We start from the raw sequence: 71,469 nt of genomic DNA on the forward strand, positions 1-71,469 counted from the left end.
GCAGAACAAAAAAAATGTTCCAGATGATACAAAAATAATTACATGAATTGATTTCTAGTGGAGAAACATTGATTTGTTAATTTTGTAAACCAAAGAAATTAAATCTAAGCAATAAAAAATGCATCAGTAATCTCAAGTGAAATTGAAGCCCAGTCATCAGCCAATCCATGCAATCTACTCATCATCAAATTGGTAATAATTGTATCTTTTTCACATACATAATTATAAAGGAATCCATAGATATAGTGCTAGTAGATATCTAGATCCACAATTTTTTGATACATTATTATAAAGAAACATGTACAAGGATGCGACGACGTTTGTCCGGACATGTGACGGCAACACCACTGACTTTCCTATTAACATAGGCCTACACCAGGGGTCAACATTGAGCCCTTATTTATTTGCTTTAGTGATGGATGAGGTCACAAGGGATATACAAGGTGAGATCCCTTGGTGTGTACTCTTTGCTGATGATGTGGTGCTAGTTGACGAGAGTAGGGCAGTGGTTAATAGGAAGTTGAGCTGCGGAAACGCATGTTAGAGTCGAAAGGGTTCAGACTTAGTAGGACCAAGACCGAGTACATGATGTGCGATTTCAACGCGACTAGGGATGAGGGGGGAGACGTTAGTCTAGATGGGCAAGTGGTGGTCCAGAAGGATACTTTTCGATATTTAGGATCGCTGCTACAAAAGGATAGCGACATTGATGAAGATGTTAGGCATAGAATTTCAGCTGGCTGGTTGAAATGGCGGCAAGCTTCTGGCATCCTTTGTGATAAGAGGGTGTCACAAAAGTTAAAAGGCAAATTCTATAGGACAACAATTCGTCCAGCGATGTTATACGGTGCTGAATGTTAGCCTAAAAAAAGGCGACATGTCCAACAACCGAGTGTAACAGAGATGCAGATGTCGCACTAGTTTTGCGGGCACACAAGGAGGGATAGTGTCCGGAACCAAGTTATTCGGGATAGGGTCGGGGTGGTACCAATTGAGGAGAAACTTACCCAGCATCGGGGGGTGCATGTGTCGTGGTGTGTAGGAAATTCACTCTGAAAAACAAATTGACGAGTAGATCATATCGATGGTGCGTGTGTTCTGTAACTGATCCCAGAAGCTAGCTGTTTCGCGGACTTCTGTATCCTATCCCTATTCTACCAGATGTACCAGATGTTCTCTTTTGTTCAACACATATTGTAAAGATGGCATGAGAGGGACTACAGATAAGCAGCCCCATTCAAATAAAAGTCATCAGAACTTAATATGGTGAACAGACAAATGTACTCCACACTAATTGTTCTGACAGAAAGAGACTTCATGTATGCACATCGTACCTTGACTGCCTATTCATATTTGTGCTTGTTGCAGCCCATCAAAGTTAACAGCTGGTAATTTAGTATAATAACAATTAAGAATCACACTGATATTCAGAAGTCAGCATGTCCCAAGTACCAAGTTCAGCTAGGCGCTAGGCGGAATCTAGGCGCCGATCCATTGCCTAGCGCCTAGTCGGGAGTACTCGGTCCTAGGCGCTTCTAGGCGTTTTGGCAATATAGCCATAAATTATATATATATTATGTATATAACTATATATACGTATATAACTACTATATATGAGTCACAGTAAGTATAAAAAGAGGGCCAGTAGACATATCTGATTCCTAGCTGAGCTTACTCTTGCATGTTCCTAGCTCCTACAAGGCTGCAACACATTTTGACAGCTAGTAGTTAGTAAATTAGTCAATAGACAGCTAGCTGTTCATCAAAAAAAATAGAAAACACTAAATTGTGACTTATCTGGATGATTTCAGCAGCCTCCCATTCATGAGCAGTTGAGCACACCATATCAGCAGCTGGTAATTACAAGTTTACAACAAGTGGATAGGACAGTAATACAAGTACAGAACACAATTTATAAATAAAGGACAGCACAAGCACATAGTTCTTAGTTCAGGTCTCACTAATCACAAAAGAAGACACACAGACACAAAGTGACACAGCTGCAGTTCATAAGACCAGGGCATCACAAAAGGCTTCACTACTAGATGGAGATGGTCCAGATCATATTTCATCTTCACTGTAGCACAGATCTTCATCTTCATACTCTTCTTCTTCAGACTCAAACTCTTCTTCATAGAGCTCTCTCACTCTTGCACTTCTACAAGGCTCAAGCTGTTCTTCTGCTCCCACTGCCTCTCCAATAACAGACCAAGGTATCCCTGTACCTTCCATCTCATCTTCCTCCCCATCTCTAAAGACAACTTGTGCACAATCATCTCCACCCTCTTGGAGAAAACCTTGAGCTTCAGTTGTATCACTAGACAAGAGAACATTAGTGATTTTCTTTGACTTAATCTTTTCTCTCTTATTCATCAGCCTGTTATTGAACTGAATATAGACCAACTTGTTGAGGCGGGTTGTAGTCAGCCTATTTCTCTTCTTAGTGTGTATCTATAAATTAAAAACAAAAATATTTTCAGTTCTGAAATTTAATCATAGTACTGCTGAAATGATTAATAGACAGGTACTAACCCCTTCAAACCCACTCCAATTTCTTTCACAACTAGAAGAGCTTGATGTCAAAGATAATATCCTTGTAGCCATCTTCTGTAAAGCTGGTGTTTCAGTTCCATATAACCGCCACCATGATGCTGAAATAAATTAGAAACACCTCTATTAGTTTAAAAAACAGCAAACAGCCATGTTAGAAAACAGCAAACAACCATATAATAAGTACCTCTACCTGAATTGTAATCATAGTTTTGAAAAGTTCTTGCAAGCTTCTTGCTAAATGGTCATTCTCTATTCTGAATTTTTTTCAATTCAAAGTTGGCAGCCTGTTCTTGTTGGTCCTCATCATGATAATAAAATTGCTCAACACAAGATATAAAGGCTTCATTCATTTTGGGCTCATCAAAGATTGATGGGTTAGCATAGCTATAGTGTGGATTCAGCAAAAAAGCTGTCAAATGTAATGGAGAATCAAGTCTTCCATTCATCTTCTTCTCAATTACAGCCATAACATCTTTGAATCGAGACTCAACATTGCCAAAGGCCTCTTTGACCTCTCTCTTTGCCTTTAGTAGCTCTCCATAAAGGAAACCCATGGATGGCTTCACATCCCCATCAACCAAACGGAGGACTTTGACCAATGGCTCAAAAACAGCCAACATTAGCTTCACATCCTTCCAAAAGGCTGGACTCAATATAGTAGCTGTGGCCTCTTTTCCTTTCTTTGATTTCACATCCTTTAATGAGTCCCACCTGCTATGAACCACCATCTTCCTTAACTGGTCATTCTCTTGCATACTGTTCAAAGTGAGAAAGTATGAAGCAAACCTAGTCACTCCTGGCCTCACTAGCTCTTTCCCCTCTGTGAGGTATCTCAAGCACTCCAATGTTCTTGTGTGGCCATACACAAATATGGTAAATGATTTTGCTTGGTCAATCACTTTCTTGAACCGAGGCAAGTTGCCAATTCCTTGGAGCATCAAGTTGATTGTGTGAGCTGCACAAGAGGTCCAAAATATTTGTGGTCTCTTCACAAGCAATAGCTTCTTTGCTCCCATGTTGTTAGAGGCATTGTCAGTGACTACTTGCACCACATTTTCTTCACCAATGTCTTCAATTGCTTTGTCCACTAATTCAAAAATGACTTCACTTGTGTGTGACACATCTGACACCTCTTTTGAGCTGATGAAGGAGGTTCCATCAGCACAATTAGTGCATATATTCATTATGCTTCTCCTCTTCCTATCTGACCAAGCATCGGTCATAATAGAGCACCCATTTTTCATCTTCTCGGCTTCACGTTCCTGCAGCAAACACTTGGTTCTTGCATATTCTTCTTCCAGCAAACTACCTCGAAAGGCATCTTGAGTTGGAGGTGTAAGTCCTGGTCCAAATTGTCCAATTGCTTCACACATTTGCTTGAACTCATCATTGTCACATGCATTGAAAGGTATTCCTGCCAATGATTAAAAAATGAAGTCTAATTAGTGTTCAGTTCATGAATAACAGCAAATAATGAATTTTAAAATGTGAAAACAGCATAGCATACTAGCAATTTACCACGATTATAGGCCCATCTTGCAATAAACTTGTGCACCTCATGCTCTCTTTCTTTCCACAGTTCCTTGTTCAGCTGCTGTTGTTTGAAAGAATCAGCCTTGGTAGGATCAATAGCACGTGTCCATTTGTCAATTGGCCCTAATTTGTGAGGCTGTGAGCTTCCAACACAAGTGACTTCTTCTGACTCCTCTCCAACCCTAGATACATTCACTTCCTCTCTAAGTTCTAGCTCACGAACAGTCTTGTCGTGGTGCTGCAAACCACGGCCGGGTGGCGGAAGGCACCCGCCCTAGCCCAGAGGGTGTGTACTCAGGGGGTAGCTAGTCTTAGATCGATCTCCCTTCAGAACACAAGAAACACAGCAGGATTTAGAGTGGTTCGGGCCGCCGGAGCGTAATACCCTACATCCACTGTGTGTTGTATTGCCTTCCCACAAGCGTGAGGAGGTGCGAGAGCTTGAGTCTGTATCGATCTTCCTGTGCACAGCGAGCGCCTCCCTTTTATATCTCAAGGGGGCGCGTACACAGTCGTTGGATCCCCGACAGGTGGGTCCAACGATGTAGTATAACCTAACGCACTGTTCATGCATTATGGCGTCGCAGGCAAAGGAGATCTTTCTCTTGGATTCCCTCGCCTGCTCCCGGAGCCCTTCGTCCATCATGTCCTAGCGTCGTCTTGTCAGGTCAGGCCCGTCGCAGCTAGTGACACCGCCCGTCACATTGCTTAAGCGGGCGGTGTAGCTTGCGGCGTAGGCGGCATGATGGAAAAGTGCCGTGCTGTCGTATCCGTTTAATGCTACAGGCGGGCTCTGCGCGGGCGCGGCTCAGGCGGCTGCACTGTGCTCCTTGGTAATACGCGGCGCGCAGCGGGGCCTGACAAAAGGCTGTCTTGTGTACCACGGCGGCAGAGCACGCCTTGTCTATCGCATTAAATGCGGTAGGTGGGCGAGTCTTCCTCCGGAAGGCTCGCGCACGATCCCACGCCTCCGGGACACGTGGCGGCTTCGGACCCCTACACGGTGAGGGGAGTCCGGACGGGCGTAGGAGGTCCCGGACCCCTCTGGGGGTCCGAGGCTTCGGCGGTCAGCTTGGAGCTTCCCTTCCATGGAGACACGTGGCGCCACCGGACCCATCCTCAGGCGGGGAACGGTCCGGGGCCGTTGGCCTGGTGAGGGAAAAGCCTGGCCTGTGGGGCCTGGCTACTCCGTCTCTCCCGCGCAGCTACGGATAACTACGCGGGTCCTGCTTTGCTGCAGTAAGAGTGGGTATCCCTGTTGCAGGGTACCGACAGTGGCCCCCGGGCCCACCTTGGGGGAGGTACGAGCCCACAGGTGGGGCCACTTCTGCGATTTGGTACTATATAGCTTGAAGCTCCTTTCTGCAGGTCTTGACCGGCTTTGACTACCCATTGGGTTGGTTGCTGCCTCATCACGTCGCAACGGATTACTGACTAAGGGCCCCACGATAAGCGGTTCACTTAGTCACACGCGCGACGTTTGGCATTGTTGCGGCCGGAGTAAACGGATCATTTACCACCGGCGCAGCTCCCGAAAAGCTCGGCCACGCCTATGATTAATGCGCGCACGTCAGCTCGGCTTCCGCCTTGCTTCACGCGCGCGGGCGACGGTTCGGATCCCGCCTTTTCGCACCCCCGTTGATTACCCACCCTCCCTGACAGGTGGGCCTGGGCCCCTCACGTCATGGACTGGGCGGCTAACTCCTGGTGCGAGCGTCGCTTGAGTTCCGGCGACGGTTCCGGGGCGCGCTGGTTGAGACAGGCTTTATAACGGGGCATACCGTATCCTATGGTTGCTTTCCCGCATTCGTCTTCTTCCTCCAGCCTTTGCGCCCCTTTGCCTCCGAGCCTTCCTTGACCTTCTCTCCCCCCCTACACAGGCTCCTTCCTCGCCCGTCAGGAGATGGCATCCCTTGTTCATCCCCGTCGCTTCCAGACCGAGGGAGAGCTGAACACAGTGCGCCGCCTGCTCGGGTGGAGCGCTCAGGAGACCGGCTGGGGGGTGCGAGCAGGCTCGGTTCCCCTTGGCAACCTCCGCGCCGGGGAGTTCGTGCTATTTACCTCGCACGTCTCCGCCGGCGTGGGGCTGCCGATTTCTTCATTCTTGCTGCTGCTGCTGGAAGACTTCGGCCTCCAGCTTCAGCATCTGACGCCCCACTCCCTCCTCCTGGCGTCCATCTTTGTGCATTTATGCGAGATGTTCGTAGGAGTGCGTCCCTGCGTCATCCTCTTCCGCTACTTCTTCATCCTGGTGAAGTCCGGAAGGAGCAAGGACGAAGTGGGAGGGTACTACTTCCAGATAAGGAGCGACCTGCCGACTCCTTACATTCCGGGCCTTGCTGGCGGAAGGTGGGAGGAGTGGCGCAGGGATTGGGTGGTTGCCACCACCGAAGCCAACGAGCGCCTTGTCCTGCCGACCGCGGGGCCCGCCTCCGACAAAGCGTCCTGGAGGGCCAAGCCATCGCTGCAGCCGGAGTTCGACTCCGTGCTGGATAAGATCAGGTCACTGGCAGGGAGCGGCCTCACCTCGTGGCACGTGCTCGGCGACTTCGTGAAGCGCCGGATCGCCCCCCTGAAGCAGCGGCCGCGACCGGCGTGGAGCTTCACCGGCCTCAACGATTGCAGCAGGACCCACCGCGGGGAGGGAAGCGACCTGACCCAGGAGGCCTTGGAGGTCCTGGTGCGGAACGTGACGGGAGACACCTTCATCGCAGATAATCTGATCCTCCCGCAGAGCATAGTCCCCCTCTGCGAGGACCCAGCGAGGGTGGCGGTGCTGGCCACCCTGCCAACCCTGGACGACGGGGGACTGGCCCCGCGGCAGACCGGGGGTGACCCGAACCGTGGGCTCCGGATCCCTGGCTCGTCCGGGGATCAGGCTACGCTAAGCGCTGCGGGGTCCGGTGCCACTACGAAGGGGAAACAGGCCGCGGCTGCGGCCGGCTCCAGCCGGGCCCAGAGCAGCTCCGGTGCGTCGTCAAGGGACGTAGGCCGGCGGAGGCTACTCCGGGGCGACGGGACCCTGGTGTCGGAGCCCGCCGCGAAGCGCCAGAGGTCTTCCGAGGGCGCAGGCCAGGGTAGCTCCCGGGCTGCTGGCCCCCACGGGTCCTCTGGCGTAACTGGACCACCACCATCGCCGCCGAAGAATTCATCGCGCCGGCAGCAAGAGCGGCCGCAGCAGGAGCAGCCGCAGGAGCAGCGGCAGCAGGCACGCGGACGGCAGCAGCAGCAACAGGAGCGACCCCGGGTTGCACCCATGCCGCAGCCGCAGGTACAGCAGCAACGGGCGCAGGCCCGGGTTACGCCTGTATCGCAGCTGCAGGGGCAACAACAGCAACAGCAACAGCAGCAGCTGCAAGAGAAGAGGCCCGGGCTCCGGGGACGCTGGGTCCCCGGTTCTGCTGGGTTAGTGTCATCTTGCTCTCCTCCCTTGCGCCGGTGTTCTGTTTTTTTTTTGTGTTGACGGCTTTTCTGCTTTGCTACCAGGGCTTCCCGCCCCAGCGGTTCTTCTACCACCGTTGGCACATCAGCAGGTGGCCCGGGCGGCAGCGACCTCGGCATCGACAGCGACGGTGGCAGTAGGTGCGGGACCCTCAGGTACGGCGTCCTGTTGCTAACTCCGTGACACATGATGCGATGCTGACTGTCATGCCATTTCCAGACTCTGCAGGGCTCAGTGCAGCAGCGGCAGCGGCGGTGGCGCTGGTGCTGGGTGCAGCCGCTCCTGACGTATTGGTGGCGGGGGCACTCGGTGCGGCCGTGTCTGCCACAGCGGCAGCGGGAGCACCGAAGTTAGGTTCGGCCGCGCCCGACTTGTCGGCAGCGGGGGCACCAGAGCTGGGTCCGGCCGCGCCCGACTCGGCGGCAGCGGGGGCGCCGGAGCTGGGCCCGGCCGTGCCCGACTCGGCGGCAGCGGGGGCACCAGAGCTGGGCCCGGCCGCGCCCGACTCGGCGGCAGCGGGGACGCCAGAGCTGGGTCCGGCGGCGCCCGACTCGGCGGCAGCGGGGGCGCCGGAGCTGGGCCCGGCCGCGCCCGACTCGGCGGCAGTGGAAGCGCCGGAGACAAGTGCCGCAGCGGAAGCCCCTACCTCCAGCTCCGGTCCTGTTGCGGAGGAAGAGTTGGAGGTGGTGTTTGGCAGGCGGCTCCTGCAGCTCCAATCCCCGGAGGAGGATACGACTCCGCTTCCTCAGGTGCTGTTGCGAGTTCGGCGTTCGATTGAGGAGGCAACCTCCTCCGCCGAGGTGGCCTTCCGGCGGGAGTGGTCTGCGCTGGAGAGCGAGCGTCAGCGCCTCTCCAACTGGCACACCCGCCTGGAGGCGCACACGAAGGCTGAAGCCTCCCACGCCGCGGAAACTCGGTCAAAGCTCAAGGCGGACCAAGCGGCCTACCGAGTCAACCTTAAGAAGGTGTTTGACCGAGAGCTTGCAGTGTCAAGCCGAGAGAAATCCTTGGCGCAGCGGGAGCAGGACTTCACCCTGGAGGTTGTTGGGTTCGCTGCTCAGCGGTCCGACCTCGAGGCTCACCTCGCAGCCCAGCAATCAGAGCTGGAGACTCGCAGCGAGGACCTCGAGGTCCGGAGGCAGGAGCTCGACGTCTTCTCTGCGACTCTGCAGGGATGGCGTGAACAACTGCAGGAGAGAGCCCGCCAGCTGACTGCCGACGAGGCGGACTTGGAGGAGGACCGGAAGTCTCTTGCCAAGCGGGAAGCTCACGCCACCGCCATAGAGAAGGAGCTTGAGCGCCAGCGAGAGTCGCTCAAGAAGCGGAAGGTATACGCGGAGCAGAAGGAGACCAAGCTGGAGGAGCGGTCCCGCGGACTCGAGGAGAGGTCCCGCGAGCTCGAGGAGAGGTCCCGCGAGGTGGAGGTGGCCAAGGCGGCCTTGGACACCCGGGTGCAGGAGGCTGTCCGGGAGGCGGTCCAGAAGCACCAGGAAGACCAGCGCGCTGGAGCCCAGCGGATCGCTGACTGGGCGGCCGAAGCGAGCCTCGCACTGGTGCCATTTGGAATGAGCCCGATCCAGGTGGCGGAGCCGCCAGCTTCGATAGCTGACGCCCTCCCAGTGTTGAGCTCCGCTTCGGATAGGCTCCAGCGCCTGGGGCCAGTCCTTACTGGACAGCTTGAAACCGAGGGCCGCGAGCTGATCCGGATGGTGGCGGAGCACATCCTGACCTGCCTCCGGAGCCACGACCCGGCCATCTCGCTGGCGCCCGTGGTCGATGGCCCTGTAGCAGAGACGGAGGCCGCCGCTCGGGACAGCGTGCGGGAGGTCGTTGACTTCGTCGCCGCCTACTTCAAGCGAGAGCCTGCGGACCCTTAGGCTGGGGATTGTATCTTTTTTCTTTTGCATTATGTAACAAACATTGTATTAGTCGAAAGTTTTTGAAATAGAAGAAACTTCAACTTAGCTGTTTGCCGGTTGTTGATTTGCGGTATGCGGCACCCCGGCGTCCTGGCCCCCTGGCGGATAGGTTCGGTTGTTTGGACCTGTCTGCCACGCGAGCCGTAGAAGATACTCCGGACCTCCTTGGGCATAGGTGTCATATAGCCTGCAAGGCGAGCAAGCGCCTTGTTCCCTGCGTAGTATACAGGAGTACAGAGAGAAGAATCAAATTTGCTTATACGGTAACAATGATACTGCAACTTAGCTATTTGACGCATGCAGGATTCATCCATGATGTCTGGGACAAAGCGGATGCCTGGGCCCCCTGGGAGAGAGGCTCAGCTGCTGTGAGTCTGTCTACCACCGAGATTGGCTCTTATCCTGCATGGAAGCTTTGAAGCAGATACTCGGACCCCCTGGTAGGTAGGCTCAATGGTTTGAGACTGTCTACCACTGGCCAGGTTTGAACCTGTGTACCACTTCAAAGTTATAGCTTAGAGCAGACCCGCGGGGCTCATTCCTGACCAATCCCAGGCCTGGTACCAGGTCCAGGACTCTAGATGCGCAGGCCCAGGTAGCTCTGTGCTTGTTACAGAGTGGGGGAGTGCGTAGGCTTAGGGTCGGAACCAGGCTAAGGCGCTACGCAGGGCTCCGGACCACTCCAGGAAACAGCACGATCTTTCCGGACCTGGCTTCATCGTCCTAGACCCTTCGCAGCAGTGGGTGAGGTCACTTTGCTGTGCTCGATCCTTTGAGATATGGTGCTGGACACGCCGTGTTGGACTTAGGAAGCCAGCTCTTGATCTGGGACGAGGTCCGGGCCCCCAATTACCCGGCTCCAGGTACTAGAGTACTCGTTACAGGGTGGTGGAGAGTGCAGGCTTTTGGGTACGGAACCAGCTAAGCGGCTACACTGGGCTCCGAACCACCCCAGGAAACAAGTACCCGCTCCCCAGAGTAGGTCCTTAGGGGTCCGGACCCCTCTCCTGCAGCAAGAGGGTCCGGACCTGTACGGTAGTCCAGCAGCTCAATGCAGATCTTAGTTGCAGCAACAAGAGTAGAGGTCCCGCGGGGGTTAGAAAAAAGCGAAAATTCCGAGAATCGAAATGCGTAATTTAACTTTGACGCAAAGACAGAACTAGGAGAAAATCCTTCCTTTGCAATCTCGATGTACATGGCTGGCGCGATGGATGCCAGAGGCCGGGTTTATGAGGTCGGACCTCTACCGCTCTGAGCCGCGCGTTAGCCGCTAGTGCGATGGATGCCAGAGGTCGGGTTTACGAGGGTGGCCCTCAACCGCTCCGGGCCGCACGCTAACTCTATCTTATTACAAAGGAAAGGTTATTTCCCTGCTCTGCCTAGGTGTAAAACTTACGCAGATGCTCTATGTTCCACGGGTTGGGCAGCGGCACTCCGTCTTCTGTGGCAAGGCGAACGCATCCGGGCCGGCATACCTCTGTAACCTTGAAAGGCCCCTCCCAGCTGGGGGAGAGTTTGTGGAGCCCCGCTCGGTTCAGGATCCGTCTGAGGACGAGGTCGCCAGCCCGGAGCTCCCTACTGTGCACGAACCGTTGACGGTAGCGCCGGAGCGCCTGGTTGTAGCGTGCATTTCGGATCGCTGCTCGCCACCTTCGCTCGTCAACGAAGTCCACGTCGTCGCACCGCAGCTGCTCCTGCATGGATTCGTCAAAGGCCTGGACCCGTGGTGAGCCCAGGTGAATTTCTGGGGGAAGGCATGCTTCAGCCCCGTAGACCAGGAAGAACGGAGTCTCCCCGGTGGCTCGGCTGGGTGTGGTCCGGTTGCCCCATAGTACACATGGAAGCTCGTCAACCCATTTGGCACCATGCTTTTTCAAGCAGTTGTAGGTGCGGGTCTTGAGTCCCCTGAGGATCTCTGCATTCGCTCTCTCAACCTGTCCATTGCTGCGGGGATGTGCCACGGACGCAAAGCATAGCTGGATGCCAATGTCCTCACAGTACTCTTGGAAAAGTCTGCTTTTGAATTGGGTCCCGTTGTCCGCGATGATGCGGTTTGGGACGCCAAATCTGCACACAATGGACCTGAGGAATGCGACTGCTGATTTCTTAGTAATATTCACCACAGGAGTAACCTCCGGCCACTTAGTGAACTTGTCGATGGCAACATAGAGGAACCGGTACCCGCCGACAGCCCGGGGGAAAGGCCCCAGGATATCCACACCCCACACAGCAAATGGCCATGAGGGCGGAATCATCTGTAGAGCTTGAGCTGGGGTGTGTATTTGCTTTGCATGGAACTGGCATGCTTTGCAGGACCTTACCAGCTCAGCCGCATCCTGGAGTGCTGTTGGCCAGTAGAAGCCGTGCCGAAAGGCCTTGCCAACAAGCGTGCGAGAGGAGGAATGACTTCCGCACTCGCCTCCATGGATCTCCGCAAGCAGTTCGCGGCCCTCTCCCTGGGAAATGCATCGCATGAGGACTCCGTTGGCGCCACGGCGGTAGAGATCCCCTTCTACCACCGCGTAGCGTTTAGCCAATCGGACTATGCGCTCAGCGGACACATCGTCATCAGGGAGGATGTCATCTTTCAGGTAGTCCCGGATCTCGGAGATCCATGCATCGGGAGCTCCCAAAGCAGATAGGGGTGGTTCTGTGAGGTCAACAGGCTCCTCAACAGAACACACAGCCCTAGTTGGGCACCATAGGTGGAATACTGCCGGGACCGCTAGCTTCGAGGTGCCAGCTTGATCCCCGTCACCCGGCTCGGCAGGCTGGGCGGTAGGTTTCAGCAGCCGTCTTTCAAAGACACCCTCAGGCACAGAAGCCCAGGTAGATGCTCTCGCAGAGAGATCATCTGCTGCTGAGTTGTGCTCGCGGGGAACGTGTTGTAGTTCCAAGGCGTCGAAATCCTTCTCGAGCTTCCTCACGTGTATGAGGTATGCCGCGAGCTGGGGATTATTGCAGTTGCAATCCCCTCGGACCTGCTTAATGATTAGCTGGGAGTCCCCCTTCACCAGAAGCTGCCGGACCCCCAATGAGAGGGCTTGGGTCAGGCCGAAGATCAGAGCCTCGTATTCCGCCATGTTGTTGGTGGCCTTGAACTCAAGGTGCACCATGTACTTCAGCTGATCTTCGTTTGGGTCGATGAGGACCACACCAGCTCCGGCCCACTTCTCGCGGGCGGACCCATCAAAGAAGAGTGTCCAGTGAGGCTCGGTGAAGACTGGTGTCCTGATTTCCGGCTCCGGGGGTCCAACATTTATGGCCGGACCTCCAGGGTTGCTTGGGGAAGGAGTCCACTCCGCTATGAAATCAGCCAGGATCTGGCTTTTGACCGCATGGCGTGGCTGGAATTCCAGTTGGAACTCCGCCAGCTCTGCTGCCCACTTGGCGATATTGCCTGTGGCGTTGGAATTGTGTAGAATCGCTCTTAATGGGTAAGAGGTCACTACAACAACTCGGTGTGCTTGAAAGTAGTGGCGCAGTTTCCTGGACGCAATAAGTATTGCATAGATAAGCTTATGCGTCTCAAGATACCTGGCCTTTGCCTCGTGGAGGACTTCACTGACGTAGTAGACTGGCTTTTGGACGGTCCGGACCCTAGTTCCTGGGTCCAGTTCGTCCTTGTCCACCGCATCTGTCCCTTGGGCCCCCAGTGGTTCTGGGCTCCCAATGGGATGAGGCTCCTCCGGACCTGCCTGTGCGGGGCCCGGACCTTCAAGCTGGGGTGAGGCTGACGGGCCCCCGTGTCCGGGGTCCGGCTCACCATCCTCGGCCAAGAGGACCTTGGTGCTCCCCTGGCGGGTTTGCTCCATCCTTTCGGCGACCAGCACCATGCTGACCGCCTCCGCAGATGCAGCAAGATACAGAAACAACGGCTCACCGGGTTCTGGTGCCACCAATACTGGCAGCGAGGTGAGGTGCTGCTTCAGCTCCTGGAAGGCCTGTTCAGCCTCTTCGGTCCATGAAAATGGACCGGACCTCCTCAACAGCTTGAAGAAGGGAAGGGCCCTCTCAGCCAGCCTCGATATGAAGCGGCTAAGAGCAGCGAGAGACCCAGTAAGCTTCTGGACGTCCTTGATGCGGCCAGGAGGCCTCATTGCTTCGATCGCCTTGATCTTGGCTGGGTTTGCCTCGATGCCTCGATGCGAGACCAGGAAACCCAGCAGCTTCCCTGCTGAGACGCCGAAGATGCACTTCTCTGGGTTCAGCTTCGTGCGGGTGGCGCGAAGACGGTCGAAGACGAGGGACAGGTCCTCCACTAGTGTTGATCCTACCTTAGTCTTGACCACAACGTCATCGACATAAACCTCAACAATATCTCTAATTAGATTACAGAAGGTTTTGTTCATAGCTCGCACAAACGTGGGTAAGGCATTCCTTAGACCATACGGCATGACAATGTAGCAATAAAGCCCATCTACTGTTACAAAGGCAGTATGCTTCCTATCCTCTCTAGACATCTGAATCTGGTGGAAACCAGAGTATGCATCTAGGAAAGACAAAAGATCACACCCGGAGGTGGAGTCCACGATCTGATCGATACGCGGAAGAGGGTAGGGGTCTCTTGGACATGCCTTGTTGAGGCTGGTGTAGTCGATGCACATCCGGAGCTTCCCGTTGGCTTTTGGGACGACGACCGGATTGGCCAACCACTCGGGATGGTGGACCTCCTCGATGAAGCCAGCGTGTAGGAGCTTGTGGACTTCTTCGCGGATGAAGTTCTGCCGCTCCACAGACTGCTTCCGAGGTTTTTGGCGCACCGGCGTGGCGTCGGGGTAGATCCTCAGATTGTGCTCGATCACTTCCCTGGGGATCCCGGGCATCTGCGACGGTTCCCAGGCGAACACGTCGACATTTGCCCGGAGGAAAGCGATGAGCGCGTCTTCCTATTTCTCCTCCAGGTTCCCCGCGATGCGGGTGGTCCTGGTGGTGTCTGCCCCAATCTGTACCGACTTCACGGGAACTTGGTCCGGATCAGATGGTTGGACCTTGGGAGCCTTTGCAGGCGCCCTGGGTTGCGAGGTGGACGGATCCTCCTCGGAGCGTGCAGCCTCTGCCGCCAGAGTGTGCAGTCTCTCAACTGCAGCAACGGCAGCGGTGCGGTCGCCCTGCACGGTGAGGACTCCGGCAGGGGAAGGCATCTTCAAGACCAAATACCCATAGTGGGCAATGGCCATGAAGCGGTAGAGTGCCGGTCGGCCAATGATAGCGTTGAACGGGAGGTTCACCTCCGCAACATCGAACATGACGCTTTCTGTGCGGAAGTTCTCCTCGGTCCCGAACGTGACCGGCAATGTGATGCTCCCCAGGGGGAACACCGGATGTGGGCCCACCCCGGAGAATGGGCGAGAGGGAGTCAGCTTGGACTCTGGGATCTGCAGCTGCTTAAATGCTGCATAACTGATGACGTTGAGGCCAGCCCCACCGTCAATCAGCACGTGGTAGAGCCTCACGTTGGATATGACAGGAGCCGTGACTAAAGGTAGCACACCAGCTCCAGCCATATTCTCCGGGCAGTCGGATGGCCCGAAAGAGATGGTGGTGTTCATCCACCTCTGGTGCGGCGCCGCCCTCGGGACCCCCGGCTTCGCCGAAAGGACCTCCCGGCGAAGGGTCTTCACGTCCCGCCGGGAGACAAGCTCCCAGCTCCCGCCATACATCACGTACAGCTTCTTGCGGCGGTCGCCGTTGTCGGAATCGGAGTCGTCGTTGTGATAGACGCCCTTCAGCTCTCGAGCGGGGGATTGGTACCCCAGCTCCTTCTCCCCGGCTGCGGCCCTGCTGTCAGAGGCCTTCTCCTTGCCGGCCCGCTGGCGAGGAGGGGGTGAGTCATCCTTAGAGGACTGCTCCCGCCGCCCACTGACCCGTTTCGCGAGCTTTTGGATCTCGCGGCAGTCAGCAGCGCTGTGGCGAGCGGTGGGATGCACTGGGCATGAACCTCCGCTCCCACCTTGCGGGCGAGGGCGTTTGCCGTGTGTATTCTGGCCCCCAGCCGCTGCCGCCGCAGCCGGCGCCGCTGGTGGCGCTGCTGCTGCAACGACTGGTCCGCCAGAATGCGGCTCCCCACGACCCCGGTTCTTCTTCTTCTTCTTGCCACCGCCCTGAGCGGTAGCGCTGGAGCCACCAGCCTTGGTGTCTCCGTCTTGGGGGGCTGAGTGCCATGCACGGCCCTCGGCGGCCCTGGCACACTTGTCTGCCAGGGAGAAAAGCGTAGTGACGCTTTCCACCTCGTGCGTCGCCAGCTTCTCGAGCATCTTCTCATCACGCACCCCCTGACGGAAAGCAGTAATAATAGATGCATCTGAGATACGAGGAATGGTACCCCGTACCTTAGTGAAGCGCGAGATGAAAGCCCGAAGCGTTTCCCCGGGTTTTTGCCTCACGGCGTGAAGGTGTGCCTCCACACCATGCTGCTGGTAGGCGCTGGCGAAGTTCGCTGTGAACCTTGCACAGAGCTCTTCCCAGGACTGGATCGTCCCAGGTGTGAGGTTCATGAGCCAGGTCCGGGCTGGCCCGGACAAGGCTACATGAAAGTAGCTTGCCATGACGGCGCCGTTGCCACCAGCTGCTGTGATGGCAGTAACGTACACCTGCAGGAATTCCGACGGGTTAGTAGTACCGTCGTACTTTTCCGGCAAGTGGGGGCGGAACTTGGGTGGCCACGCCACGGCGCGGAGGTGCTCCGCAAGCGCAGCACAGCCCACCCCGGCCACCGGTGCCCCTGGCTGAATCCGGGCGTTCACCGGAGGCCTGGGTGCCGCCGCGTCCAGATCGACATTGAGGTTGCGTCCCTCAATGTTGAGACGGCGCTCTCGCGCCCTCTCGACAGCGATGCGGGCATCCTCCCCCGCGCGCCGGCGGTTGAGCTCCGCCCGCAAGTCTTCTGTTCGTGCACCCCTCACGGTGGGGGAGCGCACAGATGCCGACGCACCGCCCTGACGCTGGTGGTAAGGTACCACCGCGTTGCCAGGCGGAGGTCGTTGCCCAGTCTTTGCAGAACTGGGGGAGGCCTGAGCCAGGTGGAGGAGACGGTCGACGTCGTCTCGCCACTGCCTCAGGGCGTCTGGCGAGGCTGCCTCAGCCGGAGGGTTGCGAAGCAACTCCCTAGCCGCGGCTAGAGCTCCGCCGCTCGCAGTCTGTGAGGGGGCCCTTGATGGGCGCCCTGACTCTTGCCGGCGGGCGGCTCGCGCCGCCGTCAACGGTGGCTGCTCCACAGGCACGGTTGCCCCTGGAGCAGTAACGCGAGGGGCGTGTGGCGTGGAGGACGCCACCCCCTCCGTCATCTCCACGTCGTCCACACGAACCATGGGGACAAAGCGGATGATGAAAATGCGACGAGCTAGCTCCCCTACCTGGCGCGCCAAATGTCGTGGTGCTGCAAACCACGGCCGGGTGGCGGAAGGCACCCGCCCTAGCCCAGAGGGTGTGTACTCAGGGGGTAGCTAGTCTTAGATCGATCTCCCTTCAGAACACAAGAAACACAGCAGGATTTAGAGTGGTTCGGGCCGCCGGAGCGTAATACCCTACATCCACTGTGTGTTGTATTGCCTTCCCACAAGCGTGAGGAGGTGCGAGAGCTTGAGTCTGTATGGATCTTCCTGTGCACAGCGAGCGCCTCCCTTTTATATCTCAAGGGGGCGCGTACACAGTCGTTGGATCCCCGACAGGTGGGTCCAACGATGTAGTATAACCTAACGCACTGTTCATGCATTATGGCGTCGCAGGCAAAGGAGATCTTTCTCTTGGATTCCCTCGCCTGCTCCCGGAGCCCTTCGTCCATCATGTCCTAGCGTCGTCTTGTCAGGTCAGGCCCGTCGCAGCTAGTGACACCGCCCGTCACATTGCTTAAGCGGGCGGTGTAGCTTGCGGCGTAGGCGGCATGATGGAAAAGTGCCGTGCTGTCGTATCCGTTTAATGCTACAGGCGGGCTCTGCGCGGGCGCGGCTCAGGCGGCTGCACTGTGCTCCTTGGTAATACGCGGCGCGCAGCGGGGCCTGACAAAAGGCTGTCTTGTGTACCACGGCGGCAGAGCACGCCTTGTCTATCGCATTAAATGCGGTAGGTGGGCGAGTCTTCCTCCGGAAGGCTCGCGCACGATCCCACGCCTCCGGGACACGTGGCGGCTTCGGACCCCTACACGGTGAGGGGAGTCCGGACGGGCGTAGGAGGTCCCGGACCCCTCTGGGGGTCCGAGGCTTCGGCGGTCAGCTTGGAGCTTCCCTTCCATGGAGACACGTGGCGCCACCGGACCCATCCTCAGGCGGGGAACGGTCCGGGGCCGTTGGCCTGGTGAGGGAAAAGCCTGGCCTGTGGGGCCTGGCTACTCCGTCTCTCCCGCGCAGCTACGGATAACTACGCGGGTCCTGCTTTGCTGCAGTAAGAGTGGGTATCCCTGTTGCAGGGTACCGACAAGTCTTCTCCTCCATCTTCCTTTTTGCAGCCTCTATTGCTTTCTTGCACTTCTCTTTAGCCTCTAGAGCCTGCGGTGTTGCAGACGTGCATTTCTTCACATTCTTTCCAACATGGGCAAGATGCTCCTTCAACCTATAAATCCCTCCCCTCATCTCCTTGTCACAGAACTTACACTTCACCTTGTCTTTGTTGTTAGCATCAACAAGAACACCATATTCCCATCCAACATCATCTGAATTTCTTTTTAGGAGATTCGCTCTAGCTGCTTCAGTTTCAGAAGGTGCAGCTGCAGTTTCTGATGACATCCTTTCTCTTGTATCCAAGTCTACAAATATGAAAGCAAGCAGGGTCGAACTAACTTTAGAAATAGCCTTAAATCAACTATCTGGTGCAAGTAAAGTGATAAAAAAGATGACATTACATCCTACAGATTTAAAAAGGTGATACACAGATGGGCAGATTTTAGCATATATTCATGAATCTTAATAGCATATGGAATAATGAATGTGGTTTTGATTTTTGAATATGCAGGGAGCACAAGCAAGCTAATGCAGGACCTGATGAATGTAAAACTGCTTTGTCAAAAGCATACAGCAAGCCAGCATCACATGGGCTATTGACTACCTCCATTAACGCCAAAGGTGACAGAAATGCTAAATCAGGGTAAGAAATTATCATCCTTCATCTTGCACATTATGAATGTGCCATATCTATAATTGGTTCTGCAGGCATTTTTTTTGGGCATGCACAACACTTCTCATATTCTTTGACATTCTGATATAAATTCCATTATTTTCGGTATTGGCTACTACTATGAGCCACCTGACACCCACCCCCAATACTCATGGATATTAATTGCATCAGAAAGCAGATGCCTCTTGCTTCTTCGTACTACCCATAGCATGCATTAACTTGTGAAGTACTACAGAAGTTGCATTGAAAGAACATACCTCTGTGATTTCTGAAAAAAATCCAATAACATCAGCAACACGCAGTGCTCTTCCTTTGCTGTGGATTCTTAGTTTCTCCACATCGGTAACAAAAGCTCTTCCAATAACAAAGGAAAGAAACAAATGGCCAATATTCAGTTTTTTACATAGACAGTAGATACGAACTCACCAAAATAAGTGCAATGTAACAGCATAAATTATTGAAGTGGCGTGTGCAATTGTAAAGAGTCATACTTTGCAACTAATTGCGCTACACTAGAATGCTGCTTGACTAGCCTACAGAAGACATCTACAGCCAAATTTAAGGCCCTTTCTTTCTCCTGCAGCGGAAAAAACAGAACACAATGTCAAGGCACGAACCAGCTCACAAGGGGTGCCTACTAGCGTGCTGCCGCTGGGCGGTGCTGTGCGCCGTGCGCGGGCGCGGGCGCTAGGCGGCGGGGAGCGAGCTGCTCGCGCGTGCGCAGACGGCGGGCCTGGCCTCTGCTTGCCGCCACGCTCGCAGGCATAGCACCCGCCCTGCTGATCTCCACAGGGCAGAGAGGGAGAGCAGGGAGGGGAGAGCAGGGGAGGGCACCCAAGAGCAGGTCCCCCTCGTGCGCCATGGGGGGAGGAGCCCCTGTGCGCCCCTGGCCGCTGGCCCGTGTGCGCCTACTAGGGGAGGAAAGCAGGGGAGGCCGCGCCCGCAGGGGAGCTGCTGGCGGAGGGGGATGAGCAGGGGGGAGCAGCCGGCGGTGGAGGAGAACTCACCTTGGGGAGTGGGGTGGCCGGCGGGAAGGGGTGCGCCGTCGACAGCAGGCCCGGCACTGGCAGGAAGCAGGCCCGGCAGGGAGGAGGGAGGCCGGCGGCTGAACTTCCTCCGGCGCGCGTCGCAGGTGGAGCCGCGGAGGAGGACGAGCGGGAGCGCGAGCGGGATTAGCGCGAGCGGGAGCAGGATGGCCCGACGCGAAGGTATTCTTCCCGCGCGGCGTGTGGATTTTCCCGCGCCCGACGCGGGTGTAGCGCGCGCTTCCGCTGGCAGCCGAAAAAATCGGCAGCGCAGCCGGGCCGCCCGCCTACGCGGCCGCCTTCGGCGCTTGCACGCCGCAAAATCGCCGCGGAGGCGCGGCTGAGCGCCGCCTAGGCGATGCGCCCGCCTAGACACCGCGCAACGCCCTAGGCTACGCGGCAGCCCAGCGATTAGCGATTAGGCGCGCCTAGTCGCCGCCTAGCCGCCGCCTAGCCGAACTTGGCCCAAGTAAGCTCAATATACGTACCACAATAGGCTTTCAAAAAAGATCATGGTTCACCCAAAAATGATACTATGGTTCACCCAAACAAATTCACATAGCTTGATTGAAGACATGATTTCTGCAAAGAGCTGTTAGCCTGTTACCGCATGCAACAACCTTCAAGTATGCCCTCTTATTTCCAATGCAAACACAGTTACTCACTCTCGTAACTCCAAAAGCATAGCCTGCAAACCATAGAGGAAAAAAAGGATCAAATCACATGTTCCTACAGATCACAAACTAAAGAACATTTAGGTCTATCTGAACTACGATGCAAAACTCTAAGAACAGTACTGAAGATCCAATTCAATGTTCATATTTGGATAATTTTTTCCACACAAAATTTAACTACCTGCACTGGTAAATGGTGAAGAAATTCTCGGAGTAGGATTCAACAATAAGATCAGCGCATACAGTCACAATGAAAGTGTTACATCTACTGCAAACATGTCAATGCTTATAAGAGATGCCAAGTGATAGTCTTATTTCTTTTATTGAGGAAGCAGCAAACTGAAGAGTGACGAACCCAATGGAATCAAAATATTCACCACTATACAAACTATATGATTGAAAAGAATCGGCAATGACAAAAATTGTAAAACAATCACCGTTGCTAGTCAGGCGCTCGCAGGTCTCTCATCGTTGCCGCCAATGCACGCTCCGCAGCACCAATGCACGCCCATCAACTTCGAATCCTTCTGATCCAGCACCAGCGTCATCTCCCTGGCTCAGGACTCCCCCCAAATCACTCTCCGACTCCGCCTCATCCGGTGCCAATGCAGAGTAATCCTCCCTAGTCAGCAACACATTGTGAAGCATTGCGCATGTCCCAATGCACGCCACTGCTGCAGGAGGGCTCTCCTCATCGTGGAGCCGAGCAATGGCTCCCCACCCCATTAAGCTCCGGACAGCACGCCTCACCAGACGGCACATTGCCCTGTGCGCAGCGTTGAACGCCGCTTCTGGGGATCCAGGCACCACCGGCCCCCGGAACAGCACCATGAGCCAGGGCAGCAGCGGGTACCCGCCCCCATCTCCAACCACATACTGCGCGGGCTCGAGCACCCTCCCTTGCTCGACCTCCTGGTACAAGGATTAGAGCCTGAGCACCTCGAGGTCCGCTGCCGCCGCCAGCATCGATCGCCAGCTTGAAGTTCATGTCGTTCTTGGTCCACCAAGAACGGAGGGACACCCAAAGGGGTCGTGCCACCGGAGGCTGCGCTTCCGGCGCCCGGCCAGGAGTGCCTCGCCATCGCCGTTTGGGCCAGCCAGGAGAAGGGGAGGGGAGGCGGCGTCTGAGAGCGCGTCCGGCCCGCGCCTCCTCGCGTGTGAGCGCCGATAAAGGAGGCCGCGCCAGCGCCGCCGGAAACGGGAGGGCGGCTCCATGTCGCCCAGACGGAGGAACGTTGTGTCGAGGCGGATCCGGCCAAGGGAGGCGTAGATCCGGCAAGGGAGAGCACGGATCCGGAACACGGCAGCCTCCGGCGACCCAAAAACGGAGGTGGAGAAGGCGACCTAGGTTTCGGGGCGGAGGGAGCGCGCGGTGGCCGGCGGCGCTGGTGAGGGCGAACACGGCCGCCGGCTCGAGCGAGCGGCGCTGGTCGGAGTGTGCGGCGGCGGGCGGCGCGGGCGCGCCGCGCTGCACGGGCGAGCGAGGGCCTGGTGGCAGCCGGCACGGGTTAGCGTCAGCGGCATGCGCGGGCGAGCATCGGCGGTGGCTAGGGCGTGTTGCGGGGCTGCGAGCGGGGAGAAAAAAGAGTGGGGCGGTGGCGAGGGCGCGCGGGATCTCAGGCGGCGCTTGGACCTAGCGCCGTGCCCGATGGGGGCGAGGGCAGCCGCAGCGGCCGGCGCGGGTGAGCGGCAGCGGGGAGAAAAAGTCAGGAAAAAAAAAGAGAAAACAGAGGAGGATGGCAGCCGGGCGCTCGGCGCGACGTCGCGTTTTAGGCCGGATCGACGATGGCGTTGGCCCTGCGGCGCGGCGAAGCGGAACGCCGGGCACGCCGCGCGCCGGGCTCGCCCGACGCCCACGCCGGGAGCGGGCGCGCCGCACAGCCCCGGCCGGAGGGCACGCGGTCCGGCGGGCGCGCACGCCCTGCGGTGAAGGGCGTGCGGCACGCCGGCCGCCCAGTCCTGCGCGGAGGGCGCACGGCAAGCCGGCCGCCCTGCAGGGCCGCACGCGGCCCGCCCTGGAGCGCTGGACGGCGGACGCGCCCTTCCCCCACGGCGCGCGGCCCTAAGGTCCGCCGCCCCTGAGGGAAGCGAACGGAGGCAGGGCCGCACGCCGGGCGCGGACGCCGGATCAGCTGGCCGCAACGCACGGCCGCCGGACCGCGCGGCAGGCGCGGAGGCCGGTGGCCCGGCCCTGAGGGCAGCTGCGCGCAGCGCACGCCGGCCGGGCAACACCGCGTCGATGCAGATCCGGCAAGGGGGGCGAGTTGGGGCAGAGGTAGGGGTGGTAATGGACCATATGGCCTCTTCATATTCCAATAAAATTTTTAAATTATTTAGTTTAAAATTATATAACATTAGAGCCCGATTTTTTTAGAGTCCGGTCTTAGATTTTCTAGTTCAAAATGTTGGGCCTTTTACCACCCCTAGGCGGAGGGCGTCGGGGGGAGGCGGTGTTGCGAGGGAGGAGGGGGCGTCGATGGGAGGCGGCGTCATCGCCTCGTCGAGGAGGCCCGTCGCGATGGGGCTGCGGCGTGATAGACGGGCGGGGTTGGGTGGGTACGCATGGGCGGGTAGAATTCCCCATGGTGAAAAGAAATCACGCAAAGGGGAGCGCGGTCTTCTAATTGAACGGGCGGTAGACTCGTTTTCGGCCTGCCAGCCTCCTATCAAACATTTGGTGGTTACATGAGTAGGAGTTTGTGAGATGCTCATGTCATTAATTTGGTGATGTCTTTCAGCAAGAGATTTTCTTGAACAGGTTGATGGATAGGCTGTTAGGAGGTGCTGAGCGTGGCGAAGTCGATTTAGTGATGACTCCGAATCTCCGATGCTGTGATTTCGAACTTTTATTTGAGTCCAGTGGTGTATGCTAATGCTACTCGGTCTAGTCCAAGTTGGGCATTCATCCAACCATATCTTCAATTATGCGGTAAACAAATCTGTCTGATTTCTAGTTTTTACTGTCCATAGCAGCGCACTGGTATTCCGTACTGTATAAATTAAAGGCCAATTGTGGCATGAACTTACAAGTTTACAACTACAAATGCATACGGTTGGCGCCAGAAAACAACAAATTAAACGAGCATTATTCTCAACGTACTGCACCGGACTCGTCTGTCTGACATGCGGGCCCAGTGTGAGCGGGCCCACACGTCAGTGAGAGTGAGTCGCTCTGCAGTTTCGGAAACAACACGAGGAATCTTTATGCTGCCTTGAGCAAGTCGAGTGGGCGCAGCAACACACTTATTTACACGCGCGCAACACTATCACCTCGGCAGTGAACCCCGGCCCGAGCCCCACCAGCAGCCCCCACTCGCACCCCTCGCCTTCACCCTCGCCGTCCAGCCGGCGGCGGCGCACCACCTCCTCGAGGACGAAGATCACCGTTGGGCCGATCATGTTCCCGTACTCGGTGAGCACGCGGTGGCTGACCGCCAGCTTCCCGGGCTCCAGCCGGAGCACCTTCTCGTAGCTGTTCATGATCAGGTGGCTCCCAGGGTGCACCACCCAGAAGAGGCTGTTCCACCCGCTGCTCGCGAGGCCGAGCGGCGCCACGGCGGCGGCCAGGACCGGCTCGATGTTCTCGGCGACCAGCACCGGCACCTCGGGCGTCGCGAGGCTGTACCCGAGGCCGGCCGCGCCGAGGTCGACGGTGACGAGGCGCTCGGTGCCCGGGATCGTGGCCTGCGAGGCGGACACCATCTGGAACTCGGGGCGCTCTCCGGGCGCCCGCGGGTCGGCGCCCACGACGACGGCGCCGGCGCCGTCGGCGAAGATGGCGTGCGCAGCGGGGCCCTCGGGGCGCGCCTCGTCGGGGCCGTGGAAGGCCATGGCGCTGAGCACGTCGGCGCAGACGGCGAGGACGCGCGCGCCGCGGTTGTTCTCGGCGGCGTCCTTGGCGACGCGGAGCGCGCCGGCGCCGCCCGTGCAGCCCTGGAAGTAGATCATGGTGCGCCGCACGGTGGGGCGAAGGCCGAGGAGGGAGGCCACGCGGACGTCGATGCCCGGCATCTGCGCGCCGGAGCTGGTGCTGACAACGAGGTGGGTGATGTCGCCGGCCGGGCGGCCCCAGTCGGCGATGGCCTTCGCCGCGGCAGCCGCGGCGAGCTCGGGCAGGGCGGCCGCGACGGCTTGGAGCCTGGCGTCGATGGATGGGAGTGCGGGGTCCAGGATCTCCGGGTGGGCACGGAGGAGATCCTCGGTGATTTGGAAGTAGCGCTTCTTGACACCCACCGCCTCACCTGCGAACATTGAAGTTAGCATCCTAATTGTTAGAGTGAGCCATGGGGGATTGGGGGTGTCCATAAGGTAAAAGTGTGCTGCATACAAATAAAATAATTTCCTCTTATTTGAAACACTGTTTTCATATTTTAACAGAAATATCCATTCTAGATTATAGACTATATATACTTTTAGTTACTACAATGGGAAAAACCGGCATTTCAGGCTACACTATACAACGATCAAGATTAATTTCCTCCATCAAAGAATCATGAGTTTATTATTCGCATACTTTATTACTTGTTTCTTTTAAGAATGAGTGCTCGTAATGTTCTGGCAAAAATACTTTTTCCCTATAAAATGATTTTCAGTGTAGTAATAAACTTTGTTTTTATTTTTGCAAAAGACGAGTGCGTACAATTAAACATTTACTGCAGGTAGGTTATAATGTTCAGATCCAACCGAAATATATAACTTCATATAAAGTAGTAACTAACATCAGGGAAAATTTTCTCGGTGGTACAAAAAAAAGAGAAAACTGATAAACGTATTTCTGGGTTGGGTCCTTTTTTTAATTGACTGGTAAACATTTCGGCCCTTTTGAAATTCCATCTCCGAAAAAGCCCGGTAGAGGTGGGCTGGGGTAAAAGGCCTAGGACGTCCAGTCGTGGGCCCGTTGTGTGGCAGCTAGCAAATAACCCAGCTGCCAATCCAATCCCGGGGAGAATGGAGTGTAGGGAGAAGAAAGGGATATGTCATCTTCTCTATGCACACTACGGAAACCGGTAATTCGCCGTGTGCCTAAGAGTTTGCCGTGCGCAAATCATCGGGCACACGGCGAAGAGAGCCTTTGTCGTGGGCCAAATACAGAACACACGGCCAAAATAAAACACACGGCGAAAGGAGGCTTCGCCGTGTGCCCTAACCTTAGCACACGGCCAACCGATTTATTTGCCGTGTGCCACAGACCGGCACACGGCAAAGATAGCGCCACGTGGCCCGACGTTCACGGCCGGTCAACGCTGTCATATTTTGCCGTGTACCTCCGTTAGGCACACGGCGAATCGACCTCTTTGCCGTGTGCCACATGGAGGCACACGGCAAATATAGCGCCATGTGGCCCGACGATCACGGCCGGTCGACACTATCATATTTTGCCGTATGCCCCCGTTAGGCACACGGCGAATCGACCTCTTTGCCGTGTGCCACATGGAGGCACACGACAAACATAGCGCAATGTGGCCCGACGATCACGGCCGGTCGATGCTGTCATATTTTGCCGTGTGCCCCCGTTAGGCACACGGCGAATCGACCTCTTTGCCGTGTGCCACATGGAGGCACACGGCAAACATTAAAGTTTGCCGTGTGCCACTACCTTGGCACACGGCAAAATAAACAAAATGCTACGAACTTACTGACAATCGAACTTGTGGCTTAGAGTTTTATAAATTCCATAAAATCGAAACGTAGTATGAAAATTATGAAATTTGTCAAGCGGTCATAATATCATGCAAGGAGGCTAAGGTAAAATTTTGATTGCATTTCTAATTTTTTTTACAAACGCTGCTTAACAAACTTGAGTTTCTCCGAAAAAGATCTATATAGTTTCTAAGATTGCAGTTACGTCTGTACGCGAAATGATGTTCAAATTATAATTTGTGTTCCAAATTTTTTCTATAGACAATAAACCACATGAAGTAGTTCATGTTCAATTATGGAAATTTTTTGGACTTGTTTGCCATTTTTTGAATTTTTTAGTAATATTAGAATTTAGGTGAAAATAATGAAATTGAGCTATATATGCATAAAATAATGAAAATTTTTCAAAGAAGCATTTCATATGCAATGTTTAGAGAGTTTGGTAATATTTTTCAATATACATTTCATTAAATTTAGTGAAACATGTTTTAAAAACAAATTAGTTGACTACATGAAATAACAGAAATTCATTTTCCAGTATTTGCCGTGTGTTTAGGTTTAGGCACATGGCGAAGTTTATATGTTTGCCATGTACTAAAATCTGTGGCACACGACAAAGATGAATTTGAAAACAAAAAAAAGAAAAAAAATTGTCGTGTGTCCCAGATCGGACACACGGCGAACTCCCGCGCACTTATTAGCTCTCTGGCTCACTCTCGCTCTCTCTCAGCTCTCTCTCACTCTCTCGCTCACTTGCTCCCCACCGCCGCGCCGGACGCCCCGCCCCGCCGCCGCGCCTGCGCGCCGGCCCGGCCCGGCCCCGCCGTCGCTGCGTGGCGCGCAGCGCCGTCCTGCAGCCGCCCCGCCCCTCTGCCCCGGCGCCGCGCCGCCACCGTGGCCCTGCCCCGGCCCAGCCTCGCCGCCGCCCCTGCGCACCAGCCCGGCCCCGCCCCACCGCCGCTGCGTGGCGCGCAGCGCCGTCCCGCAGCCGCCCCGCCCCTCCGCCCCGGCGCCACGACGCCACCGCGGCCCTGCCCCGTCCCCGTCCCGCCGCGCCGCGCCCGCCGTCGCTGCTGGAGCCCGCGCGAGGTCTCGCGTCGCCCGCCGTCCCTGCTGGAGAGCCGCCCGCCGCCGTCTCCTGTGCCTGACCTCCGGCGCCATCCCCAGCTCCTCCTGCCACGCCATCCCGCGAGGAGGTCCAGCGCCGCCAGGCCCAGGCTCTCGTACTGCCGCGCCACCGTCCGCGAGGAGGTACGCATCAATCTCTCTCCCTATTGTTTTCTGAACTAAATTTGTTTTATGAATTCAATTACTGAACAATTGAACCTGGATATTCTAATTTCCATTGATTAATCTAAATGAAATTCACTACTACAAAACAGGCCTTTGTTCCTGGCCATTTGTCCCGGCAGCCTTTGGGCCCGGGACAATAGGTGGCTTTTGTCCCGGGTCCAACGGCTAGCCGGGCCAGCGGGGGGGGACGGGGGCCTTTTGTCCCGGTTGGAGACACCAACCGGGACAAAATGGGAGCCTTTTGTCCCGGTTGGTGGTTCCAACCGGGACAAAAGGCCCGCGTAGCCTTTTGTCCCGGTTGGAGGCACGAACCGGGACAAAAGTCCCCCCTTTTGTCCCGGTTCGTGCCTCCAACCGGGACAAAAGGCCTTGCGCCCCTTATCCCCTTCCCTCTCCCCCCGCCCGAGCCATTCAGCTCACTTGTTTTCTTGCTGTTCTTGGCTCGGGATAGAGGAGTTCTTGCTCATTTCTTCACCACATTTGTGAAGATCTTTGATTCCCCGTCCATCCATCTGCTCTAAAGGTTTGGGGCTTGTTTTTCTCTTCTTCCTTGGCTTGTATAGCTCATTTCATACTTTAGAAATAGAGAAAATGTGTAGCTAGCTCATTTCTTGGACATTTAGCTAGCTAGATTGTATATGTAGGTGTAATTTTCTTTTAGATTTAGATGAGTATATGGATAGTAGAAATTTTTAGAATGAGTGTAGATACTTCATGTGATGTACTTGTATATATGACCATATTGTGGATAGTTGATTTTTTTATTCGTGAATGAATTAATGAAATGAGTATATTATAGAATTTTTTGTATTATGAATGGATTATTTTGACACTCTAGTGATGTATTTAATCAGGCTCACATTGAAACCATCTAGAAGCTAAAAAAATCTTTATTTCGAAACAAGTATACGTCGTTAATCTCCATCCAACGGTGATGGCACTACCTTTCAGGGATACACGATGCGCTATAAGGACGTCGCAAATCGGTTGGTCGCATCACCAGCACTTCCGATTGATAAGAAGACAGCATTTGACGCAGTCAGCATGCCGTTGTTGTACTGAGAGCATATGAACGAGCATGCTGCCTGTGCCATGTGCGGTGCCTATTAATCGTAAATGTTGGTGCTGCGACTAACCGATTGGTGACATCCTTGTACCGCACCGTGTCCCCCCGAAAGGCAGTGTCATCACCGCAGGGTTGAGGTTACTGACATATACATTTTCAGAAATAAAGGTTTATTTTTTTTCTAGAGGGTTTCTGGATATTGAAAAGAGTGTACTCCTGGAACTGAAGGGTGTCAAAGTAATTAGAAGTTATAGAGATTTCTTTCAATTAATTAGAGATTTCTTGAGGATTAATGATACATTTCATCTTTTTTATATAATTTCATTGTTATTTGCAAGAGTTATTAATCTGATCATTGTAATTGTAATAGTAAATAATTTTTGCTTTGTAATGGTAAGAATTTATAATTTTGTGGAAAATAAAGGTATTTTTCAGTAAAATATGGCTTCAGCAGCTGGAGGGAGTGGCGCCGGTGGGGTTGATCGGTGTCCTTCTGGAGAGAAGGGCACAACTCGAGTAGGTCGTCGGTCCAAAAAACCTAGTGCTTTTCATAGGGCAGCGCTCCGTTATTTGGAAAAAGAATATAGAGAATGCATGGCAAGGGGCGAGGAACCTCCGTTTGATCTTGAGGATTTATTGCGGCGTTACGGTTCGTCACCACCAAACTCGGAGGTTTCAGCTCCGCCATCTTATTCTGCGCCAGCAAGAAATCCGTTAGAACATTCTGCGTTGCAACGCAAGGACGGTTGAAAACCTATGTGTTGTTGACCGAATTTTTAAATTTCATGTATAGTACTCCTTTGTTAAGTTCTGTAATGGATTAAGTACCCCTTTTAATTAATCAAGATGTATGATGGATATTGCATATCTTTTAATTATTCATGTTATGTTACATTTAGTTTAATTTAGGTTTGATATATTTTATTTATTCGATACGTGTAAAGAATTCAAATCGATTTATTTAAAATGCAGATGGACCGGTAATGGATGTACAATGCTGACCGACGTTCGAAAGAATTCATTGATGGCCTGCATTATTTTTTGTCTGTGGCTGAGGCAAACAAGCAGAATGGTTTTATGTGCTGCCCGTGTGTTCATTGCAACAATAACAAGGATTACTCATCTTCAAGAATCCTACACAGCCACATTTTCGCAAATGGTTTCATGAAAAAGTATGTTTATTGGACGAAGCACGGAGAACAGGGGGTTACCATGGAAGACAATGAAGAAGAAGATTTTGACGACCACTTTCCCGGGAATGCTGGAATCGGTGCATTCGATGACGATATTCCCATGGAAGAGCCCGAAGTAGATGTAGCAGAAAATGATCCCAGCGACGATCTGGGGCAAGCATTGCACAATGTGCAGGCAGACTGTGAGAGTGAAATGGAGAGGTTGAAGTTCCAGAAGTTGTTAGAGGACCACCATAAGTTGTTGTACCCAGATTGTCAAAATGGATTTAAGAAACTTGGCACCACCTTGGAGTTGCTGCAATGGAAGGCGACAAATGGTGTATCCGACAAGGGATTTGGTGAATTACTCAAACTTGTTAAAAAAATGCTTCCTAAGGACAATGAATTGCCTGCCACAACGTATGAAGCCAAACAACTTGTTTGCCCTTTGGGACTGGAAGTGCAAAAGATACATGCATGCCCCAACGACTGCATCCTCTACCGAGGCGAGTACGAGAATTTGGATGCATGTCCCGTATGCAGTGCATTGCGTTACAAGATTAGAAAAGATGATCCTGGAGATGTCGAGGGGGAGCCTCCCCGGAAGAGAGTTCTTGCGAAGGTCATGTGGTATTTGCCTATAATACCACGTTTGAAGCGTCTGTTTAGAAATAAAGATAATGCTAAGTTGATGCGATGGCACAAAGAGGAACGCAAGAAAGACTCGATGTTGAGACACCCCGCTGATGGGTCGCAGTGGAGAAAAATAGATAGAACGTACCCTAAATTTGATTTGGATGCGAGAAACATAAGGTTCGGTTTGAGTACGGATGGCATGAATCCTTTTGGTGAGATGAGCAGTGGTCATAGCACTTGGCTTGTGACTCTTTGTCTGTACAATCTTCCACCATGGCTATGCATGAAACGAAAGTTCATCATGATGCCAGTGCTTATCCCGGGTCCAAAGCAGCCCGGAAATGACATTGATGTGTACCTAAGACCATTGGTCGAAGAACTCTTATTGCTCTGGGGCGATGAAGGTGTACGGATGTGGGATGAATACAAACAGGAAAACTTCAACCTACGAGCATTGCTGTTCGTAACGATCAATGACTGGCCTGCTCTTAGTAACTTGTCAGGACATTCGAACAAGGGATACAAAGCATGCACACACTGTTTAGATGATACCGATAATATATGGTTGACTCACTGTAAGAAGGTTGTATACATGGGTCATCGTCGGTTTCTTCCCATCAGGCATGCGGTACGAAAGAAGGGCAAGCATTTCAAAGGCCAAGCGGACCACCGAACAAAACCGATGCACCGTAGTGGTAAAGACGTCTTCAACATGGTAAAAGATCTAGAAGTTGTTTTTGGAAAGGGATCTGGTAGCCAACCTGTTCCGAACGAAAACGGAATGGCGCCCATGTGGAAGAAGAAATCTATATTTTGGGAGCTACCATATTGGGAAGTCTTAGATGTTCGTCATGCAATTGATGTGATGCACCTCACGAAGAATTTTTGCGTCAACCTGATAGCATTCTTGGGAGTGTACGGAAAGACAAAAGATACAGTAGAAGCACGTCAAGAATTGCAACGTATGGAAGAACGAGATGCCTTACATCCACAACAGCGAGATAATGGACGACAATACTTAAGTCCTGCCAGCTATACTCTTAGCAAGGAAGAGAAAGAAACCATGTTTGACTGCTTGAGCAGTATAAAGGTTCCATCTGGATACTCATCCAATATAAAAGGAATCTTAAATTTGGCAGAGAAGAAATTTACAAATCTCAAGTCCCATGACTGCCATGTGCTTATGACCGAACTTCTTCCGGTTGTGCTGCGGGGGATTCTACCTGATAACGTCCGGTTAACCATCGTGAAGATATGTGCCTTCCTCAACGCAGTTTCTCAGAAGATAATTGACCCAGAGAATTTGATAAAGCTGCAAAACGATGTGGTGCAATGTCTTGTTGGCTTTGAGCTGATATTTCCACCATCTTTCTTCAACATCATGACACATCTTCTAGTGCACCTTGTCAAAGAGATTGATATTCTCGGACCAGTATTTCTACACAACATGTTCCCATTCGAAAGGTTCATGGGGGTACTCAAGAAATGTGTTCGTAATAGAGCTCGTCCAGAAGGAAGCATCGCCAGTGCCTACGGAACTGAGGAGGTCATTGACTTTTGTGTTGACTTTATTGATGACCTTAAACCGATTGGGAGTCCCTGAATCGCGATATGAGGGGAGACTAACTGGAAAGGGTACATTAGGAAAGAAATCTTATGTCTGCACAGATGATTTCTCATTCAAGAAAGCGCATTATACGGTTCTTCAACAATCATCCTTGGTTGACCCATATATCGAGGAACACAAGAAAATTTTGCTCTCCAATTTCCCGGAAAAGTCTGAGGCATGGATTACACGTGAGCATATGAACACTTTCTGCAGCTGGTTGTGGAAGCATCTAATGCATAACATGGATATAAGTGAACAACTGTTCTTATTGGCTAGGGGACCATCTTGGAATATCTTAACATACCAAGGGTACGAGATAAATGGAAACACATTTTATACGATAGCCCAAGATAAAAAGAGTACCAACCAATACAGCGGTGTTCGTATGGATGCCACGGACAATAATGGAAAAAAGACACATATTACGGCTACATTGAAGAGATATGGGAGCTGGATTACGGTCCCAATTTCAAGGTGCCTCTATTTCGTTGCCAATGGGTTAAGCTATCTGGAGGAGGGGTAACAAAAGATGAGTATGGGATGACAATAGTTGATCTCAACAATCTTGGGTATAGAGATGAGCCATTTGTCCTAGCCCAGGATGTCGCTCAGGTTTTCTACATTAAGGACATGTCCAGCAAGCCAAAGAAGGGGATCAACAAGCAAAAGGATGAGCCTAAGCGACACATAGTTCTATCAGGAAAGAGAACACATCGTTGGAGTGGAGGACAAGACAGACTTTTCAGAAGAATATAATAATTTTGTTGCCATTCCACCTTTCGAAGTAAATGCTGATCCATGCATCCTGCTAGACAATGATGATGCTCCATACTTGCGCCGTGATCATAATCAAGGGACATTTGTGAAGAGAAAGTCTGTTACCACTAATCCTTCATGTACTTGAATCATTTTATATTATTGTATAAAAACATAATCGCAATTCGAATATTTTTATTATATATGTACTGTATAATTATACTTTATGTGTTATTTATATTATTTTATATATTTTTCACTTAATTACTAGACTCAATTATAATTTTCATTCAATAATGGATTACTCAACTAATTTTATTTATTTCATGAAATTACATTCACATTAACACACTATACTCTCTCACTAACACACACAATCTCACTAACACACACTATCTCTGAAACTCACACACTACTCATTAATATCATGAAATTGCTTAATTTTATCTAAAATTCACTTTTTAAACGTTAATATCGTGATAGAATCCACTTTCTATCGAAAAGCAACAGTTTGAAAAAAAATTTCACCTAATATATTTTTGCATGGTCAAAATAACAAATATGATTTCAAAAAAGTTAGATATTTCATTGACCCAATCACTTGACTGAAAATTAATTATTTTTGTTGCGTGTATCAAGTTTATATAGAGATAAGAAATTTTGTTCCATAATTTTTGGAATCATAATTTTATTAACTGAATTAACAAATGAAAGCCAATTTTAAAAGAGAAGTAAAAAAAACAAAAACAAACATAACATTAGGCGGGAACGAGGGAAAACGGGCCCCTTTTGTCCCGGGTGGTAGATCTACCCGGGACTAAAGGTGGGCCGTGGGCTGGGAATTTTCCCGGCCCACCCAAAAACCCCTTTTGTCCCGGGTGAATCCACCACCCGGGACAAAATGTCCTTTTGTCCCGGGTGGTGGCTTCACCCGGGACAAAAGGGGGGGGGGGACTTTTGTCCCGGGTGAAGCCACCACCCGGGACAAAAGGTCCTTTTGTCCCGGGTGGTGGATTCACCCGGGACAAAAGTCCCCCCCCCATATATTTCCTAGCTTCCTCCCTCCTTCGCCCTTCCTCCCTCCCGCCGTCCGTTCCCCTGCTCCCCCCACCGCGAGCTCCCCGAGCACCGCCGCCGTCGACGTCGCCGCCCAGAGCCCCGCCGCGCGAGCCCACGTCACCGAGCGCCGTCGTCCCTGCGAGTGCCGCCGCCGTTGACGTCCGCCACCCTCGTCTTCGCCGCCCCCGGCCTCCACTCCGCGCGCGCATTGGTATACTAGCAAGCTGTTGTAAAAAAAATTCGTCTTTCATCGTATTATTGGTATTGCGCACCGCATTGGACATGGAGGATCTGATAGTGTTAGAATCGATTGATGAATGACTATGATCAGGAGCTAATTATTGTTTTCAGCGTCTTGAGCTTTGAAGTAATTTATTTAAAGGTTGAGCAGTAACATGCTACCAGAAGAAATTAAGGTACTACTAATAGATGGATCACTGATCTAGCATTGTGGAACAATAACTATGTAGATAATTTTTACCAGAATTCTGGCAATTGTCGAATGTAGTAAATGTTAGCAAGGCATTAGGTATTGTTAGAAACAGAACTACCGGAAATAGGTAGCATCATATACTTGTGAATTGTAAGTAAACCATCATGAGTTATTAATTCTTATTAGTCCATATTTGTACATATCCCGCTCATGAATTTTTTTATGAAAGGCACAGTTTTGAAAGCAGAAAAAGTAAAACACTACTCTGCTTTTCTATGTGCATGAATAGTATGCTCATCTTTTGATGGATCACGTCAAATATTGTACATGAATCTGTATTTGCAACCTTCTTTTTTTGATAGTTATTTGCAACCTTCTTGGTTAACTAGACAAAGTTCCTGAGTTATTTGCAACCTTCTTGGTTATTTTGACATGGAGAGAGTATCATATACAACTTATGGACCCAATTCAATAAAGCCTAGCAAGGAAGCCCCAAATGCAAAAGAATCATTCTCTCCGTCTCTGCTCATAGCTCGCCCTGAGCCCACGTCCCCCCCCCGGCTCCGCGTTCGCCCCAGTGCGCCTCCGGCCCTCGGCTTTGAGCCCTTCGCCTTCGGCCCTCGGCCCTCCGCCTATCCCCAGCCGCAAATTTCTGGAGTGGATTATTTAGATAATTTTTAAGGGTTTTATTTGTATTCATATTTTAGTTATGATGGACCCGCGACACACAGACGCGGAAGACGAACAGTTCCTGTTGAATATGATTGGCGAAGGTCAAGGAGATGTCGCTGAACAAGCTGATGATGGCAGCAATACCGACATATATTTGAATATGTCCGGTGATGGAATTGAGGCACCATCTATTCAGGATGACGCTGCTGCTGAATAAAGTGCTAATGTACATATCAAAACTATACTTATTTGTAGTGACAATCATATTTTCATCTGAATCTATATGAATACTATGAATGTTTTTTTTATAGCCGTCTGGATCATCGTCGCAGCAGAAAAAGACGAAGCGAGGCCCAACAAAAAAACTGGAAGGGCGGTTCATTATAACGGAAGTTGGTCCAGATGGCGAACCGATCGCTCCAGAAGCTGCCGCCAAAAAATTCATAAGACAATCCGGATGTATTGTCAGGGACCACATCCCGATCAGCTTTAGGCTCTGGAAAGCTTCCAATCCAAGCGAGGAACGGGATGCGGTACCCGAAAGAGAAAAAGAATGGTGCTGGCGGGAGTTTAAGAAAAACTTCACGGTTCCAGCTGAATCCGAAGAGATATGCAAGCGCTGGACCCTGAGTAAGATGGCCGAACAACTGCGATCATTCAAGAAAATTTTGACGAAGAAATATATCAAGACCGGGACCACACCCGTATTTACCGGCGAGCTCGAAAAGCTCAGGGGTCACTGGGATGCATTTGTGGAATACAAGTCTTCAGAGCTTGGGCTTCAGAAGGTGCAGAAGGCCAAAGACAATGCCTCGAAGAAAGTGTACCATCACACTCTAGGCCAAGGAGGCTACAAGCTTGCAGTACCCAAATGGGAGAAGATGGAGCAGGATCTGCTTGACAGAGGCATCCGACCTGCGACCATGAACTGGCCTGAAAGGTCAAGGACCTGGTTTTATGGTCACGGGGGAAGCTTGGACCCATTGACTGGTGACTGCATCTATGGGCCAAACATCCAGCGAGCAGCCCAGAGACTACAGGAGGCCATACAAGCAGCGGCCGAGGGAACATTCCAGCCGGATAGAGAGAGGGACGATCTGACTTACGCCCTTGGGAATCCAGAGCATCCGGGCCGCACAAGAGGCAAAGGCGTGGTTCCGTGGAAGTATGGGTTCAGGGATTACATTGATTCATATAGAAGCCGGCAAAGAAGAAAGAATGATGAGCGGGAGCACCTACGAAGGCTAGAGGAACGGCTCATGTCACACGATCAAAGACTTGAGGAAGAGGTTCAACGCCAAGTGGCCGTAGCAATGAGCCAGCAACAGCAAGCGCAAACGTTGCCTCCAGAGCCTAGTGTCGCAGCCGATCACTTGTCTCAGCGGAAAAGCAGCTGCGCTTCCACAGACGTCGCCGCTGCCGAGCCCACGGGGATCCAGGCCGCAGTTGAAGCGTCGGCCCCGCAGCGATTTCCAGTGGATGAGATCACCCACCGGACACCTTGTGACCTGCAGACTGCTGTTAAGAACTTAATGTTCACTGTTGCGTACGGTACCGCCATGCCAACCGAACCAGGCGACGTGTACCACGGGCAGCAAATTCCGCCTAGATACACAAGAGTTGGCATGGAGCAGGTGTGCCAGGGTTTGGAGACGCTCGAGCTTGATATTCCTGGAGGCGATGGGGAGAGGACACTAGCAGAAGCCATTCATGGCTACATCCTATGGGATAAGCGCTACATTGTCCTAAAGTCGGATGATCAAACACCAAGACCGGCATCTCAGCATGCCTCTCCAAGACCGGCATCTCCGCAAAACTCCCCAAGGGCAGCACTGTCTCGGCAAGGTTCACCGGCACATTCTCCATCACCATCATCTCATGCACCGATGAACACTCAAGCGTCACCGTCGCCTCCATGGTCACCCCCTCCGCCGCCGGCAAAGAAGCAGAAACGGTCGCCGGCAAAGAAGGTAGCTGCACCGGCTAGGGAGCCTCCAAAGAAGAAGGAAAAGAAGAAGAAAACCAAGGAGGCTCCTATTAAACCCTGGGACATGAGCCTTGAAGAATGCGATCGGATAACTCAAGAAAGAGTTAAAGAGCACTTCAAGCCGAAGCCGAAGCCGGAGCCCGAGAAAGTCATAAATCCGAAAGATTTGAAATTTTTTAAGGGAATGTGCGAAGCAAATAAGAGAAAATTCATTCCGAGAGACCCCCCTTCAGACTACGAACGCACAATTATCAAAACTACTGAGAAAAAGAAGAGACAATCAAAGTCGTCGTCGTCCGACGTTCCACAACTCGGAGCCCAAAAGAAACAATCAATAGAGCCTCTCATAGTGGGACAGACGACGCAAGAACAAGACTTTGTTACATTTATGAAAGAATCAAACCTGACGGCCGCTCAGATTGCAGGGGGAGAAGATATTCCAAAGGCCGATGTGGTCGTCAAATGGACGTTTGAGATCGGCAAAACTCTTGTACCCCCCGAAGTAGTGTCTGTGCTTCCAACGCAAATGTATAAGCTGCACCAGCACTACATGCGTGCGATGGCCGATTGCATCTTCATGCAGGGTGCAAAGATTAAAGATGACGATTTCTTACAGGGGGAGGCCATTATATGGATAAACTGGGAAGAAATTTACCAACTATTCCATCAGGAGGCCCTCGACATCTCTATGGTCGGCTTGTGGGTTCTGTAAGTATTTTACTCTCCTTACGTATTGTTTTGCATGATCTCAACATACTGATCTCTTGATTTATTCGGTATCATGTATAATGGAGATACATACTTGCAGAAGGAAGGGATACTCTCACCGCGGCTTCATCGACCCAATTACTTGTAATTGGAGGCTTCTACGGGACAATCCCGATGACATATTCCAAAACTTGTTCAAGTACATAAGCGTTCATCACAAGCAAATGATATTGTTTCCTTACAACTTTGCGTGAGTGATTCCTTCCGTCTAACTCTTTCTATTCTATAATCGAATTGTTTAAACCTTAACTACCAAGAACTGCCTCCGTATAATCTTGCAGTGAACACTTTGTCCTAATTGTCATAATTCCCGAGAAGAGCCTACTCGTGGTTATGGATTCATTGAGGAGACCTCCAGAACAATACGAAAATCTTCTTAACATGATGAAAAAGTAATTCTACCACTACTCCGTCCATGACCGATAATTTGAATCACTTTGTTACTTGACTATAATTGTTCTAATCATGCACAGGGTTTGGAAAGAATTCGCTAAAAATCATCCAGGCAAATTTGACAAGGAATTGAAGATCAAGACAGATTTTCCGGTACGCGCTTGGATGATTCGTTGCACGATTCATTAGTTTTATTATATATTCATGTAAATACCTGATAATTTCTTCTCTCTTAAAGTGTATGAGGCAGAAACCAGGCACTGTATTGTGCGCATACTATGTATGCGAGAACATCCATGGTCTGGTAGGTCCTCCAAAGGGCTGGACAGATTGGGAGGAGGAAGTAAGTAAAAAAACTTGTTAATATTTGAACTCGTATTTTAATTAGTCGAAATTAATTATCCCCTTTTTCCATAGGTCGGGGAGATGCGCGATAAACTCATACCGGAGGAAAAGATTATGGCGATTCAAGAACAATTCTCCGGATTTATTGTTGAGCAAGTCCTCGATCCAAAAGGCGAATTCTACTATGATGGAATATCTAATATTGACAATCATAGTAAATATGACAATATACGCATATATATGTAATTAAGAACGAATATAACTATGTAAATATATATGTGTGTCTATGTATTAAATTTCTATTTATGAGTATGTATGTATGTATTAAATTTCCAAAAGGCGAATTCTACTATGTAATTAAGAACGAATATACCTATGCAAATATGATGGAGTATGTATGTGTTATATATAAGCACTCCAATAATATATATGTGTATATATATATTTATATAATATTGGTCCTAGACATTTTCATATGTAAAGGAATTCACATGTATAGATATGTGTATACATATATATATATATATAAGTGAATTAATTTATATATGAAAACTATCTAGGACAAATATTATATAAGTAACTATATATATATGTATATATTAGTGGAGATCATACACACTGAATTCCAATACATAAGTTTAATTGAAATGCAAAAGTATAATTAAAATAGAAAAAGAATTGAGAAAAGAAAAACATGAAAAAAAAGAGACCTTTTGTCCCGGTTGGTAACACCAACCGGGACAAAAGGGTGCGCCAGCCACGTGGGCGCTGGCTGCACCTTTTGTCCCGGTTGGTGTTACCAACCGGGACAAAAGGTCCTCTTTTGTCCCGGTTGCCACACCCGGGACAAAAGGGCACCCCCTTTTGTCCCGGACAGGCGTTCCCGGTTGGGAAACCGGGACAACAGCGGTTTCCCAACCGGGACAAATCAACGTTTTTGTAGTAGTGATTTCCTCATTATCTGTGAGACTAATTTAATCCACTACTACATTTTGCTATGCGTTATGATTATTTCCACTGATGGCTGTGCTCGGTATTGCCACTATCAGAATCACACTCTAAAGCTTGCAGTAAATAGTCCCGTGGCATGGCTTGCCTTTTTTAGGCTGGAATCGATAGGTCCAAAGTCTTATTTAGGCATTCATTCTAGCGCTCTGTATGTGTTTTTTTTCCTGGATTTGCTAGGATAAAATTTACCATGTGCTGGTTAAGCAAAAGGCGAAACGCTGAAACTCAGAGTCATAAGCTCCAGTAGGAAAATGGATTTTGAATTGAGAACATATTTCAGAGAGAACTATTTGTCCTGTCATCTTTCATTGTGCTTAGCAAGTATTTAAGTATTTAAGTACAAACTACAAAGACAGTTATCTATCGCCACTTTGCTTAGTAACAAGGCAAATACAATTAAAGATGATCAATATAGTGGATGTGATTGAAATATAATTCAAGGATAGTGACTTACAATTTAGGTTTATATCTAAGTTCAATATCAAATTCTTTACTCCTGGGACCATTTGTGATGCCAGCAAGCTCACGCTACCATTGTCTTTGGATGCTAAATCTAAATGGATTTCATACTGCTTGAGTATGCGTCGGGTGTTAATTTTTTTTGAGTCATGACATTGAAAATTTGACCTATACTTATGTTGTAATTGATGGAATTAGATTGGAACGAGAAGGAGAGAGGAGGACAAGGAAAAGGAGGCCATGCCGCGCACGTCGTTAAGCCCATAGGTGAGCGGCATAAGCAACCTCTCTTTCCGTGTTATGCATAAGCCCATAGGTGAGCGGCATAAGCCCATAGATCATGTAACTTAGGCGTCTCCCGTTCGAAAGAGATACGGTTCGAAATATGCAGCTCTTTGCATATATGGAACCGTATGTGTTTCGAATTGTCCACGTCATTTGGACAACCCAAGGGTGCGTAGATATGGTTAGTTTTCATGGTCAACTCCGATCCGTGCCAGAGTTTCGGCATCACCTCCCTGTTGTTCTCCGGATACACAATCTCCTTGACATGACGTGTATTTGGAGAGCAGCGGGGAGGTGCTGCCGAAATTCTGTCTCGGCTAGGAGTGGATCATGGAAACCAACCATATCTACGCATCATCGGGTGGGATTAGGACCTATCTTCACCTATTAGAGTTTGTTAGATATCGTGTATATGAAATCGATTTTTAAATTTCTTGCTCGTATGTTAAAGGATGGATGACCGTGAGTGGATGTACAAGGGCTGGCAGAGCGAACAAGAGTATATTGAGTTTGCTCTAAAGGTCAATGACTTTTTGGAAAAGGCATTTGATAGAGGACAGAGTAGAATGCCGTGTCCATGCACCAAGTGTCAAAATAGGATACATCAATCACAACTCACTATGGGTAAACATATTATCACAAATGGGTTTGTGGAAAACTATACCCGGTGGATCTGCCATGGTGAAGCCCATCGTGCGAGAGAAGAGGTAGTCAGACAATGCATCGATGATTATGATGCTGATGTCGGTTGCGCAGGCATGTTAGCAGACTTTCATGAAGCACACTTCGAAGAAGGACCTAGAGAGGAATCGCCAGAGCCTATGGCAAAGCAGTATTACGACATGTTGTCTGCGGCACAGAAACCACTTCACTAGCATACCAATGTTTCTCAGTTCGATGCTATTGCACGCGTATTGGCCCTAAAGTCTGAGTGTGGCATTAGTCGAGATGGCTTCGACAAAATGTTGACGGTTTTTGGTAGTCTGCTTCCAGAAGGACACATTCTTCCAAAGAGCATGTACGAGGCACAAAAACTTCTTCGTAGTCTTAAGATGCCATATGAGAAGATACATGCTTGTCCGAAGGGATGCATATTGTTTAGGAAAGAACATGCAGACACAAATTACTATACAAAATATAAATCATCTCGGTGGCTAGAGGTAGATTCTAGTGATGGTCAAAAGAAACAGCTCAAAATCCCCATGAAAATCGTACGGTACCTTTCATTCATACCGAGAATCCAACGTCTGTTCATGACCGAGGATTCAGCACAACAGATGAGATGACACAAAAACGGCAAACGCTACCGTCCTGAGAAGATGATACATACATTCGATGGTGAAGCATGGAAACATTTTGACAGGCGTCACACAATGAAAGCTCTGGAGGCTCGAAATGTATGTGTTGCGTTGGCAACAGATGGATTCAATCCTTGTGGAATGACGGCTGCCCCGTACAGTTGTTGGCCCGTGTTTGTTATCCCCCTCAACCTCCCCCCTGGAGTTATCTTTCAACGGCAGAACATATTCTTGTCGTTGATAATTCCTGGATATCCGGGGGATAATATGAGTGTGTATATGGAGCCTCTTATTGATGATTTGCTCCATGCTTGGGAGGAAGGTGTATGGACATATGACCGAGCTACAAAGACAAACTTCAAAATGCGAGTGTGGTACATGTACTCCCTGCATGACTTGCCAGTGTATGCGATATTCTGCAGCTGGTGTGTGCACGGGAAGTTCCCTTGCCCAGTATGCAAGGCAGCTATGAGGCTCATCTGGTTGGCGAAGGGTGGCAAGTATTCTTCGTTCGACAAGCACCGACAATTCCTCCCTATTGACCATCCATTCCGATGTGATATCAAGAACTTTATGAAAGGTGTCGTGGTTGATGAACCTCCACCACAGATGATGTCAGGTGTCGCGGTCCGTGAGTGGTTACAGTCGCTGAGGGTTAAAGAAGGTGGTGGTTTTGTGGGTTATGGTGAAGAACATGCCTGGACTCAGAAGTCGGGCCTGTGGAGGATTCCCTACATGGATGATCTTCTTCTTCCTCATAACATTGATATGATGCACTCGGAAAAAAATATTACTGAGGCACTCTGGGATACAATCATGGACATTCTTAATAAAACAAAGGACAATGTTAAGGCCCGAGTGGATCAAGCTAGTTTATGCGATAGACCAAAACTGAATATTCCGCCACCCAAAGATGGTAAGAAATGGAAAAAGCCTGCAGTTGAATTCGTCCTGAAGAAGCACCAAAGGAAAGAAGTACTAGAATGGTTCCAGACTTTAATGTTCCCCGATGGGTATGCAGTGAATCTAAGGAGAGGGGTGAACTTATCTACTATGCGAATCAATGGGCTGAAGAGTCATGACTACCACATATGGATTGAGCGGCTTCTTCCGGTGATGGTTCGAGGCTATCTCCCTGACCATGTCTGGCAAGTGCTGGCGGAGTTAAGCAATTTCTTCTGCCAGCTATGTGCTAAGGAGTTGTCTCGGGCTGTAGTTGAACAAATGGAAAAATTGGCCCCTGTGTTGCTTTGTAAGTTGGAGAAAATCTTTCCACCCGGCTTCTTCAATCCGATGCAGCACATGATTTTGCACCTTCCGTATGAGGCACGGAATGGGGGCCTGTTCAGGGACGTTGGTGCTACTCGATTGAGAGACAACAAAAAATCCTTTGAACCAAATGCAAAAATAAATGCAAAATAGAAGCTTCCATTGCAGAAGCATACATTCTAGATGAGGTCTCCAAATACACAACAAAATACTATAGTGAAACCCTTCCAAGCGTGCACAATCCACTCACTCGTTACAATGAAGCCGAAAATGAAATGAACCTCAGCCTATTCAAAGGGCAACTTAGAAGTGCAAGTGGTGCGACTCCTAAGGCCTTGCTCAATGAAGAGTTGCGCACTATCATGATGTTTGTGTTGACAAACCTAGTGGAAGTCGAGCCGTACATACAGTAAGTTCTCAACAAACTATTTCCTCGAGTATTAATTATTCTGCATCCAACCCCCTTTACCTCTCGTTTATATAGGGAATTTACTCAACAATTCTGGCGTCGTCGAAGAGATCCAACCCCGCAGGAAGTTGACGTCCTTCTTAAATCCGGTGCGGGACAAAGAGCCCCCGATTTCATTTCTTGGTTCAAGCACAAGGTATAACAAACCATCATGCTTGTTAGACATTTGAAGTTTCTTGTCCGTGCGAATAGTATGACAAATCATCATGCTTCTACCTGCAGGCCCAAAATGACGCGTCTTTGTGTCCCGAGTTGAGACAGGTTGCCAACGGTTGTGCCTATAGGGTCTTGTCATATTCCGGTTATGACGTTAATGGATATCGCTTTCACACAAGAAGCCACGAGCAGAGTCGGCTCAATCGAAGAACAACAAATTCCAGAGTTTGTACGACAGCCCTTGATGGGGTCGAGTATTATGGCGTAATTGAAGAAATCTATGAACTCACATTTCATGGTTGCAAACCTCTTAAGCCTGTCATATTCAAATGCCATTGGTTTGATCCTAACGAAGTGCGACGGACCCCTCATCTCGGCCTAGTCGAAATTCGCCAGTCATCAGTGTATCCAGGAGACGATGTGTATATTGTGGCTCAACAAGCCACGCTAGTTTATTATCTCTCATATCCGTGTAAAACTGACGATCGCCTTATGGGTTGGGACGTTGTGTACAAGGTATCACCACACGGTGAAGTACCTATTCCAAATAATGAGGATTACAACATAGACCCAAACACATATGACGGGAAATTCTTTCAAGAAGATGGGCTTGAAGGACATTTTGAGATAGACTTAACCGGAGTGATCGAAATGGAAGTACACGATGATGAAATGGTTGATGACGAGGACGCTGGTGAGGAGGTTCGTAATGCGAAGGACCTAGAATTACTTGAGCAATTACAATTAGGCAATGATAATGAGGATGAAATTCCACCGTTAGAGCACGGGCTTGAACTTCTCGACTTGCGTGATAGTGATGATGAGACATATGATCCAGCTAATCCCGATGAAGATGATTATTTCTAATACATGTATGATTTGTACTAATTGATTTATTAATATTACTTTCTAATTATGTCGCATTTATTTTCTTTCTCTTTATAAGATCGTTTTGTATATATGTGCTGATTGGTTTACTATTTTTAATTGCAGGTGATTGAAGAAAGATGCCGGGCGGCGGACTTCAACGATCGGTCGCCTCACTGTACAGAAGAATGATGCCACACTCGGATGCTGGTGAGGGCTCCGATAGGAGTTCCGGGTTGGGGCGAGGCAAGGGTCAAGGGAAGGGTGGACCCAAGAGGGGTTGAGGGAAGGGTGGAGGCAGGAGGCGTCGAGAGCCTTCGCTTGTACTGCTGTCTCAGGAGGAGGAGGAGGAGGAGGAGGAGGAGCCTGCCCAGGACCAGGAGCAGGAGCGGGAGGAGGAGGAGTGGCAGGCGGACGCGCAGGAGGAGGAGGGGGAGTTGTCTGAGGAGGACACGGCCGAGGATACCTCTACGCCGGCTGTCTGGTTGCGAGGTCCTTCGCGACTCCCAGATAGGCCGATACCTGTTGCCTTGCGCCCGCTGATTCGACCGAGCGGGGATATGTAAGTAATTTGACATGTTATTACTACTTTTTCATTTCCTAACTCGAAAATCACGGTACAAACTAATATTTTCTCTTAATCACTTTTGCAGGAGTTGGACTATCCTCAGTGGCGGTGCTCACAAATGCAAGGTCAACGGCATCCTGGGTCTTTTGTGCAGGGACCACTTCCCAGGCCTGGTCCACTATCAAGGACGGTACGAGCCGGCCTAGACGTGGGACCACTACATCGCCGCCAACAACGATCAGTTTGATCGGAGCGGCAGAGCCTTTGAGAACAAGGCGGAGCGGGTAAAGGGCGAGCTCTGGGTAAGTTTTCCCCGGCAAAAAATGGTCAATACATCACATTCATTGAACATTTTGTTAATAATGACATGATCCATTGTCTTTATATGCAGGATTTTTACAGCTGTGACGAGGGATACGAGGAGCGGGCGGCGATTGTGGCTCACAATCGATGCGTTAAACTCGTGAAAGACATGCATTATGAAGCGCAAGTCCAGTGCGTTATCAACTATTGTGCACATTTCCTAAAGCAGAAGATCGGGAAGACTGAGGCGAGGGATTTGAAGCTGACCCGAGAGCAATATTTACAGGTAAGTTCAAATTTATTATAAGATGAAAACATTGTTAAATGTCTCTCTTCTTACATGTCATGCATTTGATCACGTGTAGGTTCCTGCGTGGTGGTGTCGTAATGACACCGTGTGCTGGGAGCGCATAGTGGACAAGTGGTTCGACCCCGAGTGGCAGGCTTTGCACGACGCTGGCCGGCAGCGGTGATTGCTGATGCCAGGTCCAACGCACCATCAAGGCAGCCTCAACAACGACGAGTACAGGGCTAGATGGGTACACACTACACAGAGTCATTTCTCTAATCTAACGTTCAATTCAGCATAATTTGTAATCAACTTCTTCCTTTTTCGCAGTTGTCCTCACATGAAGGCCAGGAGTGCACCCCGTTCATGGGATGGGCTCTGGCCCGCAAGGGCAAGGTGACATCCAACGTCACCTACAACCCTGACGACCCGCCCTCGGCGTACAGCAAACCGTCCGTCCACAGTCGTATCCAGGCGTACACAGAGATGGGAAGACAGGTCCATGGGCCAGACTGGGATCCGAGGACCCAGCCCCTTGATGGAGAAGTCATTATGAGGGTGGGAGGAGGCAAGAAACATGGGCGCTACTACATTGGCGATGGCCTTGTAGATACGGCCAGCACTCCCACCCTCTCCCAGATTCGAGCGAGGAGCACGGCCAATAGCCCGGCCATACGCCCACGGCTGTCCGCGTCGCAGCTCCAAGTGCAGGAACTTCAGGTTATTTCTTATTTATTCATAGTTCTTTCGTTTTGTACATATATTTGCTTTGCATTGTAACATTGTCATGAACTATTGTAGCACCAAATGCAAGCGCAACAGGTGGCGTACGAGGCGGCACTGGCCGAAGAGAGGAGGATACGACAAGAGAACGAGCAGAAGTAGGCGGCCGAGATGGCCCAGATATACAACTACATTCGAGGTCTTTCTGTCCAAATGGGTAATCCCATCCCAGCCATGCAACTCCCTGTGGCTCCTGCTCCTACTACTCCTCCGGTGAGTATCTTGAAAACCCTTTAGTTTCTTTTGAAGTATTAGATACTTAGAGAACTTTAGACTTAGAGATTGTGACTTACATCGTTAACCAAGTTATATTCTTGGAAAAAGGCTGATTTCGTTTTGGATCTAGTGTGTTACATGATTGACCCATTTCCCTTTCGGATGAATTTGCTTGCTTGATCGTAGTGTGCTACTACCTCTCTACATCGGTTGGATCTTTAAACTCCTCTCATGAATTATGACTTGAGAATTTGCTTGTCTTACATTTTTTGCAGAATCTATCGGCGGCATCGAATACGCCAGAAATGTCGCCGGGCATCTCACCGACGATACCCCCACACCAGTTGTTCCCACCTCAGTTCGGCGTCCCACCACCGTTCGATGACCTACTGCAGCCATAAACTTGTCTATCTGTGTACTTATGGACTTGTAAACTTTTCATCGGACTTGTTGATTTGCATTGGACTTGTACTTTGTATTAAACTTGTGAATTAGAAGCTTTGTATTGCACTTATGATGTTTGTTGTCATATATAATGCCTTGCATGTTGTTTGTGATATATGTATTGATATATGTTGGAGTGTGGTCCTTTAAACCTAAAAAAACAAAAAAAAAACGGGGTTCCTTCGGTCGCTTTGCCGTGTGCCGTGGCCATGGCACACGGCAAAGTAACCGTATGGGCCGGCCTGGAAGCATACTTTGCCATGTGCCAAAACGCAGCACATGGCAAAGTGACCATCCTTCGCCGTGTGCCTGCCGCTCGGGCACACTGCGAAGCCTGAAGGTTTGCCGTGTGCCTGCCGCTCGGGCGCACGGCGAAGCCTGTAGGTTTGCCGTGTGTCCACAGCGCAGGCACCCGGCGAAGAGCCGCCGACGCCGTCAGCTGGGCGTGACGGCGTTTGCTCGTTTTTTTCGCCATGTGCCTATATATACACACGGCGAATAGGTTTGCCGTGTGCCCGACATTTGGCACACGGCGAACAAGGTCTTTGCCGTCCCCGTGGCTGCCGTCGGGGCTTTGCCGTCGGCCACCGTCGGCGAAGTCTTCGCCGTGTGCCTACGAGTCTTTGCCGTGTGCCTCGGGCACACGGCGAACTTGAGGTCTCCGGTAGTGGCAGATTACAGAAAGGGTAAGAATAAGGAACGGGTTCAGTGATCATGAGTTGAGGAGGCAGTGGAAAAGTCAGAAGAAAATTATTTTGGGTGGAAAAGTTAGAAGAAAATTATTTTGTCCAACAACTCACGTATGCAGGCAAGTACCGTCGTCACGTGGTTAGTACTGTGGGGTGTTGTATGTAATCATGTGAATGGAATATATCAACATGTGAAGGAATATCTTGATCAAAGCATTATTGCTGCTTTGAATCCGTCAAACCGAATATTATACACAGTTAGTACAAATAAACACTACCACCTAAAAATCTCAATACAAATTTGATTGTTCAAAACAAGAACACATATTTAAAGAGAGTTACATATGCTATACGTTGTAATAAATAAATTTTCTAGAAACTAATAAGTACCTGGCCAATGCCACCATCAATATTTATTTATTATTTTTTAACTAATTTATTTCATTATTAGGACCAACGCTACACGCAATATTTCATATTTAAGGGGTGTAAAGATCTAAGTGCTAATGTCCAAAATAGTGCTAAAACTTAGCACTATAATCCATCCAAACAGGAGTGCTAATGAGATGAGCTAAACTTTAGTTAAAACTCAAATACTTTAAACTTTAACTAAGACTCAGAAACTTTAGCAAGGGTACGGGTGTTAATAGATGCTAAAGTGTAGCATTTAACTTGAGTTCATCCAAACGGAGCCTTAAGTGTAGCATTTAACTTGAGTTCATCCAAACGGAGCCTTAGTGGATACCCAGGTTCTAGAAGGCTTCATTTCTTTTTATTTTTGGTTCTTGGTTATTCTGACCAAACGGTGAATCACTTGATTTAGCAGACAATAGAAATGAGCCAGATATAGCAGGCCAAAAGAGAGACTAATTTTTACTATAGCTGCGACGGCAACATTTCTATCGCCCTCTCAGAAAAACCGGAACGTGTGTGTACCGAACTTACATGCTTTCTTCATGGCGTCCTTGAGGTGGGCGAGATGATCGCTCTTGGTGACCCGGAAGTACCAGTCGGCGTACTCGTCCTGCGGGATGCAGTTGGCCGGGTTCGCCGTGCCGACGGCGAGCACGCACGCGGGGCCGTCGGCCCGCTGCTCCCACCGGAGCTGGTTGGCCTCCGGCGGCGGAGAAGAAGCTTGCGGAGACATCGACGGCCGGCCGGCGGGCACTGGATCGATCGGACGGGATTTGTCGGCCAGGAACAGCTCTGAGCTCGACAAGCTTTGTTAGACTTGGATGGATCCGGATCGGAGGGTTTCAACCGGTCCTTAAATTAGGCTGATGATGATCCGGTGGGAATCATCACCCGGCTTTGATGCTCTGCCGCTGGCTACCTCAGAAAACGTAAGTGTTTTGTGGCCGCAGTTTTGGCATCACGAGCTGCATATGCTAATAAAGAACTGTAGTAATGAGCTGGCTAGTCAGTAGTCTCACCCACCGACCGTGGTTGTTGGTGCCGGTCCACCAACTCTAACCATGCTCGTCCTCTGCATATTCTGTCAGAAAACTATATTTTTGGATTTGGACCTGCATGTCAGACATATAAAATACACATATGCCACACATGTCAAATATTCTAGTAAAATGAACATCTTTTCCCACCTTTCTGCCTTCCTGATCAGTGTTTGCGTTGCAACATGATTAAATATTCCACGCATGTGGAAAATTAATTATTCGATTTCTAATCTATAAAACCATCTTATATGATGTCTAATGTATGATATGTCCTCTATAATTGCTTAACCTTTTAGGCCTGATTCGGTTACATGGAATTTATATTTGCTAGCTTATCTCTTGTTGTATCTATTATGGTCTATTTTATTTCATTAGTTTTCGACCCGGAATTAAATCCCGGTCTCTACAACAAAATTAGATGGTAGGTACGCTTCTTTTTCTATGCAACTTGAAAGCGTGTTCACATTTTGTGTGGTTCCACTATTAGACATGGTTGTTGATACGTTTCAATAAGTATTTCAAAACTTACAACTTAGATACGTTTTTAAACCAGTATTGACATGTTTTATTAAAAGTACTTGTAAAGTTAGTATCTAGATACGTTATTAGACAGTGTTGACATGTCTTAAGAAAGCGCATCAAAAATTGCTGCTCATGCACACATCGGCTTCCAGGCTGAAGTGCTTATAAATAAGTTCTAGATACAATTTTTTAAAGTATCTCAAGAAAGAAATTAGAGAGGCGTTTTTTGGAAAATGTAAAAAAACCAACAACGTCCTTCAAACCACAACCTCCAGATACAAAAAAAAACCTCATGGCATACCAACTAAGGTCCTCCGCAATGTGTTGCTACAGTGATGCTTGAAGAGGAGAGAGAATTTAAGCATCACTTTGCACACTGCAGCAAGCAATGCTAACTTCAAGTGGTGCTAGAAAAACTAGGAGCAAAGCAAGAACAGGCTCCGGTGCCAGAAATCTCACACGCTGCAGCCCTCCAAGCATCGGTGCTCATCCAAGTTGTGGGGCCCACATATTTTTCAGGCATCACTGCCACGCTGCGGAGGGCGTAAGAAGCACCATCTGCTGTCTATTCCTTTATATATTTTATAAATATATTGGCTAGCGAAGTTACAAGAAAATCTATCCACCGGGTCTTCCTCCTCTCTCGATTCTAGAGTATTCGTGAATCATGAATGATGCTGCTCCCTCGTGAGCGCGGAGGTCCGCTCTCATGATCCTGTCTCAATTCTTCAATGCCTTTGGCAGCATCTGTGCAAAATAAAGATCAGGATCGTGCACAATGGCACCAGGGAGGAGTTTGAGGCATTGAAATTGAGTCCATGGCCAGCACCTGGATTAAGAGGTAGACAATAAAAAATAAAAACGAAACCACTATTTAAAAATTGGTTGTGGCACACTGGTTAGTTGGCTTCAATGCTAGTTGGGAGACCCCGGTTTGAATCCTCACTCTCCCTATTTATTTTTTACAATTATTGCTCCACCGCATGCGTATCTACAAAGCGTCTCATATTTTCTAGACACGTCTAAAAAATCGTCTCTACAGATCTTGACAAGGTCCATGCGGAGATGCTCCAGATAGGCTTTACTAAAACATCTTGACACGGTCGGAGACGCTCCAGATACGCTTTACTAAAACATATCTACACTCCAATAGGGATGAAATAAAGCGTGGCTATCCCAAAATTAAAACATATTTACAGGAGTTTTTTCTAGAGTCTCTTATTATACCTATTATTCCCGGCCCGGAATGAAACTAATATAACCGAATAAGGCCTTAGTTGTCTTGTACAAACAATATAAATCATTAACTAGGTTCATGTCCGTGTGTTGCTACGGGCGGTAAAATATTATATCAATTCATGTATGAAAATAATTCAACTTTGTAAAACTTCTACAAAATTCAACTCCATTGGTAAAAGATTTTTCAAAGTAATATATAGCATGGATAGCATGACGTTGATCTTAGCAACATGCTATTTTAAGGCTAATTAGGACTCGAAAGAATTTTGTGCTATGAGTGAACAAACATAAACCTAAAATATTTTTTACAATTATTGCTCCACCACATGCGTATCTACAAAGCGTCTCATATTTTCTAGACACATCTAAAAAATCGTCTCTACAGATCTTGACACGGTCCATGCGGAGACGCTCCAAATACGTTTTACTAAAACATATTGACACGGTCGGAAATAATCCAAATATGCTTTACTAAAACATATCTACACTCCACTAGGGATGAAATAAAGCGTAGCTATCCCAAAATTAAAACGTATTTATTGGAGTTTTTTCTAGAGTCTCTTATTATACCTATTATTTCCGGCCCGGAATGAATCTAATATAACCGAATAAGGCCTTAGTTGTCTTGTACAAACAATATAAATCCTTAACTAGGTTTATGCCCGTGTGTTGCTACGGGTGGTAAACTATTATATCAATTCATGTATGAAAATAATTTAACTTTATAAAACTTCTACAAAATTCAACTCCAGTGGTAAAAGATTTTTCAAAGTAATATATAGCAATTCAACTCCAGTGGTAAAAGATTTTTCAAAGTAGTATATAGCATGGGTAGCATGACGTTGATCTTAGCAACATGCTATTTTAAAGGTAATTGGGACTCGAAAGAATTTTGTGCTATGAGTGAACAAAAATAAACCCAAAATATTTCATTCGACGGAACCAAAATATCCATATCCATAATAGACTAAATGGTAAAGTTCGTTTTTCAACCCTGAACTATCATGATAGTCAGATGGAACTATAAAACCAGACATCCTGTACCAGTCAACTATCCAAATCATGCAAATTAACCCCTCGAGCCGAAATCACCCAATTTTGGTCCACGTCACCAGTCCATGTGGCGCCAGTTGTCACGTCAACTTTCTTCCTCTACCCTCTTCTCTCTTTCTCTCACGGACAGGTGGGCCATCCACCTCTCCTATTCCCGTCCATGGACCATGGCCACGGTACGGCGGCCAGCTTGCCGCCGGCGGCCTCGCTGGCGTCGGGGCCCCAGCCCCAAAACTTCTCTTCGTGACACCGCACGACGGCCCCGACCCCACAGACGGTCGTCGTTGTCCCCGTCGGAGGTGGCGGCGCTCTCGTCGGCCTCCACGGCCACCCCCTTGGTGACGGCAGCACTCGCGCATGCACTGCTGCTTCCTGTCATAGTCGCAGTGGTGCTAGCACTGCTACCTGTAGCTGTGGTTGTCGTCGCCCTCCTCCTCATCGGCGAAGCAGGCAACGGCATCACGGGTGCGGCAGCCCTTCTCGTGCTTGCACCGCCTCTGCGTCTCCCGGCTGCCGTGGTGCTGGCATCTCTCCTCGCAGCGGTCGCTGCAGTAGCTGTCCTACTCGTACTCCGCCCCGGCACTCGCGCTCGCACTCCGCTCCTGCCACTCACGCTCGCACTCCGCCCGCCGCCGCGTGTCCTTCCCGTACTACCACCGGAACCCCTTCCTGCACCACCGGGGAACAGGGCAGGGAGCACCACGTTCCTCCCTGAACCCAGCGCTACCCTCACCCGGCCCCCAGGGCAACCGGGGAACTGTCCCCACGGCGGTGCCCCATGGCCGTGGCTCGGCCATGGCGGCAGCGCGCGTTCCGGCCGCGCCGGGCACAGAACCGGCCAAGCAACCATTGCTAACCCATCAACGCACCATGACGACCTTCCTGGATCGACTAAAACGGACCCAAGCCATCGGAAAGGTTTAGCTCACCGGCGCCCCTCTTTTTTGCACAGCCATCGGGCAGCAGCCCGAGCTAGAAGATGACCATGGGATTCAGAGCTCCGGTGGCGGAGTCGACTTGGAAACGGCTCAAATAGGTTGTTGGGATGGCTGTGATGCTGTAGGCGTGAGGAATCGGATGGAGGTGGATCAATAGTGGCGAATTTTTGCGGAGAGTGGAACTTGGCCAAGAAGGGGAAGGATGACGAGAGGGTGAAGATGAACGCTCCTGTATAGATGCGCGTGTGGGGGAAGAGGGTCAGAAGGGTGCGGTGCGACGAGGAGAAGCTGTGGGGCCGGGCCGATGCCGGTGAGGCTGCCGATCTGGCCACCATGTCGGTCGCTGTGTCGTGGCCATGGCCGAGAACAAAGAGAAGAGGTGGATGACCCACCTGACTGTGAGAGAAAGAGAGGAGAGGGTAGAAGGATAAAAATTTGAGTGACGTGGACCAAAACTGGGTGGTTTCGGCTTGAGGGGGTAATCTGCACGGTTTGGATAGTTGGATGGTGTAGGATGTCCGGTTTTGTAGTTCCAAGTTTAAAATCGGAAGATCGTGATAGATCAGGATTGAAAAATGAACTTTACCCGGTTCTGAATACACGTCATGGTATCCAAGGCCTCACGCTTCCCCTCTCTCCTCTTAACGAAGCAGTGGAACAAAGGAGAACCGCTCAAACCTCGGCTAGGGAATCGATGGGTTCTTGCTCTGGATGTTGGGGTCAGCGGGTTGCGTCATCTGTGTGAAGACTCGGCAATGGCAGACTGTTACCACTGGTATTTGATAGAGATAGATATGGGCTGAAATTGTCCGTTGGTCTGGTTTGGATCGTCCAAGGAAGAGGCGGCTGCAGTCCACATAGGGAGCCGATGAGCTCTAGTTATCCATAATTGTTAGAGATAGACTAGTTCTCGTATTGTTAAACTAGGACTTTTGTTTAGCTTGTTCGTCAAGTCTCCGGACTATAAATATATACCAATACCCAATGAATAAAGATTGATGACATTCGTTTCCATACAAGCGGTTGTCTCCAACATTCTCTCGGCGCATCGTCGCCCCTAATTGCATTAGGATTTTCCTCGAGGTAAGCATCATGCTGCTCTAACACGTCTCTCATAGTCTCGTTAGAGCGTCATGGCTCCAGCCTTTTACCTCCGGCCTTTTACCATGGTAGATCTTGTACTGAAACGTTTTTGATGGCAAGATCTGCTAGTTATCCTGGTTACCGTATATGCTTTTTGATCTACTTTTGTATCTGTTCGTTCATGTTAACAGATCGATCAGTCATATTTGTTCGGAACACGTTACCTAGCTGTTTGTTACAATCCATGACGTGCGCTGCAACACGTGCATGCGACCTGCCGATAGGATAGCGTGTGCCGAATACCCTGCCCGATATGTCTTAGGTTAGATATATTCTTGTGGATGGATTTCTTTGGAGATCCTAGGTTATGTTCATGTATGCTTAGATTGATCTAGGTTATGCGTAGCAAGAACCGATCTAGATGGATAGATTTACCTATATCATGTTCTAGAGCAGGTTTTATTCTCTGTAGATGCGGTTTACGTTCTTTTTATCGCTATTTATTAAATGCATCTACAATCGACAGATGTGCCGGTATGTCTGAGAACGTCCCTCGATCAGCTGATTTTGCCGATGCAAGACTCTGGGGTTGACAAGTGCCGATCCGAGCAATCCGGGAGGAATTTAATGTTTACTCTCATGTGACGCAGGGAAAGCAGAAGATGAAAGCCGCATCACTCACCCCTTCCTGGCTGCAGGTCAAGACAAGTAGCACGCCCTGAAACATCACCAAGGCCGAGTACGAGCCAAACGAGGAGAGACGAGGGTAGCAGCAGCGCGATCTCCCGACTCATCGTTGTGTTGACTGCCGGATCTCTATCCGTCAATTTCCCGCAGCAACACAGACTCAGCGTGGAGGCAGCGACGAACACGACAGCAACGGTGATGGAGAGAGCCCCGGCGATCGCGAAGGACGTGTGAGCGGTGGGAGAAGCGGGCAGGTGATGTGCAGGCGATGAGATTTGTGGGCGGAAGCTAGGCTGCAGCAAGATTGAAATGTAGGAGGATGGCAGGTGGAAATTCAAATGGGCGAATCACGACCGTCGGAGGCTTAACCAATGACGACTACGATGTAGATCAAAGAAAACGTCACCTTTACTGGCTTTTTAGTAGTAGAGATTTATATACAAAAAGGACTCTTGCTAGTTGTATGATAATAACAACTTATTATACAATGGTGTATGATAAGACCCTCCATTATGTGGAGTGATGCCCAAATTAAAATTGTGGGTCCTAAATCTGATAGCTGGCATCGCCTTCAGGCCTCCTCTAAAGGTTGAACCGGCTTACAAGCTCATGGACCAATGTGGCTCTTGCACGTCGGAGCAAGAGATACCCCATCCTTTGCACGGTTCTCAAAGTGCCTTGTGGACCCATACATGATTTTTTACTCGAAATGAGGAAAGAGGAAGAGGGATGGATGGAGAGAGAAGCGTGAAAGTAGGTCCACTAACACCTTAATTAGTACTCCCTCCTTCTACGTTTATAAGGCATAGTGGAACATGACACGGTCTTCCAAACGATACTTTGACTATTTATTTATTATATATTATATCACTTATGGTTATGTTGACACGAAAATCAACACATCTAAACCTGAGAGCACCGTTCGCCAAGCTCAGACTATGAAACCTTTAAACTGAGGCGTGCCAGTCAATTTGACATGTAAATTGACAAGAAATCAGTAGACGTTGAACTTGAGAGCATATTGGCTGGATTTCCGAATATATCTCAGATAGCGTATCGGCAGGCGATGCCGATACAGATAACGACAAATCGGTCCAGACGACCGATGCAAGAGTAGAACAACGTGAAAAGTTGTAAATGCGTATCGGCAAGGTTTGCCGATACGGAAAACGACAGATCGGCTAGATCAGTCGATCTTACACACGGAGCAATGCAGAAGCTACGAATATGTAACTTGAACAAAGCTAATACTTAAAACACATATGATCGGCTTTATAATGATTCTGATGATATTGCAATGTTTAATAGCCGATTGAACGTATTCCAAGCCGGATAGATTTGATAAAAGCCAAAACGATAGGAAAAACCTACAGATCTAGCAGATATCTGTAGATTGTGAATAGATCTAGATGAGAAAACAGCGATGCACCAGAGATCAAAGCTTAGATGATATTTAATAACTCTTGAATATATCTGAACAAAGCAACAGCGATGCGCCCGGTTGACTAAAGCTCAGATTTACTCGATAAATGAAAACTCACCAGCAAATCAAGTCGCTCATATGTGAGACATCCTTGATCAACTCGAAAGAACTCATAGAAAAAAGAAAATAGCGAAGTCGCCGACAGAAAAAAGTAAATTGCGGGGAAATTGTAATTGTTTGTTTGATTGGGTGTGTACCACCTTCATTATTTATACCCTAGACAAAACGACTCCTAACCGAATACGGTAAACACTAAACTTGACGCAAAAGAAATAAACTTTACAATCTTGATAATGCACTGAGCCAGATTTGGACTCTACTCGAACCTTGTCCAACTTTATCGATCAACAGAGTCTCCATCGGCAACGCCTTCCAAATCTCCATCGGTTGCGACGCCTCCTCCGGCCCATTGGCCCAATATGCTTTGTTCTGTTCTTCCTGACCCATCATCGGCCTATTCTCCATTGACCGAATGCTCAACAGATTGTCACGTAACAAAAAATGGTATCAACACATACCCCCCAGTTTCGGAGTAAAATAAACTTTTACTCCGAAATTCTTTCAGTCTGATCGATCCTAATTCCTTTCCCGTGTGGATCCGGACTCCACACAATCGACTCCTCGCCTCTCGTGCTAGTGGTAAGTGTAAAAACTATTCTTTGACCCCGGCTTTAACCTTTGCCCTTTGCTTGCTCGTACCGAAACGATCCGAGGTCGATTCACCTTCCTCCCTACAGCCATAAATAGCAGCCAACAGTGCGGCTAATTCATCTGATTCCGTTGACTTTTAGCTTCCCTTCTCTTGCTCAATTATGCTCTGGTTTCATGATGCACTCGAACTCTATATCCGTCGAATACTCAATCCGACTTGAACTGATCAATCAATGCCTCCGCAAATATTCTGCTAATACCTGTTCATAATTCTGAAGGACCAAGTTCTGTCATGAATAATCAAAACTGCATTTTTTGAATCGAGCTTGCTTCAGCAATACTTTTCTTCCAAACACAACACAACTGATCCTCTTGACAATCAAACACCTAAGACATCAATCAGTATCAATCAATCTGATCAAAATAGAGTCTTAGTTATGGATATTTTTGCACTGAAGACGATACCTTTGACCTTGGGCAAAACTAGCTTCCACACCAAGTCCCCTTGGGCAAGACTTTTGACCTTGACCTTTTTATCATACCATCTAGCCACCCTAGCTTTATTCGTTTCCAGACTTATAAGAGCTCTTAACCGTTGACCAGCCAAATCCTCCAATTCATCTTTCATTAATGCTGAGTATTCATCGGTTGTTATCTGATCTTGAAATATCACAGGTCTGGAACCTGCTTTTAACTCCCAAGGAAGGACAACTTCATGCCCATATACCAACTGATATGTAGACACCTTAGTAGCACCGTGACAAGCCATTCGGTTTGTCCACAAAGCCTCATGGAGTGTAGTGTGCCAACACCTTGGCTGTTCATCAATCTTTCTTTTAATCAACTTGATGATCCCCTTGTTAGATGCCTCTGCTTGATCATTGGCCTGAGCATAATATGGAGAAGAATTTAATAACTTAATTCCCATACTGGTGGCAAATTCTTCAAATTCTCCATAAGTGAACATAGTCCCCTGATCGATCGTAATAGTTTGAGGAATACCAAACCGATAAACAATATGTTCCTTAACAAACTCCACCATATCTTTGGATGTCACATTCTTTAAAGGAATGGCTTCAACCCATTTTGTGAAATAATCTATTGCCACCAATATTAACTTTTGATTCTTACTAGACGGTGGGTGAATTTGGCCGATCAAATCAATTCTCCATCCTTTGAACGGCCATGGTTTAATTATAGGATTCATAGCCGACGCCGGAGCCCTCTGCACATTACCAAATTTTTGACATTCTTGGCAACTTTTATAATATGCAAAACAATCTTCCAGCATCGTCGGCCAAAAATACCCATTCCTTCTAATCACCCACTTCATCTTGAAAGCCGATTGATGGGACCCACAAATCCCTTCATGTATCTCTCCCATTAGGACTTTGGATTCTTCTTTATCAAGATATTTGAGCAATACTCCATCAATTGTCTGATAATATAACTCTCCTTCAAGCAATACATATTTAGTTGCTTGAAATCGAACTTTCCAATCCACTTTCTTGGTTGGATCTCTCAAATAATCGGCAATCTCCTTCCTCCAGTCATCGGCCACTGATTTCAAAGCCAACACACTATCCATCGGCCGATACCCAGAGGTATGTTGCGCCAACCGATTTGCATCATTGTTATAAAACTTGGGAACATGTTCGAGAGTTACCTTTTTAAATTCACTCATCAACTAGAGACATTCTTCATGATAAACCCGCAAACTATCATTCTTGCATTCATATTCCCTAGTTAATTGTTTAATTATTAGCATAGAGTCTCCAAATTTTTCCACTGCATTGGCCTTAATCTCTCTGAGCAATTGGATTCCCTTAAGAATAGCCCGATACTCAGCTTGATTGTTAGTAGCAGAAGCCTCAATCGAAAACGAGAACTCAAAAGTTGCCCCCGAGGCGACACCAACACTATGCCGACGCCAGATCCAATTCCACATGAAGAACCATCAAAGAATAAAGTCCATGGAGCAAGATCCATGATATTCAAATCTGGTCCACAATGTTGAGTAATGAAATCAGCCATGACCTATCCTTTAACTGCTTTAGCTGATTCGTACCTTAAGTCAAACTCAGATAAAACCAAAATCCATTTACCAATTCTCCCGTTCAATATTGGCAACGACAGCATGTATTTAATCACATCGTCCTTGCTAACCACAATGCATTCAGCTGATAACCAATAATGCCTAAGCTTGGTGCAAGAAAAATACAAGCAAAGACACAACCTTTCGACAGGAGAATACCTGGTTTCAGCATCTAAAAGTCTTCTGCTCACATAATATACCACACGTTCTTTTCCTTCAAATTCTTGAATAAGGGCCGATCCAATAGCACGTTCATTAGCCGATAAGTATAATTTAAACAGCTTGTGCTTTTGAGGCGGAATCAGCACAGGAGGCGACATCAAATATTGTTTGATTTCTTCTAATGCTTTCTGCTGTTCATTCCCCGTACAAATCCCTGACCAGCCTTCAACTTCAACAGTGAACTGAATGGCTGAATTCTCCCAGACAAATTAGAAATAAATCTCTAGATAAAATTAATCTTGCCGATCAATGATTGAAGTTCAACTTTAGTCTCTGGAGCTACAACCTTATTGATTGCTGCAATAGTCTTCTAGCTGATTTCAATCCCACACTCATGAACCATGAATCCCAAAAACTAACCAGTCGATACACCGAAAGCGCATTTGTTTGGATTCATCTTTAACCCATGCTTTCGTGTGCATTCTATGGTTTTACGCAAATCGGGTAGATGTTCCTGATGCCCTCTTGACTTCACCACAACATTGTCAATGTAAATCTCCACGATTTTGCCGATGTGTTCATTGAAAATATAATTCATGGCCCTTTGATATGTGGCACCAGCATTTTTAAGCCCAAAAGTCATTACAACCCATTCAAACAAACCGATATGCCCAGGACATATAAATGCAGTCTTATGAATATCTTCCTCTGCCATAAATATCTGATTATATCCAGTATTACCATCCATAGATCTAATCACCTCGTGCCCTGCAGCAGCAACTATTAACATATCGTCTACTGGCATCGGATAACCATTCATCGGCATGGCTTTATTGAGATCCCTGAAATCAATGCAGACCCGTAATTTTCTATTTTTCTTGTACACAGGAACCACATTAGATATCCACTCGGCATATCTACACTACCTTATGAATTTAGCCTCAATTAACCATGTGATTTCGGCCTTTATATCTGGTAAAATCTTAGGATTACAGTGCTTTGCACCTTGCTAAAATGGCCGATACCCTGGTTTTATAGGCAACTGATGCTCAACAATGGATCGATCTAAGCCAGGCATTGCATAATACTCCCAAACGAAACAATCTTTATATTCTTTTAACAATTTTGTCAACTCATGTTTATACTCAGGATCCAACTTGGCACTAATAAACGTCAGCCTTGGTCTATCGCCATCTCCAATATTAATTTTCTCTAATGCATCTGCCGACGTGAACCCGTGCCCAAGCTTGCCTTCATCTTCAAAGAACTCATCGGTTGGGATCTTATGATAAGGCTTTAACTTGATTTGTCCCTCTGATAATAACAAATCAAAGATATTGTCACCCTTTGTAATATCAAATCCAAATCTTTTGGGTTCCTTCTTCCCAAATGGACATGAGACTGACTTCTTATTATTCTGTACCCACTCTGCCGATGCAATCATTTTCTCTTCATCATTGGAACTATCGGAGCAATCGGCATAATTAACTTTCTTCTGAAACTTATTTCTCTTTTGTTCATAAGGCTGAATCTCCCCTGACATCCGATGCACCATCTTGACGTCCCTGAAAAGCAACTTCAGCTAGCTGCTGATCAGACAATACCAAGCTATAGCATCGATTCTTAACGTCTCTAAATGTAACACCTGGTCCCACAAATATAGACCCAGCAAATATATATGCGCCAGGATCAAGTCTCGCATATATATAACAGAATTATCAAGATATTACAACACATGTCACGAATAAAAGAGATAATAATCGAGTATAAATTTATTATTACAAATGACATAAAGTCTGATACATAGCGGAAGCGATAAAATAATATGATAACTAATAACTCGGGCGCCACAGGGACGTCAACTGGTGAACGAACGCCTAGAAGTCGTCAAACTCCTGAATGTACTCCTGCATGTCTCCAGGTACTGAGGAGCGGCGAAGAAATCCCCAACAGAGAACAAAAGGGTAGAGAAAGCAAGTGTGAGTACATAACTTGTACTCAACAAGTATAACATAAACCATGAGGCTCTAATAAGGTTGGCTGACTCGATTGCACAAGCTTTTATCTTGGCAAATTTTATTAAAGCTATTTACTACAAATGAGTAAATTACCATTAACCCAGAAAGTTCCATAATAATTAATCAAAATTAAGTAAGGAACTACTCTGAATCAAAACCACCACCATAAACCCATCTAATCAAAAGGAGGATCTGTTCCGCTCATGACCGTGAGCAAGGCTAGTATACCTGTTTTACACTCTTGAGAGGTTGCACATCTTTACCCACAAGTCGTGAGCTACGCTAGTGGTTCACCCCAATTCCTTTGATGAGATGACTAGCAAGTGCACTACGAGGACGTTACAAAGGATCACGTTGGTAAGGTGTAACCGCTAAGGTTTCTGGATCACTACTATGGAGCAAGCCTAGCTGGGGAACAAGCACATAGCACAGTCAACCCACATAATACGAGGGCCATAGTAGCTAACCACCCCTCTTGCCCGCGCAGGTAAGTTACTCCCAAACCAAAATGACCTAATTAGTAAGACAAGACTGCCCCATCCCAGTCTTGTGGTTGCGCGGTTGTCCCAGGTTGTCGCTCTAATGATGTACGATCTTTATGGAGAGTAGATGGCACAAAACACAGTGCGAGCCCCATAAACCAAGTTTCTAGAAAAACATATTTAAAGGAGACGTAAACCACTCAAGCACACAGCACAGAGGGTATAAGACCATTAGCAAAGTTAATTAAAAAGGACCATAAATATGTGTGAGAGCACAGCACCTGGCACAACTAGCCATATGTAACCCAAGGTATAAATATAAGGAAATAAAGTGGCTAGGCAAATCCTTATAGGCATACAAAATTAAAATGCAGTATGAAATTGTATTTAAAGTGATAGGTGGTGTTCATGTTATAATTGCCTTCCTGGAAGTCTTCCTGCTGCTCAGTCACACCAGGAGCAGGTCCCTCGAACTGCAATGGCTCCACGTCTACTCACGATCGCAGCGACAAAAAAATATCCACATACGCACACATACATGCAACCAAGAACATTCATAAGAAAAGTACACCAATACAATAAAACAGAGTGTAAAACAGATATAAAACTATTCTACGCATTGCTACGATCGCGTGAGTGTGAAAACCACCTGAAACGGATTTAAAACGACATAGATATAGCTAAAACAAGGTTCTTGGGGCTTATCTGCGATAAATTTAAAACTACAGGAGCTCAGGAACAAGAAAATAGGGACCTATACGTGATTAAACTATAGATCTAGGGTTTAGACCGCAAAACTACACGTCCAGGGATGGCGGGCACTATTTTACAAAAGCTTAGGGTCTAAAACATAAAAACCAGGGCCTAAACGTAATTACTTTTGAAGTAGCATGGACTGCGGGTTGATTTCTAAGTAACACAGGGGCTCTTTAACAAAAAGTTCGGGCGAACCGGTATCTATGATCAAGGGCCGTCGGATCTAGATCGGACGATCCAGACCTGAACTGCAATTAATCTAATCTGGGGCGTTGGTTTCCGATCGAACGGACCAGACCGATTCGCGCCCAGGGGCGGCGGCGCTGGTCGCTGGCAACCATCCCCGCGGCGGCGCACCACCGGAGATCACCGAAAACGGTGCTCCGAGGCTTGATTCGAGGTGCGGCTTGGCCGGGGAGATCGAGCGCGGCATGCGTAATCTACCTAGGGCCTCTGTGCGGGTCTGCAGGAAGCGGAGCGGCGTGCGCGGCGGTGGAGGTTGCTCTACGGCGGTGGGTCTCGCTGGCGTTGCACAAACGCGCGATACCGAGCTCGATTCGGGGTGATACTAGAGCAGGGCACACGCATAGAGCAACAACAAACCTAAACAGGGCCCACGCGGGGCTACATGGCACAACAGCAACCCTCCGCCACAGCGGAGTGGTGCTGTGCGCAGCGGTGGCACACCAGGGCAGCGTTCTGGCCCTTGGGGCGCGATACGGCTATGGTAGCTGGCCTAACAGGGAGATGGGGTGGAGGCGGTGTTCACCGAGGCCGAAATTGACCGGACGCGCTATTCAGTTAGCAGGGTCGGCGACGAGGTCCGGGCGGCTCTCGAGGAGGGGTCAAAGGCGTGCGTCTCTTGGCGTCTGGGTCCCATGGGTCGACTCGGGGCAGTGCTATGGAGGTGCGCAGGGGGTCAGCGGGGCAAGAGAGCCACCGGCGGCGAGAATTTGCGGCAAGCTCCGAGCTCACTTGTGACGGTGCTCTTGGCAGAATTCGACGGTGCTGGTTCTGCTCGCGTGGCTAGGGTGGTGTTCCTGGATCAAGGAAGGCGCAGGGAGGCGGCGGCGGGGCTAAAAAGGCGCTGCACGGCCCTGGCGTGCGGATCACGCGGGAATTGCGGCTCGACGGTTGCGCACCGGACTTGCGACCGAGTCCTATCCGATCCCGGCCTCGCTTCTAGAAGGAGGGCGTGGCTAGAGCTGGCCTGCGGAGTCTCTGGGTGGCACAGCGGAGCGGGTCCAGGTGCAGCGAAGTGGGGCACGGTCGGGCCAGCAAAGCAGAGGCGCGGGGAGACGCGAGGTGGAAGGAGGACCTGGCAAGCGAGCCCGGTTGGTCAGAGAGAGAGAGGGCACGGCTGCGGTGCGGGCAAGCGGGGCCGGCGGAGCAGACAGGTGGGGTCCGCCTGTAAGTCGGCGCGAGCGGGGTTCAGGCGAGGCGAGGGACTGGGCTGTTCGGCTGCGGAGCGGGCGGTGCCTCATGGGAGCGTGGCGCTGGGCTGCATAAAGGAAGATGGGCTGAGGCGGGGAAAAAGAAAAGGCCGAGCCCAGGCGGGGTGAGAGAAGGAGAGGGCAGCGGGGAAGGATCAGCAGGCCAGGCCGGTTGGGGATTGGGCTGGGCTCGGCTTCCCGTTTTCGTTTCCCTTTTTCTTTTTTCCAAACAAACCAAAGCTATTCGAATTCAAATGAATTTGAATTCAAAGTCCTAAGCACTCAAGCAATTAAACTTATGCACCAGCATGTATGCACAAATATGTTAGCCCTAAAATGAATTTTAATTATTTATGAAATAAAATAAATCATAAAATGCAAGACTAAGCAATTAAAATCCTAGAAAATGAAATAAACCATATTAAATTTATTAAAAATTATTGAAATTAAATTCAGGGTGTTACAAACCTACTCCCCTTACAAGAATCTTGTCCTGAGATTCTGATAGGCTGGCTAGCAAAGAGATGTGGATACACCACCTTCAACTCATCTTCTCGTTCCCAAGCCGCCTCATCCTCGGAGTGGTGACTCCACTGTACTCTGCACATCTTGACCCTCCTATTCCATGTCACTCGCTCTGACGTCTCCAGAATCTGTATCGGATGCTCTGTGTATGTCAGATCTGCCTGCACATCCAATCCCTCTAATGGTGCTTGCTCCTCGGGCACTCGCACGCACTTCTTCAGCTAAGATACATGAAACACGTCGTGCACTCCCGAGAGACTGGCAGGCAACTCCAGGTGATAAGCAACCTCGCCTTTCTTCTCTAGCACTTTGAATGAACCAATGTTCCTCGGTGCTAGCTTCCCCTTTATATTAAACCTACAGATTTCCTGCATCGGTGATACCTTCAAGTACACATAATCATTCACCTCGAAGGCCAGATCTCTCCTGCGAACGTCCTCATAACTCTTTTGTCGGGACTGAGCGATCCAAAAATTCTCCTTTACCATATGCATCTACTGCTCTGCATCTCGGATGATATCTGGACCGAACACCTGTCGCTCTCCAATCTGATCCCAATATAACGGAGTTCTGCACTTCCGACCATACAATGCCTCGAAGGGTGACTTCTTGAGACTGGTCTGATAACTGTTATTATACGAGAACTCTGCATACGGCAGGCACTTATCCCAGCTGGTACCATACTGAATCACACATGCCCGCAACATGTCCTCCAACACTTGGTTGGTTCTCTCTGTCGGCCCATCTATCTGAGGATGATAAGCTGTACTGAAATGCAGCTTCGTATCCAACAAATCGTGCAACTGCTCCCAGAAACATGAAGTGAACTGTGATCCTCAGTCAGATATGATCTTCTTCGGCACACCATGCAGACACACTATCCGAAAAATATACAACTCTGCGAGTCGAGCACCAGAGTAAGTAGTGTTCACCGGAATGAAGTGAGCGACCTTCGTCAGGCGATCCACTAACTATCCATATGGAGTTGTACCCCTGCTGACTACGAGGCAATCCTACTATGAAATCCATTGTGATCTCCTCCCATTTCCACTCGGGAATTTTCAATGGCTGCAACAAACCAGCTAGCCTTTGATGCTCTGCTTTCACACACTGACAAGTGTCGTAGATGGCCACATACTCGGCGACTGCCCGTTTCATACCGGGCCATCAGAATCTCCCTGTTGAGGTCATAATACATCTTAGTGCTTCCTGGATGGATAGAACATGCAGTATCATGGGCCTCACTCAAAATCAACCTCCGAAGATCATGCACATCAGGCACGCAGATCTGATTCTTGTACCACAAGGTACACTGCTCATCTTTTCTGAAATGAGGTGCTCGGCCTGCCCGGAGTAACACATGGATTTCCTGCAGCTTCTCATCCTAACTCTGGTACCGTCTAATCTCTGCCTCCAAAGTGGGTCCGGTTCGAATGATTCACCCGAAGTATGATGCACGAAACCCAAGCTCAGCTTCTCGAACTCCTCACATAATTCCTATGGCATCTGAAAAGCCACGGCTATGTTGGCATAACTCTTCTGACTCAAAGCATCTGCCATGACATTAGCCTTGCCCAGATGGTAATGAATCTCCAGATCATAGTCCTTGACCAATTCCAACCATTTGTGCTGCCGCATATTCAGCTCATTCTGCGTGAAGATGTACTTGAGGCTCTTGTGATCTGTATAAATATTACATCTCTGCCCGAATAGATAATGCCTCCAAATCTTCAACGCATGCACCACCGCTGCTAACTCCAGATCATGAGTCGAATAATTCAACTCATGCTTGCGTAACTGCCAAGAGGCATACGCGATCACTCTACCCTCCTGCATCAAGACACATCTCAGACCATCTCTCGAGGCATCACAATATACGGTGAACCTCTTACTCTGGTCAGGCAGAGTAAGGACTGGCGCTGTGGTCAACCTCTTCTTCAACTCATCAAAGGCTGCCTGTCGCTTATCAGTCCATATGAAATCAGCACCCTTCTCTAGCAATGAAGTCAACGGCTTTGAAATTTTGTAGAAATTCTCGATGAACCTCTGATAATATCCTGCTAAGCCTAGAAAAGCACGGACTACCTGCACCGTTTGTGGCACCTTCCAATCCAGCACATCACTGACCTTGCCTGGATCCACTGCAATACCTTCTTTAGATACGATGTGACCCAGAAAAGGTACCTCGTCAATCCAGAACTCGCACTTGCTGAACTTGGTGTATAGCTAATGCTCCCTCAGTCTCTGCAGCACTAACTTCAGATGCACCTCATGATCTTCCTCGGTCTTGGAGTATACCACAATATCATCAATGAAAATCACCACGAATGTATCCAGATAATCCATGAAGGACTTGTTCATCAAATGCATAAAGAAAGCCGGGGCATTGGTCAAGCCGAAGGACATGACCGTGTACGCATATAGCACATACTTGCAGGTGAATGCTGTCTTTGGGATGTCAGCGGGACGAATCTTCAACTGATGATAACCCGACCTCAGATCAATTTTTGAGAAAACACAAGCACCCTGAAGCTGATCAAATAGATCCTCAATATGCAGCAATGGATGCTTGTTCTTGATGGTGACTGCATTCAGCTCCCGATAATCCACGCACATCCTCTTCGCTCCATCCTTCTTCTCTACAAGCAACACAGGAAAAGCCCAAGGAGAGAAGCTACAGTGAATATAACCCTTGGCTAGCAACTCATCTATAGTTTTATTTACTTCTTCATGCTCAATTGATGCCATGCGGTAGGGGCGCTTAGCAATAGGTGCAGTGCCAGACAGAAACTCGATAGAAAACTCGATATCACGATCAGGCGGCATACCTGGCAACTCATCTGGAAAGACATCCGGGAACTCGGACACCAAGCGAATACCAGCCGGGGGTCTAGCCTCCATCTGATGCAAAAAACCAGAAGGCTCGGATGCACTGACTGTGACTTGCTAACCACCAGGTGCTGCCAAGTGAACTGTCCTCTGAGCACAATCAATCCAGACGCCCCATCTGGTAAGGGTCTCCATGCCCAGTATCACATCAATGCCCACTGAGTCGATGACGATCAGTCCAGTGCGGAACTCTACCCCCTTATGACAATACTAATCCTAGAGCATATAGAGCAGGTGTGGATCTTGCCTCCAGGTGTGGTAACTATCATAGGTGTCCTCATGCAAGTAACTGGTATATGGTGCTGCTCGGCATATGACTTGGTAATAAATGAATGAGTAGCACCTGTATCGAAAAGTACTGTAGCAGGATGAGAATTAACCATGAACGTACCGATAACCACGTTAGGAGCCTCAGTCGTTGTCTTGGCTGTCACGTGGTTCACCCTGCCCTGCCATGGCGCCCTGGGCTGAGCTGGGTGCCTCTGCTGCTGCTGCTGCTGAGGAAGAGCGAGCCTCTGCCCTTGCTGAGTGGCTGGCACCTTCTGCGGACAAGTGTTGGCTGTGTCCTGGGTTATCGCACTTGAAGCACATGCGCCCAGTGAGAGGTGGCGCCTGCGAGCCGGTAGGAGGAGCGGGGACTCCCTGTCGTAGAGCCGGAAGTGCAGGGCAAGCTGGCGGGGTCTGGAACCTCTGACCCTGGCCCGTCTGCTGCTGCTGATGCGGGTGCTGCTGGTACTGCTTCTGCTGGAAGCGGGGACGAGTGTTGCTGCCGGATGCAGCTGGAGCGAGCTTCCTCTTCTTGTCCTCCATCTCACGGCGCTTACGCTCCATGTTGAGGGCGCAGTCGACCAGGTGGTTGAAGTCGTGGAAGTGGAGGTTCAGTAGCGCGTACTGGAGGTGGTCGTTGAGCCCCTCCATGACGTGCTCCTGCTTGTCGTAGTCGTCGGTGACGTCGGCGGTGGCGTAGCGGGCGAGCTAGAGGAAGCGGTCGCGGTACTCCGTCACCGTCATAGCCCCCTGCTTGAGCGCAAGGAACTCCTTCCTCTTCGTCTTCATGATGCCGGCGGGAACATGATGGCTCTGGAAGCGCTCCTGAAACTGGGCCCAGGTGAAGGCATCGTGATCCTGAGCCGGGTAGGACTCCCATCAGGCCAGGGCAGCCCCTCGCAGCTGTCCCGTTGCGTATGGGACTCGCTCGCGGTCGTCGCACTGAGCGATGTCCAACTGGCGCTCCACTGCACGGAGCCAGTCGTCCATCTGGAGAGGGTCAGTCGCGTGAGAGAACGTTGGCGGGTGGCCCTTCAGGAAGTCCACACGCCGGTCGCGGATCTGCTGCTGTGGAGGCGGGGGCTGAGCGTGAGCCCGTTGCAGAGCCTGAACGGTGGTGTTCAGGGTCGCCATCATCTGCATCTGCAGCTAGAAGTACTGCTCGGGAGTCAGGGGCGGCGCCATAGGTAGCGGTTGGCTGGTACCTTGGTTCCCCTAACTCTGCTGACCGGTGCTCATGGTGTTCACCATCTGATTGGAGGAAAAATTTATGAGTGATAGATATTACATAAGATCGAAAAGAAAATTCTGGTATGATAAAGTAGAGATGACAGAGTATATGGTTTTATCCACCGACGATCTAACTCATTTTTATTTCTTAATTAATCTTTAACTTAAGAGCTGATTTATATTAAGCAAGTTTAACTGCTAGGCTATGCAATCAACCAAAAATCAAAATCAGACATGAAGCACAATAACAAGCATTCAAAACAATATATTTTAGTCGAGTTTATAAAGCAACTCGACTCACATGACTCGTCTCGAGCGTACTATTATAAGGGTATATTAGGGTGAGCTAACCTTGGTCGGTCAATTTATTAAGGCCAAAATCTACCGAAGCAATAGAAAAGATCGAGATTATTCTATAAGAAAGAATAGGAGAGGATGAGTAAATTAAAAATTTTCTAGAGCTCAATGGGAAAACTATAGGAGCAAAAATAATTCTTAATTTTTCAGCAAGCAAGGCAAGAGAAGAGAAGTCCTTATACTCGACCGGTTCTAACTAGATTTTCGTCCTACAGTCGATAGGGCTCTGATACCAATTCTGTAACACCCGGTCCCACAAAACATAGATCGAGCAAATATATATGCGCCATGATCAAGTCTCGCATGTATATAACATAATTATGAAGATATCACAACACATGTCATGAATAAAAGAGATAATAATCGAGTATAAACTTATTATTACAAATGACATAAAGTTAGATACATAGTGGAAGCGATAAAATAATACGATAACTAATGACTCGGGCGCCATAGGGACGTCAACTGGTGAATGAATGCCTAGAAGTCGTCAAAATCCTGAATGTACTCCTGCACGTCTCCAAGTACTGAGCAGCGCCGAAGAAATCCCCAACAGAGAACAAAAGGGTAGAGAAAGCAAGTGTGAGTACACAACTTGTACTCAACAAGTATAACATAAACTATGAGGCTCTAAGGTTGGCTGACACGACTGCATAAACTTTTATCTTGGTAAATTTTATTAAAGCTATTTACTACAAATGAGTAAATTACCATTAACCCAGAAAGTTGCATAATAATTAATCAAAATTAACTAAAGAACTACTCAGAACCAAAACCACCACCATAAACCCATCTAATCAAAAGGAGGATCTGGACCGCTCATGACCGTGAGCACAGCTAGTATACCAGTTTTACACTCTCAAGAGGTTGCATATCTTTACCCACAAGTCATGAGCTATGCTAGTGGTTCAGCCCAATTCCTTTGATGAGATGACTAGCAAGCGCACTACGAGGCCGTTACAAAGGATCACATTGGTAAGGTGTAACCGCTAAGGTTTCCGGATCACTACTATGGAGCAAGCCTAGCTGGGAAACAAGCACAGAGCACAGTCAACCCACATAGTACGAGGGCCATAGTAGCTCACCGCCCCTCTTGCCCGCGCAGGTAAGTTACTCCCGAACCAAAATGACCTAATTAGTAAGCCAAGACCGCCCCATCCCAGTCTTGTGGTTGCGCGGTTGTCTCAGGTTGTCGCTCTAATGACGTACGGTCCTTATGGAGAGTAGCTAGCACAAAACACAATGCGAGCCCCCTAAACCAAGTTTCTAGAAAAACATATTTTAAGGAGACGTAAACCACTCAAGCACACACCACAGAGGGTAACGCTCAGAATTAAGTTGCATAAGACCATTAGCAAAATTAATTAAAAAAGACCATAAATATGTGTGAGAGCCCAGCACCTGGCACAACTAGCCATATGCAACCAAGGTATAAATACAAGGAAATAAAGTGGCTAGGCAAATCCTTATAGGCATACAAAATTAAAATGCAGTATGAAATTGTATTTAAAGTGATAGGTGGTGTTCATGTTAAACTTTCCTTCCTCGAAGTCTTCCTGCTGCTCAGTCACACCAGGAGAATGTCCCTCAAACTGCAACGGCACCGCGTCTACTCACGATCGCAGCGACAAACAAATATCCACATACGCACACATACATGCAACCAAGAAAATTCATAAGAAAAAGTACACCAATATAATAAAATAGAGTGTAAAATAGATATAAAACTATTCTACACGTTGCTACAATCGCGTGAGCGCGAAAACCACCTAAAACGGATTTAAAACGACAAAGATATAGCTAAAATAAGGTTCCAGGGGCTTATCTGCGATAAATTTAAAATACAGTTGCTGTGGACCAAGAAAATAGGGACCTATACATGATTGAACTATAGAGATAGGGTTTAGACTGCAAAACTACACGTCCAAGAACGGCGGGCACTATTTTATAAAAGCTCAGGGTCTAAAACATAAAAACCAAGGCCTAAACATAATTACTTTTGAACTAGCGTGGATTGCAGGTTGATTTATAAGTAACGCAGGGGCGCTTTAACAAAAAGTCCGGGCGAACCGGTATCTATGATCAAGGGCCGTCGAATCTGGATTGGACGATCCAGACCCGATCTGGAATTAATCTAATTTGGGGCGTTGGTTTGCGATTGAACGGACTGGACCTATTCGCGCCCGGGGGTAGCGGCGCTGGTCGCCGGCGACCTTCCCCGCGGCGGCGCACCGCCGGAGATCATAAAAAATGGTGCTCCGGGGCTTGATTCGAGGTGCGGCTTGGCCGGGGAGATCGAGCGCGGCATGCGTAATCTACCTAGGGCCTCTGCGCTGGTCTGCAGGAAGCGGAGCGGCGTGCGCGGCGGTGGAGGCGGCTCTACGGCGGCGGGTCTCGCTATGATAGCGGGCCTCGGGACGGCGGTTGCACACCGGACTCGGGACCGAGTCCTTTCCGATCCCGACCTCTCTTCTAGAAGTAGGGCGCGGCTAGAACTGGCCTGCGGGCCTGCGGGGTCTCTGCGTGGCGTGGCGGAGCGGGTCCAGGTGCAGCGAAGCGGGGCACAGCCGGGCCAGCGAAGCAGAGGCGCGGGGCAATGCGAGGTGGAAGGAGGACCTGGCAAGTGAGCCCGGTCTGTCAGAGAGAGAGGGCACGGCTGCGGTGCAGGCGAGCGGGGCCGGCGGAGCTGACAGGCGGGGTTTGCCTTTCAGCCGGCGCGAGCGGGGCGCAGGCGAGGCGAGGGACTGGGCCTTTCGGCTGCGGATTGGGCTGGGCCTCACAGGAGCGTGGCGCTGGGCTGCAAAAAGGAAGACGAGACGAGGCAGGGAAAAAGAAAAGGCCGAGCCCAGGCGGGGTGGGAGAAGGAGAGGGCAACGGGGAAGGATCAGCAGGCCGGGCCGGTTCGGGATTGGGCTGGGCTCGGCTTCCCGTTTTCGTTTCCCTTTTTCTTTTTTCCAAA

General features: G+C 49.4%; 3 protein-coding genes, 2 long non-coding RNA genes and 1 pseudogene across 5 annotated transcripts; 1 reads left to right on the forward strand and 5 right to left on the reverse strand.

The window, feature by feature from the left end:
• Positions 1 to 1,867: 1,867 nt before the first annotated feature.
• LOC120644544 lies at positions 1,868 to 2,717 on the reverse strand. The gene is made up of 2 exons (XM_039921192.1): positions 2,533 to 2,717; positions 1,868 to 2,451 (listed from the first exon to the last, which is right to left on the reverse strand). Exons 1-2 carry the CDS (start codon positions 2,602 to 2,604, stop codon positions 2,062 to 2,064), a joined length of 462 nt encoding a protein of 153 aa, XP_039777126.1. The 5' UTR covers positions 2,605 to 2,717; the 3' UTR covers positions 1,868 to 2,061.
• Positions 2,718 to 2,749: 32 nt separating this feature from the next.
• On the reverse strand, positions 2,750 to 4,425 carry LOC120644543. The gene is made up of 2 exons (XM_039921191.1): positions 4,072 to 4,425; positions 2,750 to 3,967 (listed from the first exon to the last, which is right to left on the reverse strand). The coding sequence occupies exon 2, from the start codon at positions 3,924 to 3,926 to the stop codon at positions 2,796 to 2,798; it is 1,131 nt and encodes a 376-aa protein (XP_039777125.1). The 5' UTR covers positions 3,927 to 3,967; positions 4,072 to 4,425; the 3' UTR covers positions 2,750 to 2,795.
• Positions 4,426 to 17,896: 13,471 nt separating this feature from the next.
• On the reverse strand, positions 17,897 to 20,043 carry LOC120644546. The gene is made up of 3 exons (XR_005663804.1): positions 19,563 to 20,043; positions 18,813 to 18,909; positions 17,897 to 18,187 (listed from the first exon to the last, which is right to left on the reverse strand). It is a non-coding gene; the product is annotated as an uncharacterized LOC120644546 (long non-coding RNA).
• LOC120644545 lies at positions 18,177 to 19,242 on the forward strand. The gene is made up of 3 exons (XR_005663803.1): positions 18,177 to 18,302; positions 18,394 to 18,525; positions 19,197 to 19,242. It is a non-coding gene; the product is annotated as an uncharacterized LOC120644545 (long non-coding RNA).
• A 653-nt stretch (positions 20,044 to 20,696) lies between the features above and the next one.
• Positions 20,697 to 21,324, reverse strand: LOC120645679 (annotated as a pseudogene).
• A 1,900-nt stretch (positions 21,325 to 23,224) lies between these two features.
• LOC120644542 (bisdemethoxycurcumin synthase-like) lies at positions 23,225 to 48,599 on the reverse strand. Its single transcript, XM_039921190.1, has 2 exons — positions 48,132 to 48,599; positions 23,225 to 24,495 (listed from the first exon to the last, which is right to left on the reverse strand). Exons 1-2 carry the CDS (start codon positions 48,331 to 48,333, stop codon positions 23,498 to 23,500), a joined length of 1,200 nt encoding a protein of 399 aa, XP_039777124.1. The 5' UTR covers positions 48,334 to 48,599; the 3' UTR covers positions 23,225 to 23,497.
• Between the last annotated feature and the right edge of the window lie 22,870 nt (positions 48,600 to 71,469).

The sequence above is a fragment of the Panicum virgatum genome, chromosome 8K (assembly GCF_016808335.1).
Source record: "Panicum virgatum strain AP13 chromosome 8K, P.virgatum_v5, whole genome shotgun sequence".
Lineage (NCBI taxonomy): Eukaryota > Viridiplantae > Streptophyta > Magnoliopsida > Poales > Poaceae > Panicum > Panicum virgatum.

Coding starts and splice junctions, on each gene's coding strand:
- LOC120644544 (XM_039921192.1), bottom strand. CDS start 2,604: ATGGCTACAAGGATATTATCTTTGACATCAAGCTCTTCTAGTTGTGAA. Junction 2,452..2,532: donor ATTGGAGTGGGTTTGAAGGG/GTTAGTACCTGT, acceptor TTTAATTTATAG/ATACACACTAAGAAGAGAAA.
- LOC120644543 (XM_039921191.1), bottom strand. CDS start 3,926: ATGTGTGAAGCAATTGGACAATTTGGACCAGGACTTACACCTCCAACT.
- LOC120644542 (XM_039921190.1), bottom strand. CDS start 48,333: ATGTCTCCGCAAGCTTCTTCTCCGCCGCCGGAGGCCAACCAGCTCCGG. Junction 24,496..48,131: donor GGACGCCATGAAGAAAGCAT/GTAAGTTCGGTA, acceptor CAATGTTCGCAG/GTGAGGCGGTGGGTGTCAAG.